At 47.0% G+C, this 71,548-nt stretch overlaps 2 protein-coding genes and 1 pseudogene across 3 annotated transcripts; 2 read left to right on the top strand and 1 right to left on the bottom strand.

Moving 5' to 3' along the window:
* The first annotated feature begins 2,261 nt into the window (after positions 1-2,261).
* On the top strand, positions 2,262-16,182 carry CX3CR1 (C-X3-C motif chemokine receptor 1). Its single transcript, XM_081106622.1, has 2 exons — positions 2,262-2,310; positions 12,499-16,182. The coding sequence occupies exon 2, from the start codon at positions 12,508-12,510 to the stop codon at positions 13,573-13,575; it is 1,068 nt and encodes a 355-aa protein (XP_080962748.1). The 5' UTR covers positions 2,262-2,310; positions 12,499-12,507; the 3' UTR covers positions 13,576-16,182.
* Positions 16,183-46,629: 30,447 nt separating this feature from the next.
* LOC308529635 (large ribosomal subunit protein uL24-like) lies at positions 46,630-47,102 on the bottom strand (annotated as a pseudogene). The gene has a single exon. The product of its transcript is annotated as a large ribosomal subunit protein uL24-like (transcript).
* Positions 47,103-63,343: 16,241 nt separating this feature from the next.
* XIRP1 (xin actin binding repeat containing 1) lies at positions 63,344-68,326 on the top strand (the record flags this gene model as incomplete). The annotated part of the gene is made up of 1 exon (XM_081105562.1): positions 63,344-68,326. The coding sequence occupies one exon, from the start codon at positions 63,344-63,346 to the stop codon at positions 68,324-68,326; it is 4,983 nt and encodes a 1,660-aa protein (XP_080961688.1).
* Positions 68,327-71,548: the final 3,222 nt, after the last annotated feature.

Genomic DNA, 71,548 nt, shown 5'->3' with positions numbered 1-71,548 from the left:
TGATAATGAGGTCCTTTAGGAGGAAATGGCCTTCAGGCAGATAGTAGTTTAGAGAAGGCCTCTCCCTGTATTTGCTGTTTTTAAGTGCCTACAGCTCAAAATCATTACGCATATTTTGGAGGTGGCATGTTCTGTTTCACTTCCTAAGGAACAGCTCAGACAAAGGGTGAGGCCAGAGGGGCTGGGGAAATGAGGAATGAAGCCTGGGCAGCACCCAGAGTGAGAGGACTGGGGAGGGGTAGACAGGGGTCCAGGGAAGAAAAGGCCCCCAGGACAGAGCCAAGGACCCTTTTACCCAGGCCTAAGGAGGTGTGGCGGGATTGGGAAGGTTGGGTGTGCCATCAAAGCAAAGCTTCAGCTGCTCTTTTGTCGGCCATTTCTCAGGCTGGAGTTTGCAGTCTGAGCGTTGAGGTCATGTCTCCCTCAGCGACAGAGACTGGGCTTGTTATAAGATGCCACGTTGCCCAAGCCCGGAGTTCCTCTCTCATCATGCAGCCTTCTTCCCATGCAGGTGTCTGTCTGGGCCCCGTGTCACTCTGTGGGTTTTGAGAGAAAAGGGAACCTGAACAAATAGGCTGCTGGCTGGGCGAGAGTCATCAAGTCCTGTCTTCTGCCAGGCTTATTTGTTAGCTTCCAAGGAGAGGAAAATGGAACCCCAGCCCCGCTAGCCCCATGAGGTAGGAAGGGAAATGCCTGCAGGAGGAGCTGGGGGTGCTTAGAGTGGGGTGCTCCAAGGGGCGGGATCTCATCAAGGCCATGCTCACAAGCCGGGGACTTGAACTTTAGTGAGCAGAACCCTTGGAGGGTTAAGTCAGCAGTTTGGGTTCTAGAAAGAGCTCTCTGGCTTTGGGATGGAGAACAGTCAGTGGGGTAAATGAAGGTGTGAAGGACATGGATGACCATTGGGGGTCATATAGGCCCCATTGGACACAGAGACGGGGGAGTCAGATCACAGATGGTCACTGACACAGAGTAGATATTGTCTGGAGAGAGTGTGTGACGGGAGGAGAGAAAGTCTTGGCCGGGTCCCAGAAAGGAGCACTCAGGGAAGTAGGAGTTGGGTTGAAGGCAGGGAAAGGGGTCTTAACATTGAGACCAATGACAGACAAAGAGAGAAAACCAGTGGTGGGCCTCTCCCAATGCCAGCAGGTCACGGAGCCTGCGGCACTGCAGTCCCAGCTCGCAGGTCTGAGGAGGAGGCACAGTGGGGAGCACACAGTACACCCCTGACCTCAGGAGGCCACAGCAACTAGAGCTGAGGTGGTGCTGGGGTGCAGGCTGTGAGGTGGACAGGGAGGAGCCAGAGAAGGCCTTGGAGGAATCATGACATTTAATCAACATGCACTGAGCGTCTCCCAAGGCCAGACCCTGGCTAAATCCTGGTATAGGGAAAGATCAGAAGTAGAGTTTGCTTTGAGCATGAGCCAGGCAGGTAAGGACGTGATGGGAAGGCGGTGGGGCCCTCATGCTTGAGATCTGTGCTGTCCTCTGAACAAGCTGGCTGGGGCAGGGGGCAGGGTGTGCCCTGGAGGAGTCAGGTCCCAGCTGGGTGCCCCATCCAGCTGGAGCAGTGAAATAAAGCTGAAAGGAGCCTGGCCAGTTTGCTTTATCATGTATTAACTTGGGATAACTTGACAGAAGGGTTTAAAGATCCACTACATGCCTTGAAGGAAGGAGGTGCAGAAAAACATAATTATTAAGCATGTACCAGATGCCAGGCACTCATTAGGTGCTTTCTGTGCCAGCGCTTCTCAAACTCAATGCTTTCACCAATCTCTGAAGTATTTCAGAGTCAGATTCAGTAGGTCTAGTGTGAGGTGCTGTGTTTCTAAAAGCGCCCCACTGTAGCTCATTTAATCTGCATCCCAATGCTGTCCAGTGAATATAATGGGCTCCCTTTCATGGACAGAAAAGCTGATGTTTTGTGGGTTTTCTCAGCTTGCCTAAAAGTGTGCCATTAAAGAGAGTTGCACTATCCCTGCCCTCCACCCATGTTTGGGTAAAAAACACAGCCCCCAAATCATCACTCCCTCCAGCCCCCTCTTGGTCTGCCCCAGGAGGCTCGGGTCTTCTGCATCTGTGAATTCTAATCATTTTGTGGTCAGCTAGCCTCCAGCCTGGAGCTTCTGAGCCTGCTTGCAGCAGTATTTAAAGATAATCTACCTCACAGGAAACCAGACACTATTGGCTAACTTTTCAAATAAAGATGCCCTCAGAGGGAGGGAAAGGGAAATGCTCTCTGACAGAGTCTACGTGGAACAGGGTGGCTGATTGGCACGCTCAGAGGTTCCCTTTCCAAGCCCAGTCCAGGTAGGAGCAGAGGACTCGATCAGCACCTGTGGGCACGTGGGGCAGGACACTGTGGTCAGAGGTCAAAGTGGGGCAATGATGCTGGTTTTCTTCACATGCCAACAAGGGAGACCATTAATTTGAGGATGTTCTAGCCTAAATGTCCGAAGGGCTTGAGGAGTGGGGAGCAGTGACTGATTAGATCCGTGGTCGGCAAACTGCGGCTTGCGAGTCACATGCGGCTCTTTGGCCCCCTGAGTGTGGCTCTTCCTACGCCTTAGGAGTACCCTAATTAAGTTAATAACAATGTACCTACCTATATAGTTTAAGTTTAAAATATTTGGCTCTCAAAAGAAATTTCAATTGTTGTACTGTTGATATTTGGCTCTGTTGACTAATGAGTTTGCCGACCACTGGATTAGATCAATTATGATACACTCAACATGATAGAATATGATCAGAAGCATTAGTGAGGGCCTGGAGAAATGCTCCATGATTTGACATTAACTTTTTTTTTTTTAAGAAAGCATCATTTAAAAGTGCACCTGAATGATATTGTAGAATTATTGTTAACTTTTTAAGGTGAGAAATAGTATTAAAGGTTTTTTTTTAAAGGAGTCCTTATTCTAGAGACTCACACTTAACTGTGTATGGGTGAAATGCTATGATGTCTGAATTTATTTTTAAACAATCCAGCAGGGCATGAAGTGGGGAATAGATTACATATTGACCATAGGTGCTCATTGTTGAAGTTGGGTGATGAGTGCATGGGGTTCTCTCTGCTTTTATGTATGTTTGAAAATTTTATAATAAAAGTGAAATTTTGTAATGAAAATAGTACCTACATTTTAACTATACTAATAAATGTAAATATACTTAATATGAATATACAAATATAAAATATGCATAAGGATTGCATTTAAGAAGGTAAAAGCTAGTTGTGGTTGAATCTGGGAAGTTAAATTATAGATAATTTGTGTTTTTTTTCCTTTTATTTCCATTTTTGTGTGCAGCTACACTTTTATAAAGAGTACCTATTGCATTTATCATGAAGACAGTTTTCATTAATAAATTGCTGGCACAGCATTGCTATGCACTGTTATAATCAGTTTGAGGACACTCAAGTTCACCAGGTTTGTGTCGTTGGAAAACGCTGTCTTCAGAAAGAAATTATGAGTGGGCACAGCTGGATTTCTCCTCGCTCTCAGGCTGACCTGGCTCTTCCTCATGCCCTTGGGAAGGGAGCACCTACTGTGTGTCAGCCACATGCTAGCCATACTCCCCATCCCACCCTCCCCTGTCACTCTCCCCATGTCACAGATAGATGTGTGTGTTTTGGGGGAAAGGGGGTAAGACAGCTGGGCTTTGGGATGAAGCCCTGGCTCTGTACTTGACCTTGCTAAGCCTCAAGTCCTGCTTTTAAAATAGAGATGGACTGTGAGTTGATAATCAGTCGTGAGTTTATAATTATTTTTTTATTTTATTTTATTTTTAAATATATTTTATTGATTTTTTACAGAGTGGAAGGGAGAGAGATAGAGAGTTAGAAACATCGATGAGAGAGAAACATCGATCAGCCGCCTCCTGCACATCTCCCACCGCGGATGTGCCCGCAACCCAGGTACATGCCCTTGACCGGAATCGAACCCGGGACCCTTCAGTCCGCAGGCCGACGCTCTATCCACTGAGCCAAACCGGTTTCGGCGTGAGTTTATAATTATTGAAGCCGGGTTATGGATCCATGTTGAGTATCTGTGAGGATTAAGGTATAGTATATAAAGTTCTGACCCCACTTCCTGGCCCATATTTGGTGCTCAAGAAACAATATATGTTGTCATTATGGGAAAATGAGGCTAAGAAAGTTTGTGTACTTCAAGATCACTGGCTACTTTCAGATGAGGTTGTGAGGGACAGGAGAGGAAGGGACAAGCCAGAGCTGACCCAGTACAGGACTACCTTCCTTTCCCTTCCTCATTCCCACACTAAATCCTCCCCGCCCCCCGAGCTCCCCATTTTACCCTGGCTGGACTTTGGAAGGGCGGCAGTGTCAGAGGCCCTGGCCTCAAAGAACAGACTTCCTGAGACATTCTGCTGTCCCCTCTCCAGCCCAGCCTCTGACCTGGAATGGAGTCTTCAGCTGCCTGTTTCCATCAGGTTCAAGCTTTGCCCCCTTGATGATGTTCAGAACCAGCTTCTGCAGTGGCTGAGCTGGACAGAGAGAGGAATGTCTGCTGTCCCATAGCAGGTCACAGCTATGAGCCAGGTGGCACAGGCCAGGTCTTCACTGACTTTCCCAAGGACTTGCTCTGATTCCCAGCAGCACAATTCAGGGATCCTGAGTCTGCCCAGGAGCGCCAAGAGAAGCCTGAGGCTTCCAGCCCGATCCTGATCCCGCCTGCCCACCTTGGGGGCTCAGAACGTGCTGGCCACCAAAGGGCTGGAGTCCTCGTGGCTCTCTGGACACAGTGGGCGCTTCAACCACCTCATTGTTGGGTCTGGCCAAAGTGCAGCTATTTTGTCTTTTGAGTCTCAGAAGGGAGAAAACCCATAGCACATCTCTTTAAATATCTTCCCAGACCCTTTTTGGCCTTTTCCTTAAACCTATGTTTATTATGAAACATACACTCAAAGAGCAGTGTGCACATTAATAAATTATTACAAATTGATCTCCAGGCAGTGGGAAGAACTGGGCCAGCTGCCCCGCAGCCTCCCTCTGTCTCTTCCTGACCACCTTGCCCACCGTCCCAGAAGTCACTGTCATCCTGACTTTTATGGTCTTTATTTCCTTGCTTGTTCTCATACTTTTATCACTCAGATGTGCCTCCCTAAACAATATGGATTATCACTGGGATCTGGGACTTTTGGCTGCCTCCTCCCGTTTATGTATGTGGATTCATGCAGTAGTCTGCCTTTTGGTCTGTATTTTAAAAATGTACCTATGTTGAAGGAGATGTAGATGCATATAGAAAAATGTTGATGGCAGCATTGTTCACGTGGTCTCAGACTGAGAGCCCCTTACCCCCAGAGTGCTCTGACAGTAGCATGATGACAAGCATGGAGCACTCACACAGTGGCATCCTGCACAGCAATGAGGACAGATCACAGTCTCAGCAGTAGCATGAAACACTTCCAGAAATGCTGAGATGAATTTACAGATAAACGCAAAACCGATCCTTATCTGCAAGGCAGTATCACCTGCAACTCACTGACACAATTTCTATTTCCATGAGCAAGAATCATGGCATTGCTCTCAGCTGGTTACAACTTAGTAGTAAATTAGATCAACCAATGAAAGGCGGAAGTGGCTCTGGAGGGGGTACTAGGTAGGACACCAGCAATATTTTCTTTGTGGGAGGGCCTATTTTAAAGTCATTTATAATTTGTCCTTATAGTTCCTTAGCATGGAATTTGAGACTCTTCTGCCTACTTGGTCTTGGCCCTCTCTGCATCCTTGTTGGAGCCTATACTCAGACTAAACCAAACTTCCCTGAATGCTCTTAGGAAAAGCCAGCCTCGTCTAACCCTACACACACACACACCTCTTAGAATGTAGGGAGAGCTAAGGCTGAGAAGGTAGAAGAGGGGCAGATGGAGGGGCCTTGAATTCAACACATTTTAACCCTTGCATTCCAACCCCTGTGCAAGAAGATGAGTGGATCTCTACTCCTGCAGTGAGTTGACTTCAGCCCACTTTTTTATGGGGCCAAACACAGAGCCCAAGGCAAAACCAGCAACAGGAGGAAACAGTGCCTGAGGTGAGGGCCCTGTGCTGGGTGAGCCACCCCTTGCAGAACCTGCCTTGTTCTAGGGTTGACATGCCATCCCTCTCTTTTCTTCTTCAAAGTACCTTAAGGTATTTATCTACCGCTGCCAAAGGAAACTAAAATGTTGAAAATAAATGCTTCATGACTTTAGGAAATAGTTGAGGAAGAGGTGGAATTGTTTATTAATTATTAATTAAGTCAATGTCTATTAAGTATCTTTACCATATGATAGTGTGAGCACAAGTAACAATTAAAATTATGACACTTACTTCTCCCTGTTGATGGGGAGCTGGGTGCAAAAGGTGAATTTTAAAGGGATTAAGAAGTACAGATTGGCAGTTACAAAACAATCCCGGGGATGTAAAGTACAGCATAGTGAAAACAATCAATTATATTTTATTAAGACCCCTTTACTTTAAAGAAATTTCACTATACTTTAATTAATATTCTCTGGACCTTAATTTAAAATTTTGTTTCTGTTTTTTCAATTACAGTTGGTCCTCATATCCTTCTGTTTCTAGTATATCTCCTCGCACTCTCCCAGGAAAGCTCCCCAGGCTCAGATCCTCAGTACCTTTGGCTCCAAATCACCTCGCCCCCCTCATTTCCATCTTTATCCTTGTCCACCTGGAAGACCCTCTCAGCCATTAAGACTGAACTTACATGGGCCAATTCTTGGGCTTCCCATAACTTTTTAAATATTCTGTCATGGAAAAATTAAACCTCACAATAGTTTTTTTTAACATTAGACTGCAACTCAAACCCAGTCTTCACTCAAGGGCCTAGGAAGCCATAAACAGAGACCAAGGAGGTTAAAAAACAAACAACAGAAGATGCACTGGAGCTAGCAAACAATGAGCAAGACTTGAAACCAAAGGAAAGAGGGGATGAAGCTTCTTTTTGTTTACAAGCTGAAAGGGACATTGGATAGAAGAAGAAAATAGATTTGGGCACTAATAAGGGAGGAAGTGCAGGAAAGGGAAGCTGATTGGAAACGGTGGGTAATGATTAAAAAGAAAAAAAAAGTTAAAAAAAATAGTGGGCTTGAGAAAAGGAAGTGGACCAGAGGAAGTAGAACAAGCTGGGTGGGGAGTAAGCGGGTGATGTTTTTTCAAAGCAGGCCCTTCAAAATTCATTTCTACAGGGGTCTGAAATCCACATGCATTCAAAACTCAGCTTCTAGGATCAGCTCAAACTCTGCCAGCTCAGCATCTTTTAGTCAAACCTTGACATAATGGAAGAGAAGGTAAGGACCCTTGAGAAGAGCCTAGACTAGTATTATTGTTGCTGGCTTCTACCCTAGGCTCTGCAGTGCAGCCTTGGTTGACAATGTCTGCATGAACTTCACCTTGGTGTGCACCTTTCCGCTTGCAGCGCTGTCTGCATAAACCTAGCTGAGTAGACACTGCAAAGGCTTACTTACCTCATTGGATACTTGATTCCTCAGGGGCCAGGAATGACAGTGTTCAGCCTAAGTAGAGGCTAATTAGGTTCCTGATAGCCCCTTGACCTCCCCTGAAGACCACCCCCAAGGACTGATCCCACTCCCATTTGCTGCCAGGAGGCCCTGTCTTCAGTCTCATTTCCCAATCCTGGACCCAGAAAGAAAGGTCCACCCAGCTTGGGCCCACCTTTCCTAAAAAGGTCCCTTGATTAAGCTGTTAACTTCAATGGAATAATTCAGTGATGGAGAAGCCCTACCTGCCGCCAGATTTCTGAGTCAGATTTCTGATGTAAATGGTGCCCCCACATGATGCAGGTCTGTTGTCTAACAAGACTGGGTTTGAACTGGCTTGAGTGCTAAGACAGATTTCAAATTCCCTTCCCAACCAAGTAAAACCCTGGACCACCCCGGAATCACACAGTTGAGGCAGCAGCTTGGCCTTGACATTTGCACAGAAGAAAGAGCTGGAATTGCTCCTTCTGGTGTCTATCCCATGATCAGACATGTTCAGTAGCCATGAATTAAATATGTTGAAATGGCCAAAACCGGTTTGGCTCAGTGGATAGAGCGTCGGCCTGCGGACTGAAGGGTCCCGGGTTCGGTTCCGGTCAGGGGCATGTACCTGGGTTGCGGGCACTTCCCCAGTGGGGGATGTGCGGGAGGCAGCTGATCGATGTTTCTCTCTCATCGATGTTTCTGGCTCTCTGTCTCTCTCCCTTCCTCTCTGTAAAAAATCAATAAAATATATTTTAAAAAAAAATAAATATGTTGAAATGAGACCATATTTTTTAAGTTTTCTGGAGATCTGGTGGGCCTGTGCTTTTCTACTGGGGCTCTGCCTTGGAAGGCCTTCTCTAGGCCTTTCATTCATTCACTTATTCATTCATTTATTCACCCATTCACTCATTTATTCACCCATTCGTTCCTTCAACACACTATAGGCCACTAAGCTCCTAGAGTTCAAGGGCCCCTGGCCCATGATCGGAAAGGACACTTGTGTACACTGTGAGCACCTCTGGGAAAAAGGCAGTTAAAGGCCTGCTGTTGCCATTATTCACATGGAATGATGGAATGAAGGTCTGGGATACAATATTAATCTTCTGTAAGTATTCCTGTACATTTGCTCTGTGCTAGAGCCCTTCCTGTTGAACAGTGGTCAACAGAACTGAAGAGAACACCCACTGTTCTTCTCTTAGGAACACCTAGTTTTGGGTTGGGAAAGGGCTGTATGCAAAGTTGGAAAAAACACTGAGACTCGCCACATGTGGGCCCAAACTGCAGCCCTGCCACATGCCAGCTGTGTGGCCTCAAATAAGTCGCTCACCTCTCTGAGTGCATCTACATGCCCATAAAGTAGAGATAATTCTTTATGGTACCAGTAATTGAGCATGTACAACATGCTATTATTATTATATTAGGCTATGAGGAGCTCATTGAAAGCTTTGTTTCTCTGTTCCTTTCTCTGTATCATGATGCACAATTGCTCATAGCAGGGGACTCCAACATGCTGAGTGAGTACCTGCTATGTGCATAGCACTGTGCAAGTGCTGAGGCAGAGCAGTGGGAGACTGGGACAATTCTGGGGTCTTTGCTGGTCGTGCTGAGCCACCAGGGGGCTAACCCCTCTAACCTGGATGGACTCTCTGGACAGCAGGTAGTGGTCCCAAGCTAGAATGATGCCCCCTAATCAGCCATTTTACTTGCAATAGGCAATGAGGCCAACAGTCAGGCAAAATCATCCCTCCCAGAGCATATCTGAAATTGTGTTCCATCTTGAGGATAAATTGCCACCCTATTGCATTCTGTTTTTATCAAAGTCTTTGTCTTCATGACCTCTTTGCTGTTGAGATGACAAGCCCCTTTGGGTCTGAAACTATGCCTGGCCGATCTCTCCACGTGTCCCCTGCCATGCAGAGCTCAATGCCTGTAAGACTTCATATGTATTTGTAGAATGGATGTTGAACTTCTCCAACCAGGACCACTCTGGTGTATTTGGCATCTCAATGCCAATTAGAAAAAATATCCCTGTGTGTGACAGCCCTGAACCAGGGCACCCAGCAAGGTGAGGGGCTGGATTTGAACCTCCTTGCCACTCAGCCTGGAAGTCAGTTGTTTATTTCTAACCACCTCTACCATCTCGACACTCTTCTCCCTTCCTTTCATCAGAAATATGCCTGGAGCCATTCAGCAGGGCAGTGAATTAAAGGTAGGACTTTCCCTTCAGAATTGCAGAGAGGACTAAATAGATAATGATGTGGAGTATTCAGAAATGAGCCTGCAAGCTTAGTAAAAGCTCAGTAAAGCTTGGCTTACTCCCTCTTCTCTCTCCTATCCACTCCCCCCGCCCAAAAAAAAAAAATTTGAAAAGGAAACATTTTTTTATTTTAGGGGGGAAAAAATAAACCATTACAGACCAAATTTTCATAGCCTAGGATGGGAGTGAAATATAAGAGTCCACAGACAGCCTGGGTGACTCCAAAGGTTGTCCAAAATGCTTCTGCTTCCTCACATATTTATTTAGTGCCTGCTGTATGCTACGCACTGTGCCAGATGCTCGCTTCAAAACAGCACTGTGGGCAGGCATGAGAATGTACCCCAATCTTGCAGGTGAGAAATGTGAGGCCCAGAGGTTCCAAGTTCACCCAAGGTCACTGGGCCAGAGAGGGGAGGCATGGGATGCAATCTCGGGAGAGCCCATCTGCAGCCCTCACCCTTCCTGCCCATCTCTCTGCTCTCCCTCCTCAATGACCCAGGGACACTTACCCGGACATTTGTAGGAGGTCCCTGTGTGTAAGGCATGATGCCAAGAATGGAAACCAAACCCACCTCATGCACATTTGGCAAAATCAAGCCAACCCCAAAGCACAAAGTTTCTGGGCTGCAGGACTGAACACAGGCACTTGAAAAGCTGCAAAATGATTTATATTGATGTTGACCTCCTCTCAAGGTCAGCATGCCAGCTCCTTTCACTGCGGGGAAAGGAAGGGAGAGGGTAGCTTACCCCAGGATCCCTAATTATGACCCCAAGGGTTTGACTATTTGCCCTGCTATTTGCATGTCTGGAAAGATAGTGTTTTCATCAAGCCACCATCACCAAGTAGCAACTCCTCTGTCTTCCCCTGTCAGCTTGTGCCAGCTTGTGACATTTGTGTGGTTCTAAAATGGTTGCATATCAGCCATTTTATATGGTTCAATTTAAATATTATTAAGGTCACAGCCAGAGGTTCCTTTCTGAGAAAAGGGCACTGCAGCCTAAAACAAAGAAAGTGTAGGCTTTTTCTAGGTTTGAGAACTCCATCCCAGCCTGAGACAGCCCAGGCCAGAGCCTTGGCCTACTTAGTTCTGGCAGAGTCTGGGTCAGATGCAGAGATGGGCCTGGACATAAGGCAGAGGCTGGGAGGGAGCAGCAAAGTTCTGGCTAGGTGGATCCTCACCCTGGCAGAAGCACCATCTTAGTGAAACCAGCATGAAAAGGAAGCAGTGGGGGTGTGGAAACTCCCTTGGTTAAAGAAGTGTGAGCTTTGCTTTTAGTTGTGGTGGGGAGGGAGGCAACGACAACCAGGAGGTGTGCCTGGTTGCCACAAAATGACTTTGTGATATCATAGATAGGTTTCTGAGGTACCTATCTGTGATATCACAAAGACGGCCTCAGGGACCGGGGCACAAGAGCTCCTCTTGTGGCCTCTGGAGAGTGAGGAGTGAGTCCTGGCTGAGAGGGGGGAGGAGAGGGACAATAAGGGAGAAGGGTGACTTCCCAACCTGCTCAGAAGGGTCTTCTCTTTCCACTTTTGTTCAGGAGGAAACAGGAAGTAAGAAGAGTGGGGAAAGCTAGGCCAAAGTCAAGTGTGGGGCTGGTAATTATCAAGTTAATTAGACACTCAGGCCCAGTGCAGCATGCTAATAAGCACAGTCCTCCATAGTGGATCAAGCAGCACTTTTATGGTGACACAGCCTCTTCTCTAGGAGCGGTTAGATGACCTACCATGTAGGTTTGCCCAGAAGTGAGGGATTTCCGATACAGGAGGCTTTCAGGGCCCAAACTGGAAAAATCCTGGGCAAACCAAGACAAGGTAGTCACCATAGAGCATGTGAATCTATGTCTTATCTCTTAAGGGAAGGAAGGACTTGTTGGTTCTGAGAGGAAAAGGAAAAACCTGGCTCCCAAAAACAAAAGTGAGGGCTGTTGGGTATGGGTCTGCTCAGGGCTCTGGAGGGTGTCTGAGACCTCTTTCTGCAGTCTCAGCTTCCTGCAAGAGACATTAGGGTCCAGAGGGTAGAGGAGGAGGGAATAAGTGAAGGGAGCAGAGAATTGCTTTAGGAAGTTGGGACTAGAAGTGTGAATTACGACTGCACCCCTGCACCATCCCACCCTCATTTCCCTGCCACTGGCCCTCTCTCCCCCATCCACACAATGATAAAGCTAGCTACGTTTGGAGAAACTTTTAAAAATATATTTTTTTAAAGGTTTGGCCTGGCTGGTGTTGCTCAGTGGTTGAGCATCAACCCATGAACCAAGTCATTGGTTTGATTCCCAGTCAGGGCACATGACTGGTTTCACACTCCATCTCCAGCAAGGGGCATGCAGGAGGTAGCCAGCCAATTGATGATGCTTCTCTCTCATCGATGTTTCTATTTCTCTATCCTCCCCTCCTCTCTCTCTAAAAATAAATAAAAAAACATATTTTTAAAAAGAAAAAGTAAAAAAGGTTTGTCTTGTGCTTTAAAAAACTTAGATTCAAATGCTAGCTGACTCACTGATTGGGTAGCCTTGGGCCAGTCACTGTTAGAGATGACTTCCTCTAATGTGAAAGGAATCAGTTACAGCCTCCACAGAGACAGCTTTGGGGACAATGAGACAACATGTCTGACATTGAAAAATGTATTGCTTAGGCACCAACCAATATTTGTTGCTTCCAGTCAGCCTGTGTATGGGGACAGACAGAATTCTGACTTTGTCACTCTGAGAACTCATGCTGTTCCTTGTTTTCCTTTCTGATCCAGACCCTCACCATGCCTACCTCCTTCCCTGAATCAATTTCAGAAGACTTTCAGTATGATGAGAGTGCAGAAGCCTGTCATATAGGAGATATCGTGGCCTTTGGAACAACCTTCCTGCCCATAGCATACTCCCTTGTCTTTGCCTTTGGCCTGGTGGGAAATTTGCTGGTGGTGTTTTCCCTCATCCATAGTCAGAAGTCCAAGAGTATCACCGACATCTATCTCCTGAACCTGGCCTTGTCCGATCTGCTTTTTGTAGCCACCTTGCCTTTCTGGATTCACTATCAGATAAGGGAACAAGGCTTTCATAATGCCACATGCAAACTCACTACTGCCTTCTTCTTCATTGGCTTTTTTGGAGGCATATTCTTTATCACCATCATCAGCATCGATAGGTACCTGGCCATTGTCCTGGCTGCCAACTCCATGAACAACCGGACAGTGCAGCACGGTGTCACCATCAGTCTCGGCGTCTGGGCAGCAGCCATCTTGGTAGCAGCACCCCAGTTCATGTTCACAAAGCTTACGGAAAACCAGTGCTTTGGGGACTACCCTGAGGTCCTGCGGGACATCTGGCCTGTGCTCCGCAACATGGAAGCAAACATTCTTGGCTTCCTGCTCCCTTTGCTCATTATGAGTTACTGTTACTTCAGAATCATGCAGACACTGCTTTCCTGCAAGAACAACAAGAAAGCTAAAGCCATTAAACTGATATTTCTGGTGGTCATCATGTTTTTCCTCTTCTGGACACCCTACCACATTATGATTTTCTTAGAGACACTCAGTCTCTACAACTTCTTTCCCAAATGTGACACGAAGCGGGATCTGAAATTGGCGCTCAATGTGACTGAGACAATTGCATTTATCCACTGTTGTCTCAATCCCCTTATCTATGCATTCGCTGGAGAGAAATTCAGAAGATACCTTTACCACCTGTATAGGAAATTCCTGGCTGTCCTATGTTGCAGATCCGTCCATAGTTTCTCCTCTTCTGAATCACAAAGGAGCAGGAGGGAAAGTGTTCTGAGCAGCAACTTGACTCACTACACCAGTGATGGAGATGCGTCCATGAATCTCTGAAGAGATCCCCAAAGCCTTGTCCCTCCAGAGAGCTTGGAGCTCCTGACTCTGACGCTGAAAAATGAGGACAAAATTTTTTGTTGTTTCTTACGTGCAAGAAATGATGGCCCCAGTGGCTACCCCCCCTTCCAAAACCCCTAAGGTGTTTTTGAGAATTGTCCTTAAAACTTGAATGATTGAGGATAGGCATGTCTCCTACTGCAAAAGTCAGAACTTTTTTGTTTACAAATGACAAAAATTTGACTCAAACTAGCTTAGGTAAAAAGGAGGTGGTAAGTATTGTTCACACTGTGGCACTGACAAGGGGGTGACTGAGCCCTCAGAGTGCACGGGACAGGGGTTTGAATCAAGCCAGAATTTCCTCTCTCTGATTTTCAAATCTTTGAGTGGTAACTGAGCTCCCAGACTCACATAGCACAGCTTTGTCATCAGAAAGGGACTGAGACCCATTCCTCCCTTTTTGGTCTCAAGGTCAAAATTCCTAGGGAAGGGCTCTGATTGGCCAAGTTTGTATCAGATGCCTATCCTTACATCAGTTGCTGGTATTCATGCAGTAGATAATATAGCAGTTTCCCATCCAATCTTATGGCTAGCGATTCATGGAGATGTATTTCCAAGAAGCTGGAGAGGTAGGTGCTGTTTTGATCAGACAGAACAAGAGCTGCCCACCAACTTTACCATGTGTCTCGCCTAGCCTCTCCTCTAATCACACCAGCCAGTACACATTACTAGCCTCCTCTTCAATAAAACCCTTCTCTCATGCCCCCAAACCTACAAAGGTTCCCCATTGCCAACTGCTTCAAGTCCAAACACAAATACTTGGCCTCTGAAACCCTCCAAAAGATTCCTTATTGCCTTCCCTTTTCAAAGGACTCCACCCACCCTGTCACGTAGATTTCTTCTATCTGGCTTCATGTATCTCCACCTGTTTCTGGGCCCAAGGGGAATAGAAAGAACCCTGGCCCAAACTGAAAAGGGTTTTCGATCCCAACGCTCTATCACTTGCCCATTGGGTGGCCTAGGACAACTGATCTTCAGTTTCCTCATCTGTACAATGGAGATAATGGCACTTTTCACATTGCATTGTTTCCAGTATGAAGAACCAGTCACCAACTGTTGCAGGTCCCAACACTCGTTGCGTTCACAGACTACAACTTGCTCCCCACCTGGCACCGTGTTTAAGTGATGGTGTTGGCAGAGCCTGGAGGAGCCTGCAGGTCCGATGCATGCTCTAGCCCAGACACAGAGAAGGCTGGTTCCTAGAGTGACATTCTGTGGATGCTCTTGGATGTACGGATCAATAACCTGCCCTGACCCAGCCCTCCAGACTGCCTTGAAGATTCCCTCCCAATCATCTTGTGGCAAACTCCTGCCCACCTGGAGATAACCCCACCATTCATGCCACTGCCAACCTGGAGAGCCAGGGTCACAGGAGTGGCTTTCTTTATCAATTAACATTTGGAATGATCTAAAACTTTAAAGCTTGAAAAACAGCTATAACGATGCTAAAGAAAATGTCATCTGTAATCCGACCATGCAGTATTATCATTTGCCCGTCCAGATCTTGTTCATATCCTTGTCGCAATCACAATGTACAGACAGTTTTGTAATCTGCGTTTCTTCTCTTAACATGAGGTCACATATTGCTCTCTGTTCCTCTATAGTTTTGTGATGATCATTTTAGAAGACTGCCAGGATGTGCCCTCATTAAAGACATCTGACTCGTTGCTGTATTTCTGGTACCTCCTTGGCAGTCAGTATGTTTGTTTAACCAATGAGAGGATGAATCATGTCCCGTCAAGATCCTGTACCATAATTTACTCCCCATTGCTTTGTTGATAAACATTTCACTTATTTCCAATATTTACCAAATACAAACGTGTAGTTTCCTTTCTCCTCTTCAATTATTTCCTTTGGATAAATTCCACACCATGGGGGATAACTGGGTCAAAGGGCATGGGAATTTTTTAGCTACTGACACATAACATATGAAAGAACATCACAAAACCTTTATTAAGCATATTTTCTATGCAATATGTGAACTCAGATCCAGAGTTGTTCCAAAGATACATGAGGCCCAGCTTCTGTCCTCAATGCTTAAGCAGTGCTTAACATTGAAGTGCAGAACAGAGAACTGAACAAATTATAATTTGCATTCATTGGTAACACAAGGGCAGGACTTGTGACTGACTGTGTAAGGGTAAGGGGTGCTCCAAGCAAAAAGGAAGGATGGCATTCTAAGGCAAGTGAGTGGCACATGTAAAGGACATGAGTGAGAGCACGGGGCCCTTAAGAGAAAAGGCATGGGAGCAGAGTGGGTGGTGGGAAACTTCTGGAGAGTTGGCTCAAACAACCAGTGAAGGGGACTGTTCTTAGGTGTTCAAAGTTGTTCCATTATTACATGATCCTCATTCCAGCTGTTGAATCATGAAACTTTTCATTAAATTTTAACTTATATTATGTATTTGAAAGTTGCTAAGAGAATAGATTTTAAGTTATCACCCCCCCCACAAAAGTTATAACTATGTGAAGTGATGGATGTGTTAACTATCCTTATTGTGGTGATCATTTTGCAATACATCTACACTAATAAAAGAGAAAAATGGTAATTGGTGTACGGCGATACCGTTTTCATTGGCTAATCAGGGCTATATGCAAATTAACTGCCAACTAAGATTGGCAGTTAACTGCCAACAAGATGGCGGCTAATTTGCATATGTAGGCACAATGCAGGGAGGCGAAAGGGAAAGCAGGAAGAAGCCCCCTGCCACTGACAGTGATCTGAAACCCAGGGGGGAGCTAAGAGCTGGGGGGGAGGGCAAAGGCGGCCCCAGGGCCGCCTTTGCCCTGCCCCCCAGCCATGATCGGAGAATCAGGCACCTTTGCCGCCCTGGCCAGTGATAGCAGGAAGTAGGGGTGGAGCCAGCGATGGGAGCTGGGCACTGTCGAAGCTGGCAGTCCCAGGAGCTAGGGGTCCCTTGCCTGGGCCTAAAGCGAAGCCCACGATCGCGGCGCCCCCCTGCTGCCACTGCAGGTCCCCGCTGCCTGGGCCGGACGCCTAGGCCCGAGGCGTTAGGCCTGGGCAGGGGTGGAGCCTGCAACCGCGGGGAGCTGGGGGTCCCCTGCCCAGGCCTGACACCTCTGTCGGAGGCCTCAGGCCTGGTCAAGGGGCCGATCCGATGATTGGTGATCGGAGGGTGATGAGGGTCAACTCCTCTGGCTGAGGCATCAGGCCTGGGTGGGGGGCGGAGCCAGGGATTGGGGGGATATGATGGTCCCCTTGCCCAGGCCTGAAGCCTGGGTCAGAGGCGTCAGGCTTGGGCGGGGGGTGGAGCAAGCGATCAGAGGGAGATGGGGGTCCCCTGCCCAGGCATGATTCCTGGGCCAGAGGCCTCGGGCCTGGGCGGGGGCCAGAGCCAGTGATCGGGGGGAGATGGGGGTCCCCTGTCCAAGCCTGACACCTCTGGCGGAGGCGTCAGGCCTGGGCAAGGGGCCGATCAGGCGATCGGAGGGTGATGGGGGTCAACGCCTGAGGGCTCCCAGTATGTGAGAGGGGGCAGGCTGGGCTGAGGGACACTCCCCCCCCCCACACACCCAGTGCATGAATTTCGTGCACCGGGCCCCTAGTACTATATAAAATCACTACATTGTACTTAAACTTATACATTGTCGTGTGTCAATTATGTCTCTGGAAAAAAAGAGCAGAGATCATATGTAGGCAATGAAAATTCCCCAGAAAGGAGGTCTGCAGGTAAATGATGTTGGCAGGAAGCGGATATCTGCCCTCCAGAATTCAGTTTATCAGAATCAATCTACCCAATGATGGCAGGTGCAGCCTGGGTGGTGCAGCCTCTGGCGATAGCTGTTCTGTGACATCAGTAATATCTCTAATGAAAGATGGTCAACCGACTCAGAAGCAAAGGATACCATAGGCTTAGAGGCAAGTTCTACTGGTGGCCTGCAGCAGGATCTGGGTGATGGACGGAGCCTTAGGCCAGAGTGAGTGCTGTGGGAGGATGACCACATCCTAGGGCTGCCCCAGCACTTGGGGGAAATGCCAAGTCTCTTCCAAAATCTTACTCACTTTAGGCTTATTCTATGCTCATTAAGTGACCATCTAAGGGAGAAGTCAGCTTCCCAGGGACCTTACCACCAATAAAGATCGAGATATGCATGCTTTGGGTTAGGGGAAGAGCCCATTGCCCCTTAGGATCCACTGCATCTGGAGTGTGTATAGGATCCAGTGGGCTATCCATTCATCTCCCTGAGCACCCAGGGAGAGAATTCACAGATGGTATCCCTTTAGGCCCTCAAATTCAGGCAGTCTGTCCCAACTCACAAGCTAATTTTCTTCTCTGTCTGTACCCCACTCTTCTGGCCTATGGGGACCACTTCAGTTTCAACATGACTTGTAATACTGTTGGCTTAACTGCTGAGCTAGCAACCACATTTTGGGCTACCCAAAAGTAGTATTACCTGAGAGCAAGTGAGAGAAGTAGGTCTTAGCAAATTTAGAAATACCTGGTTTCTTTTCAAGACTCCCTCCATCCATAGAAGGGCAGAACTGTTTTCTCAAAGATACGTGGAGCTATGTTTCCATGTCTGTTGTTTGAGGCACGTTGTTAGGCAACAGCCAGAGTTCCTCCACAAATGCCCTAGACAGCTCTAGAAACCACAAAACAGGCTTGGCAGGAAAATCACTCTTACACCATAGTTCCTCATTTATTTAGGTAGAAACAAAAATAAATTTTCACTTGCATTTCTTTGAATACTAGGTAAGATTGTTCTGTTTTCATTGTGTTTATTTTATATTCTTTATATCTTTCTTTGGATTATAAAAGAGATGCACAGTCATAGAAAATACCAAAAAAGAAAGAAAGAAATGAATACAAATTTTAGATTATATAATACTAGAGGCCCGATGCATGAAATTCATGCAAGAGTAGGCCTTCCTCCCCCAGCTGCCAGTACTGGCTTCCCTCTGGCACTCAGGACTCGGGCTTCCCTCCCAGAGGGAGGCCCCGCCCATCCGCCGCAGCCTACCAGTTGGTGGCCTGTGCCCCCCTCTTTGGGGCAATGTGGAGCCCCCAATTGATTGCTTTGCTGGCCGGTGGCTTGGGCCTCCCTCTGCGGGGCGATCATGGGGCAATGATGGCTGGGCCCCTGACCAATCACATGGCACCCGCCTTGGCTTGCCTGGCGCCTGTGGGTGTCATAGTGTGGTCCTGGATGATGGTCCGATGACCTTTCCGCTCTTCAGCCGTTTGGTCGTTTGGTCAATTTGCATATTATGCATTTATTATATAGAATTCCGCCTCTCAGAGATAACTGTTGTTGAATATTGAGTTTTTCTACCAGGTCTTTCTCTGCTGATTGAATTGATTATTAAAAAACTTGAGAGCCAGCCCTAACAGATTTAGCTCAGTGGATAGAGCGTCGGCCTGCGGACTCAAGGGTCCCAGGTTCGATTCTAGTCAAGGGCATGTACCTTGGCTGCAGGCACATCCCCAGTAGGGGGTGTGCAGGAGGCAGCTGATCAATGTTTCTCGCTCATCGATGTTTCGAACTCTCTATCCCTCTCCCTTCCTCTCTGTAAAAAATCAATAAAATATATTTTTTTAAAAAGGAAGTCCTAGAATGTACTCTTTCAGACACTACAAAATATGTTATTAAAAAAAATTGAGATCCTAACTTACATACAGTTTTTATATCTTGTTTTGTCACTTAATACTATGGCATCAATGTTTCCCCATATGTTGAACTCAAACATGGTTTTTTAATTTTTTAACATAATTTTTTATTTTTGAAAGTATTACATATGTCCCCTTTCCTCCCCTCCGCCCCCCATTGACCCCCTCCAGCCTGCCCCTGCCCCAAGCCCTCACTATCCCATTGTCTGTGTCCATGGGCCATGCATATATTGATTACCTCCCACCCACTCACTTTCCCCTGCCTTCCCTCCCAGATTCTGCACTCTGTTCCATGCTTCCATGTCTCTGGATTCACTCCGTTCATCAGTTAATTTTGTTACTTAGGTTCCACATTTGAGTGAGATCATGTGATACTTGTCTTTCTCTGACTGACTTATTTCACTTAGTATGATACCCTCTAGGTCTCTCCATGCTGTCTCAAAGGGTAAAAGATTCTTCTTTTTTACTGCTGCATAGTATTCAATGGTGTAAGTGTACTATAGCTTTTTTATCCACTCATCTACTGATGGGCACTTGGGCTGTTTCCAGATTTTAGCTATTGTAAATTGTGCTGCAATGAACATAGGGTTGCATACATTTTTTCTGATTGGTGTTTCGGGTTTCTCAGGATATATTCCTAGAAGTGGGATCATTGGATCAAATGGCAGTTCCATATTTAATTTTTTGAGGAACCCCCATACTGTTTTCCATAATGGTTGTACCAGTCTGCATTCCCACCAGCAGTGAACTAGAGTTCCATCTTTTCTACATCCTCACCAGCACTTGTCATTTGTTGATTTGTTGATGGTAGCCATTCTGATAGGTGTGAGGTGATACTTCATTGTTGTTTTAATTTGCAACTCCCTGATGATTAGTGACTTTGAGCATTTTTTGATATGTCTCTTGGCCATCTGTATGTCCACTTTAAAGAAGTGTCTATTTAGGTCCTTTGCCCATTTTTTAATTGGATTGTTTGTCTTCCTTTTGTTAATTTGTATGAATTTCTTATATATTCAAACATGATTTTTAATGGCTGCATAGAAGTCCATGTTGACTTTTTTTAGACAAGTCCCTACGAATGGACTCCCAGTTTTTCACTCTTATGCACCAAATATTCGCACGTATCTTTGTGTAAGAGGAATTACTAGATCAATGTATTTAAGCATCTGTGTATCTCTTGCTCGCTACTGCAAAATTACTTTTCAGAAAGACGATGCTGTGTTGCCAACACTCCAAGAATTCTCCAATCTTCCCATTCTTTTTGGTCAGGATATTGTGGGCTTTTGTTATCCTATGAAATACCAGCTACTGAATTCAAGAAAGGGAAGAGGAGAGGACTTTCATTCTTGAGAGGGGTGGCAAGGCTGCATTTTAGCAAGAGAGAAGAAAAGATAGGGGGATTTTTAAAAAGTGGCCAATAACATCGCAAAATAAGTTATTTTAAGGAACAGAGGCTGCATTAAGGGGATGCAGGAGAGGTCATATGAGCCATACAAAACCTGGTGGGAAGGAGATCATAGGGAGTTATTATTTAATTAGAGGCCTGGTTGCACAATATTCGTGCCCTCGGGGCAGGGGATTCCCCAGCCTGGCCTGTGCCCTCTTACATTCCGGGACCCCTTGTGGAATAGCTGGCAGTCAGACATCCCTCTCGCAGTCTGGGGCTCCCACAGTCTAGGACCCCTCGCTCCTTACTGCCCACCTGCAGCGGAGGCGGGAGAGGCTACTGCTACCCCTGCTGCGCTCACCAGCTGTGAGCCCGGCTTCTGGCTGAGTGGTACTCCCCCTGTGGGAGTGCACTGACCACCAGGGGGCAGCTCCTGCATTGAGCGTTTGCCCCCTGGTGGTCAGTGTACATCATAGCGACTGGTTGTTCCATTCAGTTGATTTGCATATTAGGGTTTTATTATATAGGATGGGGACAATTTCAGTTTTGTAATATGAAAAAATTATGGAGGGGATGATTATACCATAATATTAATGTACTTAAAACTGTTGAACTGTATACTTAAAAATGGTTAAGTTGGTAAATTCTTTTTTTTTTTTTTTTTTAATTAAATCTTTATTGTTCAGATTATTACATTTGTTCCTCTTTTTTCCCCCCATAACTCCCCTCCTCCCAGTTCCCGCCCCACCCTCCGCCCTCACTCCCCACCCACTGTCCTCATCCATAGGTGCACGATTTTTGTCCAGTCTCTTCCCGCATCTCCCACACCCCTTTCCCCCCCAAGAATAGTCAGTCCATTCCCTTTCTATGTCCCTGATTCTATTATAATCACCAGTTCATTCTGTTCATCGGATTATTTATTCACTTGATTCTTAGATTCACTTGTTGATAGATGCATATTTGTTGTTCATAATTTGTATCTTTACCTTTTTCTTCCTCTTCCTCTTCTTAAAGGATACCTTTCAGCATTTCATATAATCCTGGTTTGGTGGTGATGAACTCCTTTAGCTTTTCCTTATCTGTGAAGCTCTTTATCTGACCTTCAATTCTGAATGATAGCTTTGCTGGATAAAGTAATCTTGGTTGTAGGTTCTTGCTATTCATCACTTTGAATATTTCTTGCCACTCCCTTCTGGCCTGCAAAGTTTCTGTTGAGAAATCAGCTGACAGTCGTATGGGTATTCCCTTGTAGGTAACTGACTTTCTTTCTCTTGCTGTTTTTAAGATTCTCTCTTTATCTTTTGCTCTTGGCATTTTAATTATGATGTGTCTTGGTGTGGTCCTCTTTGGATTCCTTTTGTTTGGGGTTCTCCGCGCTTCTTGGACCTGTAAGTCCATTTCTTTTACCAGGTGAGGGAAGTTTTCTGTCATTATTTCTTCAAATAGGTTTTCAATATCTTGCTCTCTCTCATCTTCTGGCACCCCTATAATTCTGATGTTGGTACGCCTGAAGCTGTCCCAGAGGCTCCTTACGCTATCCTCGCATTTTTGGATTCTTTTTTCACTTTGCTTTTCCGGTTGGGTGTTTTTTGCTTCCTCGCATTTCAAATCATTGACTTGATTCTTGCGCTCCTCTGGTCTGCTGTCGGGAGTCTGTATAATATTCTTTATTTCAGTCAGTGTATGCTTAATTTCTAGTTGGTTCCCCAATATAACATCGAGGGTCTCATTAGTTTTCTTGTAGATCTCATTAAGTTTATCGGCGGCTTCTAAACAGTTCTTGAGAGACCTTAAAAGTGTGGTTCTGAACTCTAGATCTTCCATTGACAATTTTGTCCTGTTTCTTTGTCTCCGCATTTTGTTATGCTTCCTTGGTGCACCCCCTAGTGGTCTTTGTTCGTGGTCTTATAGTTAAATCTTGATTGTTGTAGCTAATTCCAGGGAGGGTTTGACCTCCAGGCCAAGTGGCTATGAGAATCAGCTGTGTCAGCAGTGAGAGAACTTCTGTCCTCTAGGGAGGTGCTAATCTGGCGTTTGCCTGAGGCTATCCGGCAAATGCCTCTGTGCAGGGCTTGGGCGGGGCCGGTCGCACAGGATCAACAGGGTGGGCCGGAGAGAGCAGTTATGGCGGCTCTCAGTCCTGTCCCCAGGGGCTCTGCCTCTCTGAGTCCCAGCACCCGCTGCAAAGCTCGGAGAGAAAGCTGCACTCGCTCTGACCAAAGCCAGGCAGTCCCGCTTCTCCCGTTTGAGTCTGGGTCCCTAAAGACTCGCCCAGATCTGGAGCTCAGAGTCTGCGACTCCCTCCCGATTGAAAACGCCAACCGCGCCCTCCACCGCCAGCCCGCTCCGCACTCCGCACCTCAGAATTTGACTTCAGCACTGCGCCTCCTCTGAGTGTCCGTATGCGTTTCTCTTTCCTCCTAGTTGTAGGACTTCCATTCAGCCAGCGTTCCAGTGGTTTTGGGTGATGTCCGTTCCGTCTTTTAGTTTCACTTTTGAAGTAGTTGTTCAAAGCAGCAAACTCTGGCGTTAACCTATGCCGCCATCTTGGTTCTCCCGCAGTGATATATCGGTAAATTCTATATTATGTATATTTTATCACAATAACAAAGTTGGGGTGGGGACAACAAAATCTAGGAAGAGAAGGAAATGGTGAAACTGACTCTGGGGGGAGGAGTGTCTTAGAGGGAAAAGAAGTAAAGATGAACAGGGCACCCACGAAGTTCTGTGCAATTTGCATGCTTAAAAAAGTTCACTAAAAAAGTTCACTTCTATACAAAATGTAAACAATCTGCAAAAGTCAACACAGATAGAATTTATTCAAGGTTTTACACAGTTATTTCAGGAAGGCCGGCTTTCAATGCATCATCCACCATCATTTTGGATATACTTGGATACAGCTGTCTCAGTATAATGTAGAGCTCATTACCTGCAAAATGAAAGAATGAAAAGCATGAGCAACTTAATTTCAATCTCTTGTAAATTCTTTTTGGTCGTATTTCACAAATTATTTATACCTTATATGAAAGTAAATTTATTAGAAATCCAGACCACTTATGGACACCATATATCTTGGGCTTTTGCTAGTGGAAGTGATGCTCTAATCAGCAAGGAACTCCATTAGTACCAATTCTAAGAACTCCTTGGCATATGCAGGTAACCCCTTGGGGCAGGAGACTGGCCATCTGCCAAGCTGGGAAGTCTCATATCAAAAGGCTAATTTACACTTCCATTGGGAATGGATAAGTGCCCATTTCAAAGCACATTGAGAAATAGAAGGAACCAGAGAAGAATTTCCACAAGCTCCCATCACCACTTCTTCCCACTACCACATCTTCCCATCTACGTGCAGCTGTGCCCACGCACTCCTGGTCTGATGAAAGAATAGTCCCTGCTCTTGTTTAAAGCCAACCCTCCAAAAAATACAAAATAAATAAATAAAGCCAACCCTCCATTGTGTGCTAGATCCTAACCATCCTGCCTCCCAAGATTGTATTCCTGCTTTTGTCCCCTCTCTTCTGCATCATTCCCAGTTAACATACAAGCAGGCCAGAATACTTCCCATTTTTAGAACTCTCCCCTTGATTCCATATCTCTTCCAGTTCTTGTCCCAAGTCTCTACTCTGTTTAGAGAGACCCAAAAGAGTTGTCTCCAGTTCTTGGTCTCCATTCTCTTGAAGCAATTCACCTTATCTCTTTGAGCCTGGGTTTTTTCAGGTATAAACTAGACATAACACTGGTACTTAGTTAAGGTTCCTGCTCCTTCAGGTCATCTGAGAAGCAGATGCCAAGATGGGCAGGGATTAGACAGTCCAGCGCTGTGTTAGAATAAACACCCCTGAGGAAAATGGGAGGGGACTGGGAGAGCCTTCAGACCACCATGCAGGTGTAACCCTGGTGCTGGAGAGAGGGAAGGACAATTTTGGTAAGGTCACTGGGTGTCACAGAGCCAAAGTCACTGCCAGAGGAGTCCCACATCTTTGGGGAATGGACCTGCCCCAGTGTTCCTGCCACACTCTTCACTGGAGGGGGTGCCACCTTGGAGCATAGTGGTCAACTTTTCCCCCAGTGGGAGGTCTGAGGGTGCCTTCCAATGCCACCACAGCTGTCAGAAGAACTTACAGATTTGGTTAATTCCAGAAGAAGTACTTGGAATCTACCTGGATTGATATTGAGCCTCCACAAACATTGTCTTCAACATCCTGTCCTCTGGGTCCACCTTCCTTCTTCCCATTTTCCATCATCCGCTCAATGGCCACGCTATTTTTATTCTTTTTTCCCCCTCTTCTCTCTTTTTCCTTTCTCTTTAGAGTCCCTTCCCAGATCTTCCCTCTAAACACAATCCCCAGCCAGAAAGGCTGCAGGGAGATGGGGTAGGGCTCAGACAGACCTAATGTGAGCAGGGAAGGCTGGGACTCACTGCCCACACTCCACCTGCTCCTCAATGCAGGTGGTCCACACAGGAGGCTGCCCCCAGGATTGCGGCCACACTCCCAGCTTACAGGACTTGCACCTGGGCCTGTCAACTAGACAGGGAAGTTTTATCAGTCAGCATTCAGCCTACACCTGTCAGCCAAGAAGAGCGGGAAGCTGGGACCAATTGATACCCCCAACCTCCTCCCTACACAATGATCTATTTCGTTCCCATGTAGTCATCAGTGCCATCAATCCCCATTGTCAAGGGGAAGCTGAAAAGGCCAATACTTCTCCTTTGTGGTGAGTTGCAAAATTCTTCCTCAGTTCTCAGCATTATAAATCCTGTTTTTACTTTCACAGCTATATGCAAAAATCCAAATAGCATCTTTCTAAAACTGAAAGAAAAAAGAAGCCACTGCTTATTCTGATACGAGTTCCCAAGGCCTTCAGAGGAGAGAACTAGAAGAGGCTGATTCAGCAGAGTCACCTCTGTGCTTGATGGGACACTGTGGGTGCTCTCTTCCTGCTATCAATGGCGTGTGTAGCGAAGAGATGAGAAAGCACCCAGCTTTTCAGGAGGAGGAAGTTCAGGCACATATCCCCAGTGGATAGCTAGCTCTCTAGAATGTGCTGGATGACCCCAGAACTGAATTTGATGGGCTTTTATTTCTCTCTCTCTCCCCCCCCCCAATAATAAAAACATATTAAAAGCAACAACATCAATACACATGTGGACCAGCCCCTCCTCAATACCAAACCACCTGTCAGTTGCCTTTTACCATAACTCTTCTCCCTAAAACCACATCTGAAAAACATACAGGAGCTCCAGAGGACACAGCCTGGTGCAAATCCTTGCTCTTTCACCCACCAGCTATGAGACTTAGGCCAACTCTTAAAATTTGGGACTCAAGTTTCTTCCTCCATAAAATGAGATTGACAATAACAGCTCATCTCCTAGTGCTGTAAGACTTAAATGAATTACTCTTGGTGAAGTTCTCAGACCTGGACCAGTCAGGTAAGCAACATCCCCTGACTATGAGTTGTAGGGCTGGTGGTGGTTGTTATTAGATATGTCATATCAGCAGAAAGTGACCAGGTTGGGATTTGAGTGCAATACCAGGTTACCACTCAGCCAGACTCTTTCTACGAAGCTGGGGTTTTTTGTTTGTTTTGGTTAATCCTCACCTGAGGACATTTCTCCATTGATTTTAAAAAAATGTATTTTTATTGAGGAAGGGAGAGAGAGAGAGAGAGAAACATCAATGATGAGAATCATTAATTGGCTGCCTCTTGTATGCCCTCTACTGGGGACTTAGCCTGCAACCCAGGAATGTGCCCTTGACTGGAATCAAATCCAGGACCTTTCAGTCCGCAGGCTGGCGCTCTGTCCACTGAGCCAAACCAACTAGGGCTCCATTGATTTTTTTAGAGAGAGTGGGAGGAAGTGGGAGAGACACACAGAGAGAAACATCGAAGTCAGAAAGACAGCGACTGGTTGCCTCCCGCACGTCCCCTAACCAGGGCCAGCCTGCAAACGAGGTATGTGCCCCTGACCAGAATCAACCCGGGACCTTTCAGCCCACAGGCCAACGTTCTATCCACTGAGTCAAACAAGCTAGGGAGAAGCTGATTTTAATTTGGAAATTTCCATTCCTTAATATTCAAAAGTAGGCATGAGGAACTGAAATGAGAGGTCACCTCTTCTCTCGTGTTACCAGTGTGTCACCAGAAGTTTTTAAGTTATGGTAGCCTTCCCTCTGGGCCCTGGTTTTGTTGCCTGGGACTCAGCAGATTGAAAGCACCCAGCTCTCTTTCTCAGACAAGAATTATCGTTCTATCTATAGGAATAGGGAGGAAATGTCAGAGGGACTTGGGAAATTCACTTCAAATTGTTTTCATTTTCAGATTTTGAAAAAATTAAACGAACCCTTTCAAGCAGCCTAACAGCTCGCCCCTAGAACTAGATTAAGAATTAAGATCAAGAAAGTTTCCTTAATTTATTTCCCCAACTTTTATTTTGAACATGTTATAGCTAAGAAGTTAAATGAGTACTACAATAACCACCATATAACCTTTACCTGATTCATTAATTTTAACAGTCTGCCACATTTGTTTATTCTTTCTTTGTGAAGACAGTGAAGAGAGATTGAAGGAGAGGAAGAGAGAAATTGTTTTTCCTTTGACCTGAACCATTTGAGAATCTATATATATAAAAGGCTAGTATGCAGAGTGTCCCCTCAGGAGTTCACCCGGGGAACCAGGAGTTCAATCGCTTGCTATGATGTATGCTGATCACCAGGGAGCAGTGAGGAATGAAGGAAGGCCCTGGCCAGCAGCCAGAAGGCCCTGATCGGCCCTGATTGCTGGCTAGGCCTAGGGACCCTACCCGTGCATGAATTTCATACACTGGGCCTCTAGTATGTTAATAGAAATCTTGATATTTAACTCCTAATCACATAAGCACTTCTAAGAGGAAGAACTCTTCCCACATAACCACAATATCATTATTATATACACAAGAAATTTTAATATTGATTCAATAATTTCATTTGCCCAGCTGGCATGGCTCAGTGGTTGAGCGTTGACCTATGAATCAGGCAAGAGGTCATGGTTCTTTTGATTCCAGTTGGGGGCACATGCCCAGATTGCGGGTTTGATCCCCAGTATGTGGTGTGCAGGAGGCAGCCGATCAATGATTCTCTCTCATCATTGATGTTTCTCTCTCTCTCTCTCTCTCTCTCTCTCTCTCTCTCTCTCTCTCTCCCTCTCCCTCTCTCTTTTCCCCCTCTCCTTTCCTTTCTGAAATCAATAAAAATATATTTTTTAAATAACCTCATTTAATATACAGTTCATACTCAAATTTTCTCCAGTTGTCCCAGAATTTTTCTTTATAGCTTTTTTAAAAAAAAATCTAGGATTCAATCAAGGTTCAGCATTGTATTTGCAGTTGATTGTCATGTCTCATTAGTCATCACGGGTTGGCAACTACTCAACTTTGCTGTTGTAGGATAAAAGCAACCATAGACAAGATATAAACACATGGGTGTGAATGTGTCTCAATAAAACTTCATTTATGAATACAGGATGAGGGCCAGATTTGACCCATGAACTATAGTTTGCCAGCCCCTGATCTAAGGCATTCTCCTGTCCCCATTTTTTTTGGGGGGAGGGTCTTTTAAGACATTGACATTTTAAAAAATATATATATTTTACTGATTTTTTACACAGAGGAAGGGAGAGGGATAGAGAGCTAGAAACATTGATGAGAGAGAAACATCAATCAGCTGCCTCCTGCACACCCCCTACTGGGGATGTGCCTGTAACCAAGGTACATGCCCTTGACTGGAATCGAACCTGGGACCCTTCAGTCTGCAGGCCGACACTCTATCCACTGAGCCAAACCGGTTAGGGCAAGACATTGACACTTTTGATGAATCCAGGCCAATTGTCTTGAAGAATATCTCATATACTAGATTTATCTCATTGTTTCTTCATGATTTAGATACATTGAAGTGTTGGGCAAAAATGCAAGATGGATGAAGTAGGAGGCAAATGGGTCAGTTTGTTCCATTATTGGTGAGATTTAGTTTGATCTCTTGGTGAAAGTGGTATCTGTCAGATATTTTCATTCTAAAGGCATTTCCCTGTCCCCCTTGTAATTAAAAAGTGAGGAGAAACTTCCAAACTACATGAAAAATTTGTCCCCCCAAAACCTTTCAACTAATGGAGTTAGCATTGATAATCCATGCATTGATGATCCTTAGCTGGATCAATTATTACACTGAAATTTGCATAATTATGATGTTCTAATTCTATCTTTGCTTCCATATATGCTAACTGGTGTTGTGGTGGATGTCATGGTGTGCTTTCCTGGTTCCCCTTCAGGACTGGGAGACTCCTTTCTCCAGTTGCTGAGTGTGTTGCTTGCTGAAGGTTCTCAGCTGAGGTCTGGCCCAGGAATGACCCTCGGTGGAAAGAAACTGCTTTCCCCAGGGTTATGGTCACTCCCCCAGGACAGTCTTCATCTCCAACAGTGTAGTGGCAGGGAATACAAAGGCCCAGGCCTCTCACCCAACTTGGTACAACTCTGATGGGTCATCCCAACTCCAGGGTCCTTGTGAAAACAGCTATTGCTCCTGCTATGATGACATCACAGTTAACCTCTCAGCTCTACCCAATCCTGCTTTTCTAAGTTCCCCACAGTGTTCATCCTAGAAGCCGTTCCAAGTAAACCTCCTGCATACAAATATGTATTCTCTAGTGTGTTTTCTAGGGAACTCAGTCTGTGACATTTATTTTTCTATAAAAGGTGTCTTTCTCCTATACTTCCTTTCCCTCATCCCTGACTAATACTATGAATGCATGGATTTTTCTGAAATTCAGTATGGTATGATCCATTCTCATTATTATTCTTTTTGGATGCTCAAATTCTCCCAGATTGAGCCAGTGGGAGCCCATTCAAGCTGGCTCCTGTGTCCTTTTCACATGTTCCCATTAGTATTTGAGCACCTCCTTGCTTTCTGGACTTAGATGAAACAAAATAATCTCCTCCCTCTTTCCAAAGACACCAGTTCAAGAACCAGGTCTAAGCCAATTAGCTTTTGGCTTTTCCCTGTCTATGGATGGGTTCAAGGATAATCCAATTGGGGATGAGATCAAATGTCTCATCCCAGAACCAAGATGGCGGCATAGGTAAACACCTGTACTTGCTGCCTCTCACAATCACATCAAAACTACAACTAAAAGCCAAAACCAGTTTGGCTCAGTGGATAGAGCCTTGGCCTGCAGACTGAAAGGTCCCAGGTTCGATTCCGGTCAAGGGCATGTACCTGGGTTGCGGGCACATCCCCAGTAGGAGATGTGCAGGAGGCAGCTGATCGATGTTTCTCTCTCATCGATGTTTTAACTATCTCTCTCCCTTCCTCTCTGTAAAAAATCAATAAAATATATTTAAAAAAAAACAAAACTACAACTAAAAGACAAAACAAATATCATCCAGAACCACAGGAAAGCTGGCTGAGTGGAAGTTCTACAACTGGAAGGAAAGAAAAAAGTGCACTGAGACTGGTAGGAGGTACAGAAGTGTGGAGGCGCATGTGAAATGGGCTGGCAACTGGGTGCACTGTTTTTTTTTTCAATCGGGAGGGAGATAGAAGCTCCTGCTTGCTCTGAACTCCAGTTCTGGGCGAGACTCTGGGGACCCAGACTCATATGGGGAGAAACGACTGTCTGGCATCGGGCCAGAATGCAAGGGAGGCTTTCTCTCAGAGGTGCTCGCAGCAATCATTGTTCCTGCATAGGGCTGCCGGACACAGAGAACCGGGGACCTCTCCGGTGCAGGGCTGGCTGGCAGCCATTGCTGTTTGCTCTGCCCTGGTGATTCCCTGAGACCCCGCCCCACCCAATTTATAACCCCACCCAAGCTGTGCCCAGTGGCTTTTGCATATGAATGGCCTGTCCTTTTGCAGCCTAAAACCTAACAAACTGCAGCTGGGTCAGAGAACTCGAAAGCTTCCAAAAGAAGGCCCAAGGCCCGGCAGCAGCAGCCTGCCTTGCTTCACATCTGGGCCTCATCTGGGCACCTCCAAACACCAAACAAAGAGGAGAAATCTGCAGATCTCTCTGTAGCTCCTGCTGGGTGGCCTCATGCAGTGGCTGACATTGCACCTCCTTGGAGATCCAAGAGCCAGTGTACCCAGTGGTCAGTGTGAGACCATACCAGATTACAACTCTTTACATCCATAAGGACACACAAAAGGCAGACTCAGTGAGTACCAAAGCCCCACTGCAGCAAGTCCTACCCCATAAGGGTGTCTCCAGCACAGCAGTTCTTCCATTGTAGACATAGCTGGTCCTCACAGCCAATTGGCCTGGAGGTCAATACCTCCCAGTGATACAACAGCAATCAAGGCTTAACTATAACAAGACTGTGCACACAGCCCACAAAGGGGTGCACCAAGTGTCCACCTCAGGTGATTGTGGAGGCTGAGCCACTGGGCCCTATGGGACACCTAGCACAGAAAGCCACTCTATCAACACAGGGAAGCAGCCAAAATGCGGAGATAAAGAAACATGTCACAAATGAAAGAAATGGAGGAAAGCAAACTACTGGATATAGAGTTCAAAACCACAGTTATAAGGTCACTCAAGAATCTTCTAGAAATCTCTGAGAAATTTAGTGAGACCCTGAAGGATATGAAAAAGGACCAATTAATAATTAAGCATACACTGGCTGAAATAAAGAATAATATACAGAGATCCAATAGCAGACTAGAGGATCCCAAGAATCAAGCCAAAGATTTGAAATACAAAGAAGCAAAAAACACCCAACAGGAAAGGAAAAAGAAAAAAAAAATCCAAAAATATGAAGATAGTGTAAGGAGCCTCTGGGACAACTTCAAGCATACTAGCATCCGAATTATGGGGGTGCCAGAAGAAGACAGAGAGCAAGATATTGAAAACCTATTTGAAGAAATAATGACAGAAAACTTCCCCTACCTGGTGAAACAAATAGACTTGCAAGTCCAGGAAGCGTAGAGAACCCCAAACAAAAGGAATCCAAAGAGGACCACACCAAGACACATCATAATTAAAATGCCAAGGGCAAAAGACAAAGAGAGATTCTTAAAAGCAGCAAGAGAAAAAAAATAGTTACCTACAAGGGAGTACCCATATGACTGTCAGCTGATTTCTCAACAGAAACTATGCATGAAATGATGAAAGGTATTCTTTAAGAAGAGGAAGAAGAAGAAAAAGGTAAAGATAAAAATTATGAACAACAAAGTAACAACAAATACGTATCTGTCAAGTGAATCTAAAAATTGAGTGAATAAAAAATCTGATGAACAGAATAAACTGGTGAATAGAATAGAATCAGGGTCATAGAAAGGGAGTGGACTGACAATTCTCAAGGGGAAAGGGGTGTGGGGGTGCGGGAAGAGATTGGACAAAAATCTTACACCTATGGACGAGGACAGTGGGGGCGGGGTAGAAGTGGGGTGGGAACCGGGTGGAGGGGAGCTATGGGCGGAAAAAGAGAAACAACTGTAATAATCTGAACAATAAAGATTTATTAATAAAAAAATTTTAAAAAGTCTTATCCCAATCAGTATGGTATGAATGAGTCTGTAAAGCCTGAAGCTACTGCAGCCTTTTTTTCACCATGAAGGCAGCCAGCCCTCAGAAGAAGTTGGATATGGGCAAAAAGAAAGAGCAGAGAAGATAGAGAAATAGAACTAGAGCTCTTATCAAACGATATCTGAAGCCCACATACCTTTGGTGTTTATATTTACAGTTTAAGTTGGTATGAGTCAGATTTGCTGTTACTTGCTTCTGATACAATTGAAAGGTCCATATTGCAAGCTAATTTTGAGGTCCCCGTGGGATGTCTAAGTGGTGCTGCCAGTTGCCCATTTTTCTAAGCCATAGAGTCAGTGTATCTCATCAATATGTATACTCTTTATATTTTAAAATGCTTAATCATGAATTTGCCAAATATTTTGGTCCAATTTTCTGTTTTCATTTTTATTTTATCATGGATGTTAACATCCAAATGCTTTTAATTTTTATTCAGATAAGTCTACTAATTACTTCCTTTCTGAATTCTCTTATGTCAGAAAATCAGGAAGGATTTTTATACACTCTAAGCTGTCCAGAGTTCTGATGTACTCCAGTGGGAAACTCTTCATATTCCACCCCTCTGACCAAAGACGTTGGTCATGGGAAAGCACCTGTTCCAAGATGTCTCAATGAGAGTCCATTTCAGGACATTTGTTGGGAAGAAGGCTCTCGCTCTCTCTCTCTGTTCAGGAGCCCTGACTGGTGGGATGGAGATCTAGATGTGTTCATCACTGTTTTACTAAACATCACTGTTTATCATTCAGGACGAGTCTGCAGAGAATAAGGCCAACACAAAGAAAAGCAGAAGCAAAAGATGTTGAAAGAGAGACTGGACCCTGATGACATAGCTTAATAAGCTGGATCCCATCACACCCAAACTTCTGGGCTTTTCATTACATAAGCCAGTGAATTCCCTTTGTATATTTACTTCAGTTTGGTTTTAATTTTCATCACTTGTAACCAGAAGAATTGGGCAATACAGGTCATAGAACATAATCTCACCCCGAGATAGCGCTTCTCTTTCAGACTAGAACTTTCCAAACCACCTTTGCCTCAGAGTGCTTTGTCCAAGCTGCACACGCACACATACATACATCCTCAGAAGGGCTTTGTCTACTTGGGACACTGTCATTGTCCAGTCCAGCTCAGCTCTCTGATGGTCTTCTGATGAGTGTCACTTGGAGAGGGATTAAGAAGGACAGCATGACAGAGGATGCAAGGAGGAAAGGATCTAGTAGAGTAAAAAAGGTCCGTTTCTCCTACCCAAACCTTAGTCTTGTCTCAGCCTGACTCACTGTTGTGACTCTCCGTCAAATACACCAGCCTTCAAACCTTTGTTTTTCCTATGACTTGGCATGTTTCTTAATCTCTCTGTTCTTCCGGCATTCTTAAAAGTATATCCACAAGAGCCAAATATATATATAATGTTATATAAAATGTTGGTTTATGCATATCTATGAGAAAGAGAGACATTTCTTGTAAGGAATTGGTTCATGTACTTGTAGGGACTGGCAAGTCCGAAACCTGCGGGGCGGCTAGAAATAGAATTCCTTTTCTCCAGAGGACCTCAGGGTTCTCTCTTAAGGCCTTCAGCTGATTGGATGAGGCTCACCCACATGATGGAGGGTAATCTGCTTTACTCAGAGTCTACTAATTTACATGTTATTAGCATATAAAAGATCTTCAAAGCAACTGGACTAAACAACTGGCTACTGTAGCCTAGCCAAGTGGACATACAAAATTAACCATCACAGCGCTAGCTGGTTTGGCTCAATGGATAGAATGTTGGTCTGCGGACTGAGGTTCGATTCAGGCCAAGGGCACATGCCTGGGTTGCTGGCTTGATCCCCAGTGGGGGACATGCAGGAGGCAGCCAATCAGTGATTCTCTCTCATCATTGATGTTTCTATCTCTCTTTCCCTCTCCCTTCCTCTCTAAAATCAATAAAATATATTTTAAAAAATAAATAAAAGTACCCACTTAAAAAAAATTAACCATCACAGCATGCAAGGAATTGTAGATATTCCAATACAGATTGGTTGATTTGAAGTGAATTCAGTGTATCTCCAGTAGTCCTATGGATTTCTTTGAAGTTTAGCATTCTAATTCTTCAGTAATTAATAACATAGCAATTTACAGTTGCTAGAGCCCTTTTGTATATAGTATTCCTTTGCAGAAGTCTGGGTGTCTGGCGTGTGGCAGGCAGAATTGTTAGCCTCATTTCACAAATAAAAAACATGAGGTTTAGTACGAGCCAAACCCATAAACCAGCGGTTCTCAACCTGTGGGTCGCAACCCCTTTGGGGGTCAAACGACCCTTTCACAGGGGTCGCCTAAGACCATCGGAAAACACATATATAATTACATATTGTTTTTGTGATTAATCACTATGCTTTAATTATGTTCAATTTGCAACAATGAAAATACATCCTGCATATCAGATATCAGATATTTACATTACGATTCATAACAGTAGCAAAATTACAGTTATGAAGTAGCAACGAAAATAATTTTATAGTTGGGGTTCACCACAACATGAGGAACTGTATTAAAGGGTCGCAGCATTAGGGAGGTTGAAAACCACTGCCATAAACAGTTCACTCCAGTCTTCCGTGGCCAGTGCTCTGACCATGGTGGGCACAGGGGAGTACAGAATCCCCCTTGATTCCAGTAAAGAAGGTTGGATATTTGGTATATGGCCAACTCCCTTATTACCTTGTCTCTTGTACTATTTTAATAATTACCCCACTTCTAAAGATTACTTAATTAATTTTAGTTTTACTGTTGTTATCCTCTGTCCTTTGCTGTGGAGGCCTTGACATGGTCCAGGTGGTCTCCAAGGCCCAGAAACTTAGCCTCTTTCCTGCCCAGAGATCCTTTATCTGACCTGCTGACCGTATAAGCAGGGGTCACAGGCCCAAATGCCAATAAGGGCCAGGTAAGTAACTTATGGGAGTAAGGAAGCTGATGGGGCTGTCAGCACACTGAAGTAGGCATGTCCCATCATCAGATGGCAACTGTGGCACATTTTCAGGACACAGTGGCTTTGGGGAGCTCAGAACCTGTGTTTCCAAACATTTTAATATCTGGAAATAGGGATTTTTATAAGTGAAATCTCCTGATGTCAATTGGCAGCCAATTCAAATAGTTTAAAAAACAAAACAAAACACTGTCGGGGGGGAAAAAACCACTGTGAAGTCCAAATAAAACACATCTTCAGATAATCAACCATGCCCAATGGTTAGAAAGTAGAATAGTCTGAGTTTGAGTACCGTCAAGGGCATGTACCTTGGTTGCAGGCTCCTCCCCAGCCAAGCTCTGGTCAGGGCTCTTTCAGGAGGCAACCAATCGATGTGTTTCTCTCACATCAGTGTTTCTCTCTGTCTTTCCCTTGCTCTTCTCCTCTCCCTAAAAATCAATGGAAAAGTATCCTTGGGTGAGGCCAAGGATAAAAAAAAACAAAGAAAGTAAAATAAAAGCTGCTCTCCCATGACTAGCTTGGCACATGTGCTATCTGTCCACTCATGAAGGAGGGAAGCAAGAAGACTACATTTGCCTGTTTCTTGAGTACAAGATAAGAGGGGGGTCTTCCATTGGAGATTCAGAGGCAAAGAAAATGGGGACATGGCTCCCCAACATTTCCACCAGCCCCTCCATGGCAGAGAGGGCCTAAGTGTTGCCCACCTAAGGAAGGTGTTCATCTCTGGCTATGCCCAACCTCCTCAGAGTCAGAGAGTGGAAGCACAAAGAAGCTTCATTAACTGCATAAAAGAGACCAACAAGCCCTATCAGGGGTGGGCAAACTTTTTGACTGGAGGGCCACAATGAGTTCTTAAACTGGACCGGAGGGCCGGAACAAAAGCATGGATGGAGTGTTTGTGTGAACTAATATAAATTCAAAGTAAACATCATTACATAAAAGGGTACGGTCTTTTTTTTTTTTTAGTTTTATTCATTTCAAACGGGCCGGATGCGGCCCACGGGCCGTAGTTTGCTGACGGCTGCCTAGCTGGTTTAGCTCAATAGATAGAGCGTCAGCCTGCAGACTGAAGGGTCCCAGGTTCGATTCTGGTCAAGGGCACATGCCTGGGTTGCAGGCTGGATCCCCAGTGGCGGACGTGCAGGGGCAACCAATCAATGATTCTCTCTCATCATTGATGTTTCTCTTTCTACCTCTCCCTTCCTCTCTAAAATAAATAAAAAAATATATATTTTTTTTAAAAAGAGAGAGACCAACAACAAACAAGTGATACATTTGTGGGACACCCGCTATCTCTTTGAATGCGCACTCATAGAATCTGTGACAAGAAACTGGTTACAAAGGGTGCATCTGGCAAGGGGACAGGTGGCTGAGGCAGGGATGAGAAGAAGACCTACTTTCAGCCCAGCCTCTTTTGTACTCTTTGAATTTCTTATTAAGAATATTCATTTACTTTTCAATGAAGAAATGTGTTAAATAAATCATCTATATATTTAAAATGTGTTTTTTAAAATTCCCTATCATTATAAGACTCCAAGTGTTGCCCCCCAAAAATGTCTCTTCTGGATTGAGTATTACTATAATTATTTATTAGTATACATTGAATCAAAATTACATATTTATATGTCTTGATAAATAGTGAACACAGGAAATAATGATTGGGAATACACCATAGTGAAATAGAAGGTGTGTTTTTTCCTAATTAGCTCACTGTCCATGGATGAATATGACTTATTGCTAAAATAAGACAGAGTTTGGCAACAATTCTATTTCTTTTTTTACTATTCATACAAATAAAAGTATGGGAATGGAAGGGTTTTTGGGTTTTTTTTTTGTTTTTTTAAATAACGACACTCAATTTTTGAAACCCTCTCCAGGTGAAATGCCAAAAATCACATGATAATCCATTATCATAAAAACATATTCTAAGAATCTGTCAGCTGCTAAGTCCATTAGCTCCTTCTTCAATTTTGCTGAAAGCACAAAAAGACCCCTCTTAGCTGGTTCCCCTCGGAAAACAGGAAACAATTACACAAGATCTCATACTCTTCCTAATCTCTGAAGATGGTTAGCATTCTCATAAGACTCTTATCTTCCACTTTCTTTCCAGGATCAGTAAACATTTCAGCTGCTTCCTCGCCCTTCCCAAGACCTGATCCCTCTTCCTTCTCTGATGGCCACATTCCTAATTGCAGGTCATTAATTCCATCACCATTTGGTGACCACTGTGACCCCAGCTCACTTCTTAGCAGTTCTTCATTTTCTCTCTGGGATGAGTGCTGAGTCTGCTCCCCTACAGTTGTCTATCAAGAATATCCTTAGCCATCCAGTTTCTCTAGCTTATCAGTCACTATTGATGCCTTTTCTCCCAGGTTGTGGGACCTCACCCAGAAAGGCAAATTGGTAATGATCACTTGAGCAACTGCTCAAGTTGTTCCAAGCAGGAGTCTTTGCATCCGGAAGCAAGGACACCTCACTGAACCAGCCTCACTAACCCAGGCGGAGAGGGGTGAGCAGCAACCCTGCAGTGTCCCCCACTATGGGGTGTGTTCTTCTCACTTCTCAGCTGAAGGAGACGCCCATGCTGCTGGGGTCTCAGTGGGTATACAGCCTTCAGCAGGAAATAGCCACTCCCTCCCTCAGTCCCTTTTTATGAAATATAAACCCAGACTTTTCAAAGCGGAAGGCATTGCCTTGCAGTGTCACTGGGTAAGCTGTCGGTACTTCCTAAGGTCAACTGGGTTTTTGTTTGTTGCTCATTTTTCTCCATCACAAGTTCAGTGTTCCTCACATGCCAGCACTTGTCTGCTGTGAGTTATATTTCCTGCCTAAAGAGAGAGAAAAGTTTGAGAACACAGGTGTCCCCCTCCCACCCCTCAGGGCCCCTTCCTTGCAGAGAATGCTCTGCTCCTTCTCCATTCCTAGACCAGAGCTCCCCCTCTCAACCTGAGGTCCCCCCTGGATAAGCATGTATTTTACTTAATTATTCAATGCATCCCACACAGTTTGACTGAAGCCTGAAGATGAGCTTCTGGGAGCTCACCATCTACTGGGGAAGCCATGAAAAATGACCTGTATCTGGTGTGTCATGAGTTACATCAGAATTAGCACAGCATAGGGGACTCCACTAGCCTCCCTGGGAAGAAGGCCAGAGAGCATGAGGGGAAGAAGAGGTGCTGGCCTTTAGGAGCTGACCCAAAGACATTATAGATAAGATAAAATTGATTTCTAAAAAGTGCTCCATAGGAAGACAATAAAAAGAAAACAGAAACAAAAAGAGAGAAAAACATAAAACAAAACATAAAATAGTAGACCTAAGTCCTGACATATAGATATTACATTAAATGAAAATAGTCTACATAAATGAATTAAAATACAGAGATTGACAGGAGGGATTTTGTTTTATTTTTTAAAACATTTTTATTGATTTCAGAGAGGAAGGGAGAGGGAGAGAGACAGAGAAACATCAATGATGAGAGAGAATCATTGGTTGGCTGCCTCCTGCACACCCACTACTGGGGATCAAGCCTGCAACCCAGGCATAGGCCCTGACCGGGAATGGAACCATGACCTCCTGGTTCATAGGTCAATGCTCAACAACTGAGCCACACCAGCTGGGTAACAGAAGGGATTTTAAGATATGACCAAACCACCCGGCCAGCATAGCTCAGTGGTGAGCGTCAACTGATGAATCAGGAGGTCACTGTTCCATTTCCAGTCAGGACACATGCCCAGGTTGCAGACTCGATCCCCAGTGGGGGGTGTGCAGGAGGCAGCTGGTCAATGGTTCTCTCTCATTACTGGTGTTTCTATCTCTCTTTCCCTCTCCCTTCCTCTCTGAAATAAATAAAAATGTATTTTAAAAAACATGACCAAACTATATGCTGTTTACAAAAAATTCACTTCAAGTCTAACCTAAATCTCACACCTTCTACAAAAACTAACTCCAGATATGTTCACAAACCTAAATGTAAAACAGGTATAACATTTTTAGAAGGAAAAAAAAAAGTCCAGGATAATATGTTCAGGATCAAAGACTAGGCAAAAAATTCTCAGATGTGACACCGAAAGTACAACCCATAAAATGAAAAATCAATGCATTGAACATCTTTAAAATTTTGTTCTGCGAAAGAGTCTGTAAAAAGGATAGAAAGACAAGCTACAGCATGGGAGAAAATATTTGCAAACTGCATATCCAACAAAGGACTAATATCAATAACGTATTTTTTTTTAATAGTGTATTTTAAAAAACTCAAAACTTAACAGTAAAAAAACCAAACATACCCGAAAATGGGCAAAACATGTAAAGAGACAGTGCACCGAAGAAGATACACAGAAGGCAAACAAGCACATGAAATGATGTTCTACATTGTTAGCCAGTAGGAAAATGTGATGCTACTATGCACAACGAGATACTATTGTACAGCTATCAGAATGGCCAAAATAAAAATAGTGACACCACCAAATGCTGACAAGGATGTGGAGAAACTGGATCACCCACATATTGCTGGTGGCACAGACACTCTGAAAAACAGTTTGCAATTTCTTTAAAAACTAAACATGCAACTACCATATGGCCCACTAGTTGTACTCTTGGGAATTTAGCCCAGAGAAACGAAAACTTATGTTCACACAAAATACTTGTGTATCAATGTTTATAGCAGTTTCATTTGTGATAGCCCAAAACTAGAAACCCAGATATTTTTCAACAGATAAATTAAACTCTGTTACATCAATACCATGAAATACTACCCATCAATAAAAAAAAAAAAATAGCCCTGACTGGTTTGGCTCAGTGGATAGAGCATCGGCCTGCAGACTGAAGGGTCCCAGGTTCGATTCCAGTCAAGGGCATGTATCTTGGTTGCGGGCACATCCCCAGTGGGGAGCGTGCAGGAGGCAGCTGATCGATGTTTCTCTCTCATCGATGTTTCTAGCTCTCTATCCTTCTCCCCTCCTCTCTGTAAAAAAATAAATAAAATATATATTTTTTTAAAAATGAGCTATTGACAGTTCAATGCAACCTGGATGACACTCCAGAGAATTATGCTGAGCATAAAAAACAAACCAACAAAAAATCAATACCAAAAGACCACATACTCTATGGTTCAATCTATAATAATAAAAGCATAATATGCTAATTAGACTGGACATCCTTCCAGATGACCTTCAGGACGAAGCCAGGGCTGCGAGGGGAGTCTGGGTCCCAGACGCCAGAGGGAAGCCGGTGCTGGCAGCTGGGGGAAGGAAGGCCTACTCTTGCACGAATTTCGTGCATCAGGCCTCTAGTTATATAATAACATTCTAAAAATGACAAAATAACAGAGATGGGTAACAGATTGGTGGTTGCTGAGGTTGGGGCAAGGGTGTGGCACTTAAAGGGCAACATTAGGAACCCTTGTGGTGATGAAAAGACTTCATATGTTGACTCTGTTAATGTCAGTGTCTGGTTTTGACATTGTACCATGGTGTGTGAGATGTTGCCATTTGGGGAAACTAGGTAAATGTACATGGGATCTTTCTGGATTATGTTTTACAACTGCATGTGAATATGCCTTTACCTCCAAATAAAGACTTTAACTAAAAAATAACGTAAAAGAAAACTGACAAAAAATTGTATATAAAGCATTACATTTTTTAAATGCCTCTTGACACCACTTCCCCTTTTGCACCATAACTCAATTTCTCTGTTCTCCTTCACAGAAAAACTCTTTATAAAAAGGTTTCTTCTCTGCTTACTGACTCCAATTCCTTTCTTTCCATTCTCTATTAAATGCACTACAATCAAGCTTTTGCTTACATGGTTCACCAAAATAGCCCTGGTCAAGGTCATTTGCAACATTGCTAACCTCTCTGATCAATCCTCAGTTCTCTATAAACAGCATTTGACAGAATTGATCAACTTCCTCCTCCTGGACACACTCTTTGCCTTGTTTCCAGAACTCCTCCTTCTCTCCGTGTTCCTCTTATTTCACTGGATGCTCTTCTGAAGTCTCCTTTTTCTGGTTCCACATCTCCCCATTCCCTAACATTTCAGCATCCCTGGGCTCAGTCCTGGATCTTTCCACTGTTCTGTCTCTGTTCACTCCCTAGGTGTTCAACCAGGCTCATGGATTTAAGTATTATTCATCTGCTGACAACTCTGAAATTTATATTCCCCGCCTGGACATCTCTCCTGTAGGCTTGTATGTCCAATTGTTTCCCTAACATCTCCCTCCATGTGTATGTTAGTAAATACCTCAAAGTAACATGGATAAAGCTGACCTCCTGACTTCCACTCAAGGATGAAGGCATCTTAATCCTTCTAATTGCCCAGAGCCCTAACCTTCGACCATCCTGGTCTCCTCTCTTTCTCTCACTCGTCATACTTAATTCATCAGCAAATCTTTCCCACTGTACCATTAAACTATGTCAAGAGTCCAACACTGTGTCATATAGCATTTGAAAGCCATGCCCATTTGGTATGAAGTCAGTGGGCTTCCCTCCTCTCTGTGGGTAATTGGGCTTCCATCTTCCTCTTAGGCAGAGGTCTGTCTGAATCCCAAGACTCAGCCAGGGACCTGCTTCCTGCTTCTGGATCCTTGGTGGCATTGGCCAACCTGCACCAGGAACTGCCTACCTGGTTGTCTACCTCCCCCTCTCTTTTCATCTCTGTTCTTCTGGCTTCAGAGGTGGTTCAGGGATTACATGGAACTCAACCTGAGCCAACTATTCAGAAAAGGGTCCTATCTTTCCCCAGGAGTTTGCTTGGCTGACAGGACTAAATCTAAAGATGCCTGTGGCCATATTTGCCACGATTTGTAAAGAGCTAGCCTGGGAATGAAGGTGATTCAGAAGAAACCAGTGCCAAGGAATTCCTGATGGCAGTGTTGGAATTCCTGGATCCAGCTGAGCCTGAAGCCTGACTAGACCCTGGACTTTTCACTTTTATGTGAGCAATTAATTCTTTCCCATCCCTATAGTTTGAATTTAGTTTTTACTCTTTGCAACTAATCCACTCCCTCTCACCTCTTGCTCCAGAAATTTGTCTGGGCATTTTCAGTGACTGATAGAATCAAGTTGTTGGTCCTGGGCCATCAGCACGCAGACCTTCTCAACACATGTTGCAGCTGGAAAACTCTTAATATCAGAGGTCCAGGTTGTAATGAGGCAGTACCTATTTTCAGAATCTGCATGCTGTTATTTCTAAGTAGGCTATTCATTTATTCAACCAATTATTGGAAAGCCTACCATGTGCCACATACATCTCTAGATGTTGGGGACACATCAGTGAACAAAGCAAGCAGACCTTCTTGCCTTCATGTAGCTTACATTCCACTGGGAGATATTGAAAATAAATATAATAAGAAATTAACATAATATAAGCAGAGCTAATATTCAATAGGTATGAACTAGTAATCCAGAGCAGATGAAATATTTCTGTCTCTCTGCCCTAAGACGCAGGTGTCCCCTAACTTCCCGGGCCCTTCCTGAGAACACCACCTTCTCCCCAGATCTCTCTATGATCCAGCAACTAAAGGGTAAATGCTTAGCCCAGCAGGGTCTCTATAGAATCAATATCTTATTCCACACTCTATAGGTGTAGGTTTGGTTATTAAGTATTTTGAGTACCTACTAAGAAAATGGTAAGTGCTCTGGGAGAGAAATATGGAGCAAGATAATGGGGTAAGAACTTCGTTTCTTTTTTATAGCCAAACAATATTCCATTGTAAGAATATACTGCATTTTGTTTATCCACTCATCAGTAAATGGAGTTTTGGGTTGTTTTCACTTTTTGGCTGTTATGAATAATATTTTTATAAACATCTGTATACAAATATTTGTTTGACATATGTTTTCATTTCTCATGGGTATATACCCAAAAGTGGAATTGCTGGATCAAATGGTAGCTGTGTGTTTAACTTTTTACCAAATCTCCAGACTATTTTCCAAAGTGGCTGCACCATTTTACACACTCACTAGCAATGTGTGAAGCTCTTACTTCACATACTTGTTAACACTTATTACCTCATTGTTATATTCTAGTCATCTTGTGGGTGTGAAGTGTTACAGCACTGTGGTTTTGATTTGTACTTCCCTGATAACTAGTGATGTTGAGCATCTTTTCATGTGCTTAGTGGCCATTTGTATATCTTCTTGGGAGAAATATCTATTCAAATCCTTCACCTATTTTTAAATTAGTTTATCTTTTTATTACTGAGTTATAGACATTCTTTATATATCCTAGACTTGCAAATATTTTCTTTCCATTCTATGAACTATCTTTTCAATTTATATTGATAAAATTTGATTTATCTTTTTCTTCTGTTGCCTATACTTTTGGTGTCATAGCAAAGAATCTGTTGCCAAATCCAGGGTCAGATTTATACCTATGCTTTATTTTTTTTTAATAAGTCTTTATTGTTGAAAGTATTACATATATCCCCCTTACTCCCTATTGACCCCCTTCAGCCTACCCCCGCCCCCCGCCTTCACCACCCTATTGTCTGTGTCTATGGGCCATGCATATATGCATACAAGGTCTTTGGTTCATTACCTTCCACCCGTCTGCCCTGTCCTGCCTTCCTTCTGAGATTCCGCACTCTGTTCCATGCTCCCATGTCTCTGGATCCACTCCATTCATCAGTTTATTTTATTAGATTCCACATTTGAGTGAGATCATGTGATACTTGTCCTTCTCTGACTGACTTATTTCACTTAGCATGATATTCTTCAAGTCCCTCCATGCTGTCTCAAAGGATAAGAGATTCTTCTTTTTTACTGCTGCATAGTAGTCCATGGTATAAATGTACCACAGCTTCTTATCTACTCATCTACTGATGGGCACTTGGGCTGTTTCTAGATATTAGCTATTGTAAATTATGCTGCTATGAACATAGGGGTGCATGCATTCTTTCTGATTGATATTTCAGGTTTCTTGGGGTATATTCCTAGAAGTAGCATCATTGGTTTAAATGGCAGTTCCATATTTAATCTTTTGAGGAACCCCCATACTGTTTTCCATAATGGCTGTACTAGTCTGTATTCCCACCAGCAGTGTACTAGGATTCCCTTTATAGTTTTGGCTTTTACATTTAGGTCTTTGATCCATTTTGATTTAATTTTTTTACATGGTGTAAGATAGGGGTTCCAGCTTCATTCTTTGACATGTGGCTATCCTGTTATCTCAACTTCATTTGTTGAAAACATTATCCTTTCTCATTGAAGGGTCTTGGCATCCTTGTCAAAAATCAATTAACCATAGATATATGAATTTTATCTGTATCTCATTGATCTAGATGTCTATCCTGATGCCACATTACCTTATTATATCTATAGTAAGTTTTGAAATTGAAAAGTGTGAGTTCTCCAAAATTTTTTTTTCAGGATTGTTTTGGCTATTGTGGATTCCTTGAGTTTCCATATAAATTTTAGGATCAGCTTGTCAATTTCAACCAAAAAAAAAAAAAAAAAAAAAAAAAGCTAGTTGCAACTCCAATAGGGACTACATTGAATCTATAGATCAATTTGGGGAGTATTGCTATCATAGCAATATTCAGTTTTCTGAACTATGAACACAGATGTTTTTCCATTTATGTAGATCTTTCATTTCTTTCAACTATGTTTTGTAACTTTCAGAATATATTTCAGGAATCTTCACTTCCTTTGTTAAATTTCTCCCCAACTGTTTTATTTGGTTGATGCTATTATAAATGAAATTGTTTTCATTTCGATTTTGTATTGTCCATTACAAGTGTATAGAAACACGATTAATTTTTATATATTTATCTCATATCCTGTCACCTTGGTAAACTCATTAGTTCTAATAGTTTTTAGTAGATTTCTCAAGATTTTTCTAGATACAAGAACATATCCACAAATATAGTTTTACTCCCTTTCCAATCTGAATGCCTTTTATTTCACCTTTTTATGTTTTAATAAATCCTGCTGGCTGCCTTGTTGAGAATACCCTAAATCAGGGTGAGAGTGGGGCAAGAGTCAGATGAGCAAGATGGTGCCTTAGGCCAGGTGGTAGCAGAAAAGAGGTCACAGAGTGGTCTGGGGTGTTTCCCTTTTGTTCTTTTTTCCTTTATTTCTTTTTTGTCTTGTGGCCATCTTGTGATGTGTTTTACTCTCTCAACCAACAACAGAGCCAGTACTAACATTCTTAAAGTCCTTAGTAAGCAGTTCTACATGAAGGAAGCAGACGCCAGACAGGAGACTAGAGAAACCCAGACTGTACATGTCCCATTTCTGTAAGAACAGATCCTGTAAGCCTGGCCGGACTGAAGGCCTATTTCTGAGAGGAAAAGAGAAGTGTCTGTCACTAGGTCTCGGAAATGCTGCAACCCTCAGCAGCCAGCTAAACATAACACAGGCAGGGTGTGTGTGTTGGGGGGGGGGGGGGGGCGGCGCTTAATGCTCTGGGTAGAGTAGGTAATTCAGGCTTCTCCAGTGAACAGTGATTCCAAGGCACTAGCTCCTTCACCTTGGGGAAACTAGCTTAACCAGACTTCCTCAGGAACCCATTTCTCCCTGAAGGTAGCAATACAGGAAAACGCTGCATAAGCACCACCACCCCCAACCCGCCCTGTTTGTGAAAGGACCAAGCCAGACATGATCTCTCCCTCCTGGTGAGCAGCACCCCAGCGTTCTAGTCTAGACTGGGTTTAGAGCAGTGGTTCTCAAACTTGGCTGCACATTAGAATCACCTGGGAATCTTTTTAAAATCCTGATTTCTGGGCCTCATCCTCCAGAAATTCTGTTTCTTTGTTACTAATGTTGTGGCCTCACCCCATAACAAAGAAACAGAATTTCCGGAGGATGAGGCCCAGAAATCAGGATTTTAAAAAGATTCCCAGGTGATTCTAATGTGCAGCCAAGGTTGAGAATCACTGTCTTAATAGAATATTCAGCAGTTTTCCAGGTATGTCCTTTCAGGGTTGTGGTCTCCACTAACTGATTGGCCGGCATCAGGGCAGGAGGTCATTATTCCATGCAGCTGGTCCTGAGGTCAACCGGGACTGGTTTTGCTGCTGATCTGGGACTGAAGTTGAAATGCAACTGAGGCCTAGATGTTATCTCTAGGGAGGAAAGGTCAGGGGGTCCAAACCGCATGCCCAGCGATCTGCTAGGGGAGGAAAAGTTGCCCTATGGGCAAGGTCCCATCCTACAATTGATTGTCCATTGCTAGGCTCCTGGGGCTTTCCACATTGGTGACCTTCTGTTTCTGGCCCATTGACCTTGCTCTGCTCACATCTGTCTAACTGCCTACAGCACTTAAGTTCCTGACTTTCCTGTTCTAGTTACAACTTGAGGCACGAACTCTTCTTGCATCCTTGAGTTGTGTCTGTACACAGACCACCGCCAAAGGAACTGTGACTAAGGCAGAGGGGAGGACACACTCTTCAACAAATACAATTGATTGTTGTTGTTGTTTTCTTCATTTTAAGTTTTTAATGAAAGTTGTATATAATATTACTTTATTCCTTCATCTTTTCAATTGTTTCCTCCTTGTATTTTCCCTTTTCCTTTCCTACTTGGCACGATTTGGCTTTACGTTCAAGGATCTTTTTGCGGTCTTTGTCCAGCTTTATTCTAGTGATAACCACCTTGCTGGGGTGAATGCCCACATGAACAGTTGTCCCATTAGCTTTTTCCCGTTACACTCGTTCAATGTAGATGACCTGTTTCTTCCTGTAAACCTGGACTACTTTGCCAATTTGCTGCCCTTTGTAATGTCCTCGAACAATCTGAACCTCATCATCCTTTCAGATGGGCATGGACTGAACATTGTACTTCTGTCTCAGCTCTTTGGAAAGAGGAGACGACATGATCTTCCTTCGAAATTGGAAGGTGCATTAAAATACCTTTTACTGTTCTTGCTCCGGTCAGAAATCACAAAGGGATTGAACTTCATTTTGACCGCTGGCGTTCCTACGATGGCCGCAAGAGGGAAGAGCACAATTGATTGTTATAGTAGGGGGAAATTGAGACAGATTCCTGCCTCGTACTGTAAAAACAAAATCCAAAAGGATTAAAAAATGATTTTAAAAAGAGAACTTAAAAAATACATATCCCTTCCTTCCCTCATTTCTGAACCAGTTAGTTTTCTATTCCTTTCTCCCTTCATCTCCTTCCTTCCCCATTCCTTCCCTCCCCTTCTCTTGGAAGTGGTAGTGTCCACAAAGGTAGCAGCAGATGGCTTTGGGAACCAAGGAGGCAACCAGAATGGTAGAGAAATTACTTATAGACAGAGATACTGAATACATAAATAATCACATGGAGATAATGAGAGCCAGCTTTCTTGATGATAAGAAGAAATTTACATATAAAGAAAAGGGAGAGGCTAAAAATAATCCTGAAGTATTATATTGGAATTGGAGTGCAAACTCATGGGCCTTTAAAAAATAGACAGATAGGGAAACAAAGATGGCAGCATAGGTAAACACCGGAGATTGTTGCCTCGCACAGCCACTTCAAAAATACAACTAAAAGACGGAACAGACATCATCCAGAACCACAGGAAGGCTGGCTGAGGGAAATTCTACAACTAGAAGGAAAGAGAAAAGCATACCGAGACTCAGAGGAGGTGCGGTGCGGAAGTAAAATACAAAGGTGCGGAGGTGCATGAGGAGAGGGCTGGCGGCTGAGGTCATGATTGTCTTTTTCAATCGGGAGGGAGTCTCAGGCTCTGAGCTCCAGTTCTGGGCGAGTCCTCTGGGGACCCAGACTCATACGGGAGAAACGAGACTGTCTGGCATCAGTCGGAACTCGAGGGCAGCTTTCTATCGGAGGCACACGCAGTGATTGCCGGGGCCTCTGAGGACAGGACTGAGAGCAGCCATACTGATCGCTCCGCCCGCCCAGTTGATCCCCTGGGGCTCTGCCCCGCCCAAGCCGTGCACGGAGGCTTTTGCATATGAAAGGCCCGGCCCTTTGTAATCTGAAAATTATTTAACAAACTGCAGCTGCCCAAGGCCCCAGGGCAACTTGCATTGCTTTACAGCTGGCTTCTGCAGGGTAGCCTCAGGCAGAGGCTAGATTAGCACCTCCTTAGATCCAAGAGCCAGTGTACCCAGTGGTCAGAATGGGACCATCCAATTATAACTCCGCAGATCCATAAGGGACACACTCAGGGGGCAGACTCAGTGAGCACCAAAGCCCCACTGAAGCAAGTCTTGCCCCATAAGGGTGTCTTCAGCACAGAAGTTCTCCCACCATAGACCCAGCTGATTCTCACAGCCAATTGGCCTGGAGGTCAATCCCTCCCAGTGTTACCTACAACAATCAAGGCTTAACTACAACAAGACTGTGCACAAAGCCCACAAGGGGGTGCACCAAGAGTGTCTACCTCAGGTAATTGGGGAGGCTGAGCCACCGGACCCTATAGGACACTTAGCACAGAAAGCCACTCTATCGACACAGCGAAGCATAAAAAATGCCGAGACAAAGAAACAGGACACAAATGATAGAAATGGAGAAAAACAAACTACTGGATATAGAGTTCAAAACCACACTTTTAAGGTTTTTCAAGAACTTTCTAGAAACCGCCGATAAATGTAGTGAGATCCTCAAGAAATCTAGTGAGACCCTCAATGTTGTGATAAAGGACCAACTAGAAATTAAGCATACACTGACTGAAATAAAGAATATTATACAAAATCCCAACAGCAGACCAGAGGATCGCAAGAATCAAGTCAAAGATTTGAAATACGAAGAAGCAAAAACTACCAACCGGAAAAGCAAAATGAAAAAAGAATCCGAAAATACGAAGATAGTGTCAGGAGCCTCTGGGACAGCTTCAAGCGTACCAACATCAGAATTATAGGGGTGCCAGAAGATGAGAGAGAGCAAGATATTGAAAACCTATTTGAAGAAATAATGACAGAAAGCTTCTCCTACCTGGTGATAGAAATAGACTTACAAGTCCAGGAAGCGCAGAGAACCCCAAACAAAAGGAATCCAAAGAGGACTACACCAAGACACATCATAATTAAAATGCCAAGAGCAAAAGACAAAGAGAGAATCTTAAAAGCAGCAAGAGAAAGAAAGTCAGTTACCGACAAGGGAATACCCATATGACTGTCAGCTGATTTCTCAACAGAAACTTTGCAAGCCAGAAGGGAGTGGCAAGAAATATTCAAAGTGATGAATACCAAGAACCTACAACCAAGATTACTTTATCCAGCAAAGCTATCATTCAGAATTGAAGGTCAGATAAAGAGTTTCACAGATAAGGAAAAGCTAAAGGAGTTCATCACTACCAAACCAGTATTATATGAAATGCCGAAAGGTATCCTTTAAGAAGAGGAAGAAGAAGAAAAAGGTAAAGATACAAATTATGAAAAACAAATACACATCTATCACCAAGTGAATCTAAAAGTCAAGTGAATAAATAATCTGATGAACAGAATGAACTGGTGATTATAATAGAATCAGGGACATAGAAAGGGAATGGACTGACTATTCTTGCGGGGGAAAGGGGTGTGGGGGATGCGGGAAGAGACTGGACAAAAATTGTGCACCTATGGATGAGGACAGTGGGTGGGGAGTGAGGGAGGAGGGTGGGATGGGAACTGGGAGGAGGGGAGTTATGGGGGGAAAAAAGAGGAACAAATGTAATAATCTGAACAATAAAGATTTAATTTAAAAATATAGACAGATAAATGATAGATGATATAGAAATAGTTATAATTGTATATAGGGTCCACATATGTGTACATGCATAGATGTTCTACATCTATACACTGAGAAAGCCTATAATTGATGACATCTCAGAAGCAATAAGAAACCAAGTACCCAGATTTTAGCTTCCAAATATCATTCTTCACTCCAGGACTCCTTGGAGAAATAGTAGATTCCAAGGTTGAGGCAGAGAATTTACAAGATGAACTTGGAACATTTTCTTGTACCAGAAAGTAAAGAAGTGTGTGTTTGTGTGTGTGTGTGTGTGTGTGTGTATGTGTAAATTATTTGGGACATACCTAAAAGAAACAGGAGCCAATTTTGGTGAGGCTCTCTCATAGGCCAAATCTGGAATGATTTGATATAAAAATAAATAGTGATAATAATGGATTAAATCCATTGAATAAAATAAGAATCCATGAACCTACACCACTATAAATAAGTGAAGGAAAAAGGAAATCTCTTCCTTATAGTAGAATGCCAACTAATAAATGTAGTAGACCAAGAGATCTAGATTAGCGTCACCAGCTGTAAAATGGGTCAACATCCCTGATGCAATGTTAGAAAACAGCACCACTTCCATATATTCCTCCCAGAAATGCATGTCTGAGTCCTGTCCTGAGGCTGAGCTACATCCTACAGAATGAAAGGCCTTTACTCTTTAAAACTTTCAAGGTCATGAAGACAGGAAGAGACTAAGGGATTGTTCCAAATTGAAGGAGACTAAAGAGATATGATTAAGTGCAAAGTGTAATGCTGGACCAAAAGGGAAAGGGACATTGTTGGGAATAGTGGGTGAAATCTGAATAGAGTTTTCAGATCATATGTCAGTGTCATACCAATGCTGACTTCTGATTTCCTTATTTGGAGGTTTGTATGCTGGTTATGTAGAAGAGTATCCTTGGTTTGGGAATATGCACAACTGAAGATTTTGAGAGTTTGGGACATTGCTAAGAATGAGGTGGCTATTTGACATCCAAAGGAGATGTTAGATGGGCAGTTAAATACATAAGTCTTAAGATCAGAGGAGAGAAGTTAGGGCTGTAGATATTATAGACTGTCTTTTAAAAGGAGTACATGAAGAATGTAGTCAAGACAAGTAGTTCTGAGTCCTGAAGATTCCAGTATTAAGAGTGGACATGCATGGCCATTGTGGCTTAGTTGAACTGAGCATTGTCCCCTCAACCAAAAGGTCCCCTTGTTGATTCCTGGTCAGGACACATGCCTGGGTTGCAGGCTCGGTCCCTAATAGGGGGTGTGCGTGAAGCAGTCGATTGATTCTTCTCCCTCTCCCCTCTCCCCTCTCCCCCCGCTCTCCCCTCTCCCTTCTTCTCTATCTAGAAAAAATAAAATAAAAACATATTTTTAAAAAAGTGGGTGAGGGTGGACAGTTGAAGGGGAACTAGTGGAGAGTGAGATGGAGCCACCAGTGAAGTCTAAAGCAAACCAGAAGAGTGTTAGAATGCTGGAAGCCAAGCCATGACTGTTCAAGAAAGGCGGGGCTCTGATCACCTGTGTCCCACATAAGAGGAGGCCTTAGAATTGACCACTGAATTTAGTTATAACATGGTCACTATTGATCCTGAAAAGACTTGTTTGGATGAAATGGTGGGGACAAAATCTTGATTAAGAGGGAGTGGTAGATGAAGAATCAGAGACAACAAGTATAGGCAAGGTTTTCAAGTTTACCTGCAAAGGAAGGAAGAGAGAAAGGTAGTAACTGGAGGGGGAAGCAGAGGACTGTTGTGTTTTAAGATGTGAAAAATATCAGCATGATTGGTTGCATGCTGATGGGAATGATGCAGTAGAGGAGGAAAAGATGATGCAGGAGAAGGGGAGAAAGTGGTGAAGCTATGTCCTTAAGAAGGAGAGAGGGGATGGGATCTAGGGCATAGGGAAAGGAGCTGGCTTCGCTAAGAGTGGAGACAATTACTCAATAGTAATAGGGAGGAGGGTAGAGCACATGGACAGTGAATCAGGGCATTGGGTTGACATGGTGGTTCGCTTTTGAGACTTCTCTCCTGACTCTTGGGTCTATTCTCAGGAAAATCAAGGTAATCTGCTGAGGCTGAGGATGGGGGAGGCTAGATTGGAATTCCTGAAAGAGCAGTAAAGATATAAAATTATTGTGTAGGGGAGGAAGGGAGTGGAATAGGGAAAAGAAAGATGATTACTGAGCAGTACTTTGGGCCGATTGAGGTTTCAGTTGTCATGGACGTGGAGAGATACCAGTCAGCACTTTGGAACTTTCAGTTCCCTGAAACCTGTTTTTCTCCGTTTGTTCGTCTTGGTTCTTCTCAGTTTTGTTGTGGATTTTGCAGATATGTCTAGTGGTTAGTGGTTGACCGCTCATGTTTGCAGTGAAGGGTCGGGTTAATGCTGTTGGTAACTGAAGACACAGTCTTCAAATGGAAAGACCCTTCATATGCTGAATGGACTAAATGGAAAACCACCCACAACGAGACACTTCATGGTCTAGTTTCGGAACCAGGAATGTAGAGGCAATCTTCACACATTGCGGACCCGTAGTTTTATCGCTAGCTTTACCCAGTGGCCAGATAAGTTTCTATTGAACGAGTACAAAAAACATTTAACATAAATGTTAAAGGCACGTTTTAAAATTAGATACCCATTGCATTTTGAAGTTATTTATTATATGTCCTTACAAGCTAATATCTTTTTAAAGTATGATACTTTGTAAAATACTGTGTAATATGAAGCGTTCATGATCCGGCAGCAGTGGGTTAAGAGTTGCTGGCATTAAAAACTAAATGGTGACAGTAGTAAAGTTGTCCCCTGCAAAGGAAAGAATGTTAGCGGCAGCCCTGAGCTAGAAGACAAAAATCAAGCCTTCGACGATAAAGCAATCTAGACCCAGTTTACTTACCAATACAGCATGAGGGTAGCATGAACAAACCTTTCATAATACGTAGGATGTACTCCAACAAAATAAGGAAAGAACTAAAGAAAGCAAAGGGCAAGAAAAAGTAAGTCCATCTGAGGAGAGCAATGAAGAGAAAATCAAGGGTAGAGTTTAATTTCTCTTAATCACACACTTTCCTAAGCTTTGAATGTCTACCTTGTGCTTTTATCACTTTTATAGCCATTTTTGTTTAAATGACTGCTTACCTCTCAGATCAGCAAACTCTGGAACACTATAACTTCTCCCCTTTCTCTTGCCACATAGCTTGAAGTGTTGGGGGAAAATGCGCTTAATTCCTTATTAATTTTTTGCAGCAAACTGTATCCTTTCTCATATTGCCAAGAGTGTTTATAACTATTTTTAACGGTTTCATTGCTCATCATTGCTGCATACATAAAATACCTCTTTATTGCAGAAGCTGTTTCCATTCTAATTTATTTTTCAGGAAGAGTTCACGGGTGGTGTAATTTTCAAGTCCCCGTGTTTCTGAAAACATCTATGACTTGCACAATCTGATAATTATGTGCTATAATTGCTAAGGTTACACATTTTATCCCTCTGATCCCCAGTGTGGCCTTCCCCAGTTTAAAAACACAAATTCTGGCCCTAGTCAGTTTGGCTCAGTGGATTGATCATCAGCCTGCAGACTGAAAGGTCCCAGGTTTGATTCCGGTCAAGGGCACATGCCTGGGTTGCAGGCTTGATCCCCAGTAGGGGACGTGCAGGAGGCAGCTGGTCAATGATTCTCATTTGATGTTTCTATCTCTCTCTCCCCCTCTCCCTTCCTCTCTGAAATCAATAAAAATATATTTAAAACAAAACAAACAAAAGAACACAACTTCTGTAATACTTAAAAAGGAATGGAAAAGCAGACAAAATTCCCTAATTAAATTCCATTTACAAAAACAAGCAGCCACACAATTTGGTCTATGGGCCGTAGTTTGCGAACCCCTGATCCTGAACATTGTTTATTCCATAGTAAATAGTCAATAGATATTTGTTGAGTGCATTTCTGCCTCCAAGATGGCTTGCTCTCATGGCTAGCAAGTTCACGCTGGCTGTTGGCTGGAAGATTAGGCAGCACTAGGGCTGGGAGTCTTAGTTCATCTCCACATAATCTCTCCACAAGCTGCTTGGGCTTTCACACAGCATGGTGACTGGTTCCAATGTCCTCAGAGAACCAGATGGAAGCTGTATTGCCTTTCTGACGCAGTCACAGAAGTCATGAAGTATCCTTCACTAAAGCCACAATTCAGCCTGCCTGGGTTCTAGGGAATGACACATGGACTCCTTTCCTTCAATTGGAGGAATGTCAAAGTCACAGTATAAGAAGTACATAGGGGATGGCCATCTTTGGAAAATATGTCCAGTCTGTTCCATGAATAAGCAGATACAGCACTTAGTGGTGCGCCCAGTGTTGAGATCAAAGTTCTGTTCAGTACTGTTGTGTAAGGAAGAAGGGTCATAGGTCACACATTCTAGAAAGGTTCCCCTGCAACTTGAAGAATATAATAAAGCTTTGGAGCTGAGGGGGTTTATTGATAGGATAATTCCGTTATTTCTGTTACCTGCTTCTTTAAATAAATTGTAGGCCCCAGGAGAATATCTTATCTTTGGTGTTTAGTCCAGAGCCCAGCCCATAGTAGCTGTGCAAAGCATTCTTTTAGATTAAATACATGAAAGGATGAAATGTGCTTAATCTAGCGAGATGAAGTGTCACTTGAGGAGGTGCTGCCCCCTTCTGCGCACTGGGAGCATTCCAACACCGGTTCCTGCCTGCCTTGGGAACTGTGCACCCGCCTCTTGCCTGAAGCTGCTGTGAGTTCCCTGGGCGCTTTCCTGAAGAATTATTCATTTGTTTTTTTAACAATAACCCTGACTCTTATATTGATTCCCATTTGGCCATGAGATCTGTGAGGACCAGAGGAATTATTTACCAGCATCATCTCTCCCTGTGTCTGCGCAGGCTCACCCCAAGTCCTCGGCGGCCCTCTATCGACTGCCTTTGCTTCCCCCACCTCACTGTGGCTGCCTTGTTGAACCCTCCCACTCCTTATCTCCCGCTGTGGAGCACTGGACACTCCTCTCTTCCTTCCTCACCCCAGCATCTTCCGTGACTAATTAATTCCTGTACTGGTTTTTCTCCTACCTCCCCCACTGCAACTTCTCTTCCGCCCACCTGCTTCATAGTCCGCTGGGAGATCAGCTCACCTCCAAGCCTGATTCCCAGCTGCACCAGCTGGCCATCAGCTCTCTGTCACCAGCCCAGTCTTCTCTCCTGGCTCTAGATCCGATCTGAAGACCGGCTCTACCTGGGAGACCCTGGCAACTCATGTTCATCTTGTTCAAAGGCAACCTGTCGTTTCCGCCCGCTGCCAACCGCCCTGCCCTTTCCCTCCCATTGCACCACCCAGTCACATCCCCACACCAGCGGGATCTCCCGGGTGCTCCCTCTCCTCACCTCCCAGTCTACTACCTAGTTCTCTGGTGCCACCTCCGACAGTGCCCCAGGCACTTGGGCATCGCATAGCTCTTTTAGGCTTTGCCTACTCTTCGCCTCAGCATCCTTTAGACCAGCCGTGGGCAAACTACGGCCCGCGGGCCGGATCCGGCCCTTTTGAAATGAATAAAACTAAAAAAAAAAAAAAGACCGTACCTTTTTATGTAATGATGTTTACTTTGAATTTATATTAGTTCACACAAACACTCCATCCATGCTTTTGTTCCGGCCCTCCAGTCCAGTTTAAGAACCCATTGTGGCCCTCGAGTCAAAAAGTTTGCCCACCCCTGCTTTAGACTCAGGCCCTCCTCCCCTCCTCTCCCCACCACTGAGATCCTCATCATTCAGAACCTGTCCTGCTGTGACAGGCCCTCATCACCTGCCTCCTGCGACCCAAACTACCCTTTCAAGATAGGGCCCAGACACCTTGCCTGGCATTCACAATTTGGCCCCTGCCCACCGCTGAAGATGGCTCTCCATTCTCTGCCCGTCCACCCTACACTCAAGTCACACCATCCACACGTCTGTGCCTGTGCCCACTCTCTTCCCTCTCATGCTCATGGCCAAAGCCCTCATCCCCATTGTACAGACAGGAAAACTGCGGCTCAGTGAGCTGACATAACTTGTCCAAGGTTGTAGAGCTGGGCATTGGTGGAACTGGGGTTCCAAAGGAGGATTGTCTGAAACCAGCTCTTTTCACTGCTCCATGTCATCCAAGCTCTGTTGTAAGCCTCAGTTTCCCCAGGTGTAAAATGGAGAACTGCGGGTGCGTCCTGCCCTGACTTTCCCTACCTTGTATTTCTGGATTCTGAGATGCTCTAATCTCTCTGGTGGTGACCTGGGGGAACTGAGCATAGCTTCCTAGCACCTCCAAGTTGGCCACTTGATAGACAGTGCTTAGGCCAAGCTCTTGGCTGACTGGGTGACTGTTATAAGTGAGCAAGCATGGTCTCCTGCCGTCTCTCAACTGCTTCAGTTTCCACTCTGTATTAGTTTTCCATTGCAGTTTAGCAAGATACCACACATTTAGTGACTCAGACAACACTCATTTATTAGCCCACAGTTCTAAAGGTCAGAAGCCCAGCATGGCAGGCTGGGTTCTCTGCTCAGGGCATCAAGAGGCTTAAACGAGGCTGAGTCCTCATCTGGAAACTGAAGCAAAATCCTTTCTCACGCTCATTCGGGTTGGTGACAGAATTCAGTTCCTAGGTTTAGGACCCATTACCTTGCTAGTTGTCAGCCAGGGGCTGCATTCCTAATCAGTGATGGTGTCACATCCTCCTGATGTCCTCTTCAGCCACCAGCTGGAGGAAACTCCACTGTTAAAAGTTTCACCTGATGGGGCCAGGCCCACCAAGATGATCTCCTTATTTTAAGATCAACTGGAAAGCACATGTCTAAATCTTCAAAGCAACCACATGATACAGACTCATGATCATCACAGATGGGAGAACCCAATGTAGCAAATGCTGCCAGTGCCCCCATATCCCTTCCCCCGGCTCCAGGGGCTACCTGCAGCTTCAGTGGACACTCCCTGTACGACCCACAGTTCACTGCATCTCAAACACTTGCCTCCCTCTCACTGAGGGGCAGGTTGAAGTATGGGGGAGTTAGTGTTTCCAGGAAATAGCGCTCAACTGGTGGGGTGAGGGTTGGCGGATAAACACTCCAGTTTCCTCATCCAGGCCAGGCATGTTCTACACCAGCTTTCAGAGAGTCCCTTGGGGGTGGAACCCCAGTTGCCCACAGAAGTCATCTACTTTTCCGCCCTCCCCAACTCACTTATCCCCTCCCTCACCACATTCCTCTCCTCCCAGTTAAATCACGTTGCTACTGGAAGATCCCAAACGAAGACGGTAGGGTGCAGAGAGCTGGAAGACGCTCAGCGGTCATATAAATAGGGAGACAGGCTGGTGATTAGGTTTCAGGCAGTCTGACACCAGATCCCACACTCAAACCCAAAGTTCTGCTGCCTCTCATGCACCAGTCACAACCCTCCCGTGGGAGGGGGCAGAGCTCTTCGGCCCACAGGTCCGCCCTGTGAGCTGACCTGGAGCAGAAAATCCCTTCTCTGGGTTCCGATGAGTATATCAAGAGGTTCAGCGGGCCTGTCTCTTACAGGCCTGGAACAGACCCAGCCTGGCGTGGCCAGAGCTGTCCCTTGGCACCAGTGTCTACTTCCTGGCTGGAGGGAAGCCAGGACTGCCAGCCAGCGCCTTGAAGGGCACTCATCTTCGAACCCAGAAGACACACTGGGATCTGGGACCTGGAGAAGGGGGTGGCCAGGATCCAGGGAAAAACCTACTGAATTTACTCAGCTAGTGTACCAGACACTCTTCTAAATGCTGTGTGTGTGTGTGTGTGTGTGTGTGTGTGTGTAATAAATATATATTCCTCACGACAACCCTTTGAGACATGCATAATTATTATTCCCATTTTATAGATGAGGAAACTGAGAAACAGGGTAAGTAACTAGCCAGGCTCACACAGCTAGTTGGTCTCACAGGTCGTCTGCTCTTAATCACTCCTGCCTTTCCTAAAAATTCAGGTGAGTCTGCGGCCAGCTACTCACCCTGAGCTCCAAGTTTAAGTGCCAGTTCTTCAGGGGGACAGACATGAACTTCTGAACAATCCCCAACTTTGGTGGAACCCCACTTGGAGGGAGGGGCTGGCAGGGGAAGACCCCCAGGACCGAGAAGCAGGAGGCCAGAAGGAGGGACAGTGATCTCTGGAAAACAACACCCTTCCCTCCCCCGGTCCCTTCTGCCTTCTCATCAGCACAGCCGTTCGACCTCAGTGCATTTATTTATTTCCAGCCTCGCTCCCACAGAAATTTGAGGGATAGATGCACGGTGTCTCCACCAAAGATACTCCGATAAGTCATGCCTGGCTTACGCCTTATGGGCCTTGTAACTGACACCTTGATGATGTGATACCATTAGACCATTGCATGTGGGTTGACCAACCCCCCTGCTTTTCTTAGAGCCTCCCCAGTTCTAAAGCAGAAAGGTCCCTGTTCTAAACCCCTCAGAGATGGGCAACAGGGACAGTTGGTCACCCTCATCACACAGGATACAGGCCACAGAGTCTACTTGTAAAAGACTAACAGTGTAGCCCAGAGCTTCCTAACAGCCAAGGCAAAGAGGGACATGCCATCTGTTTGAGATAATCGTACGGTGCAATAGGACTTTGCACAAGGATGGAAACGTGTTGCACTGTCCAGTGTGATAGTTACTAAGTGTGTGTCTCCATGGAGCACTTAAAATGTGCCTAGTGTGATGGAGGAACTGGATTTTCAATTTTATTTCATTTTAACCTGTTTAGTCGCATGTGGTTAGTGGGGGCTGTATTAAGCAGCGCAGTTGTATTAGATGGAAATGAACGTGGGGGTCAGGCAAAGCCCCTTTCTTAGCATCGAGGCCTGAGAAACTTCTACCAGGAGTTATCACACTTGGGGTGAATACAAACGTGGGTTCCACAGGGTGTTTTTCTCTTTTAAAATTATTTTTCAATTACAGTTTACATTCAATATTGCTGTTTCAGATGTACAGCATCGTGGTTAGACAATCGGGTACTAAATTTATAGAGTGGTCCCCGATATTTCTAGTACCCACTCTCTTTTCACACATAAGTAACAGTAGCAGGCTTTTCTCTAGCGTGTGTGCTAAACACGCTCATAAAACCTTTTCATGTCTTAATTCATTCAATTCTCAAAACAACTAGAGCAGCCAGGCACTTTGGGCATCCCCGGGGCAGAGGCTCCCAGGGCAGCTCCTCTTGCCCTGTCCTGAAAGGGAATTAATGTTTTCCTGATGGTGGGGAGCCAGGACCCTGGGGAGCAGACAGAAAGGTAGAAAAAGAGCAGGGGAAACAGGAAGGGGCAGGAGACCTGAGCGAGGGTTTCCTGGCTGCCCCTCTCTCCACCCGCAGGCCAGTGCGACACGGCCGAGGTTGACTCAGTGGAAAAAGTGAGCAGTGCCTGGTATCACTCCCTGGCACCAGAGGGCACTGGGCATGTCAGAAGGAAGGCCCTGCTCTGCCAGGTAGCAAAAGGCACCTGCACAGCCTCAGACACACAGCCTGGGCAAAATGCCACCTCTGCCTGCGCTCTGTATGGTCCCCAGCACCCCTCACCACACTGGTCCCTTCCTGACCTAAATGCCAGGATCTCTGCTAAGCCCCTCAGGCTCTGTCTGGGCAGCAAAGAAGGGGCCACTATGACCCACCCCTCCTTTGTGACCAGAAGCCAATGACTCCAGGGTCAGAAATAACCACACAGTCAGCTCCCTGCGGCCACCCTTCCCCTCCCCTCCATTCCCAGAAAACCTGGGCCCTGAGTCAGAGGGAGAGCCCAAAAGTAAACAGGGACCCAGATAATCTGCCATGAAAACCACAGGACCCGTCTGTGAAATTCTTTGATAAATCAGGGGCCTCACAAAGAGCCGAGGCCTGGAAATTCAGATGCCTTTTCCCAGAATCCAGCTGTGCTCAGGGCTGTGCAGACCTGAGCAGCGGGGCCTGGGGAGGAATGGATGGAGAGAAGAATCTTTAGAGAAGAGGGGTTGGGGAGAAGGGAACAGAGGAGGAGGGGCCGGACCTGCCCTGGGGCCTCCAGTCTCCAGGCACCCGACAAACAGCCATCAGGAGTAGTCAGAGGCCAGACCACAGTAGGGAGGTGGGAGGCTCACAGGGCTAGGGGGCAGGTCTGTCCAGGTGTCAGATGCCCCCCCCCCTTATTCATTTTCTCAAAATAGTCTGGGACACCGGCACCCCACTCTGCAGCTGAGTCATGGGGCCCCGTCCGCAGATCAGACTTGGATGAATGAAGCTTTGCCCTCACTGCTCCTCCTCTCCCCTCCAGAAAGGACATGTAACCGATTCCCCAGGATGGAAGAGTGACTTCCACAAGCCCTAAAAATAACTGAACCACTTCATACTCCGAACTTAGCCTCTCCCGCCCGCTCCCCTCCACCCCCACCCCAGCCAGCAAGATAAAGGCAGCTGCTGGGTCTGGCAGGGGAGACAGAGACCCAGAGCCAGGGCAGCGAGAAGGTACCTCACAGATCCAGCCGTGTTGAACCGGCCCGAGCTAGAAGTTTGAGAGGAAGGACAGACCCTTGGGCCGCACCTGCCACAGACCCCAAGTACCCACCAGCCAAGTGGGACCGGCAGGTGAGTAGCCTGCCCTTTGTCTTTCAGGGCAGGGCTGGCTAGCCAGCTGGGGTCCCCTTTGGACCCTTGGGATGGCTCTCAGGACAGCATGCATTAGGGGTGGCAGAAAGAGGTCGAGGGGCTGTATATCTGCATGTAAGTGAGTGGAGGGGTCTCTGATATAAAGATTCCATGAGGACCTCCCTTAATGAGGAAGTTAAGGGAGAATTGACATGAGCCCCATGGAAACTCTCAGAGTGGCGGCCACAGGCCTGAGCCAACAGAAGGGACAAGTTCTTGCCAGTCTGATAAAAACCCAGAAAGGCATTCAGGAGGAATGGCCTGTAGTTGCACTATTTAAAATACAGGTGTGGAGCTCCCTGGGCTTCAGGGCTTCCTTCCAGGAAGGCCCAGTGTCGGGAGGAAAGGGAGAGAGGAGAGGTGGGAGGGCATGCGGGTGGAGGGTGGGAAGCGGGTCCTACTCCGCATTGCTAGACAAGCCTGGTGCCCAGCTGTTGTGGGTGGAAGTCCTGGGCTATCTGGCCCCAGGAAAGTCCCCAGGGCTGGCCTGTACCCGGCTCCCCACATATCATGACCTAGACTCTGCCCCAGGCCATCATCCTGCCCTGGGAGAACACCCTGGGGGCAGATCTGGGGAGCAGCACAAAGTGGGAGACAAGATCTGAGTCGGCCAGAGTGGAGGCTTGTAGAGGGACTGGGCCAAGGAGGGGCACACTGGGAACAGAGGTGGGGTCACCCTGAGGGGTTGGCCAGCCCTAGGAGGCCAAGCTCTGGGACACTGCTGGGGGCTCAGCCTGCACACTAAGTCTGGTCCCAATTCTGAATTCTGTCCTCCCCAGACCCCATCCTTGCCTTCTAGAAACGTAAGCTCCAGTCAGGGGCAGGCATGGGAAAGCCAAGGGTTCCGGAAACCTGCTTCAGGCCCTGCACTGCTTTGCGGAGCCTACCGGGACAGCACCTTTCCCCTCTTTGGTCCTCAGTTTCCCTGTCTGAACCCACAACAGCTGGACACAGAGCTTGTCCTCAGCTTCAGTGACCTCTGGAGGTCTACAGGGCTGCCATCCCTGGACTCCGTGATTCTAACCGTATGGGACCATAGCAGGGATTCTGGAGATTCCTGGGGGTGGAGGTGGTAGCCTTGCAGAAGCCATCTGCTCAGGCCACACTGGTGGTGATGGGATGGGGAAGAGGTGGGGACAGGCACCATTTGCCTTTGGCAGGGGGTCCTCATTATAACTCAGAGACCCCCAGAGTGTGTGGTGAGACTCATGTGGCAGGTTTCAGAGTTTGAATTCCTCAGGGTTCTGATGACTTTGGTGGACAAAACGGGGTGGGGGGGTGGCAAGTAGGTCTCCGTCCCCGCCCACCCCCCTCTGAGATAGCCATGAAGAGGAAACCTTGCCCCCACCTGTGGCCACTGTCCCTGAACCTCCAATCAGCCCCATGCTCCTTTGTCCATGAAGAGTTTCAGGCCCCAGCACTGGTCAGCCAGCAGGCCAGGGGCCTGACACCAGCTAAGGGGGCAGGGGCAGGGGCAGGGATCCCAGGCAAGATAAGGGGATGAGATGGGCCAAGGTCCCCAGGGTCCCACTGGCTGAGCCTGAGCCTCTGTCTGGAGCCCAGGACCTCAGCTATATTTAGCTTCGAGTGTGGAGCAGAGCCATGGGTCAGGGGCAGCAGGAGGGGCACATGCTTCTCATTCTTTTACTACGGGCCTCTGGGGACTGTTAGCACACCTGTCACAATACAGATAAGACACAGAGGACAAAGACCAGAGAAGGGCTTGAGGGGTGGGAGGCCATGGAGGGGGGCAGGGGTGAGCTGGGAGGAGGAAATGCCATGGTGAAACCTGATTGACCTAGGTGGAGAAAGGAGAGGACCACGGAGCTGGATTCGGGCTCATTGCACACAGTCGGTACTGAGTCTCCATGAGCAAGGGGCCGGGCTGTCTCTGCAGAGGGTCCCACTGCCCACCTCCCCTGTAGGTGTCACCCTCACTCTCCTAGGGGTGTCTGCTGGGGAACAGAGGGGCACCCCAGCCAATAGGAAAGTTTTACACCCCCTACCCTCTTAATCTCCTGGGAGCCAGACCCCAAAAGGGTCCAGGAACCCCAGGCCAGCACTACCTGTTATTCATTCACCAAGATTTGATCCCTTCTGGGCCTCAATTTCCTATTCTTTAATTATGAATGGTTGGGCCTGAAGACCCTCGAGATCCCCTTAGCTCAGACCTCTGAGTCTTGGGTATAGCACAGAAACCCCTACCTGGGACTCAGGATCTGGCTCTGCCTACCCATGAGATACCTGGTGAGCCTCTACATGGGCTGTGGGCCCCCTGGGCCTGGGAAAGGATGGGCAGTGAGTTGAAAGCCTAGGTAGAAGTTGGGCAAGACTCTCAGTGAAAGTGGCAAGCGCGCCCTCTGGTGTTACGGAAGAGAATTTCTTCTCTATGGGAAATACCCAGGCACTTGTTTAGACCTGCCTCTCCCTTCCTGGGATCCCATAAACAGGATTTCCTCAGGCCACTCACCTGGGACTCCACCAGGGAAAACTGATTTTGGTAAAGGAAGGTGAGGGTGGGGCTTGTCCAGTTTGCCAGCTGGAGGTCTGAACATCCTTTGTGGGGCTGAAGGCCAGAGCTTCATGGCCAGCAATGTCTTGCTTGCTCAAGTGATTGATTCTTGGGAAGCCTGGACCCACCTTGGTAGATGGGTCCATATGCCCTAAGTTTAAGATTTGTCACACACCAAGCATGCAGGTGGCAGAGTGAGACCCAAGTGAAGTCTGGAGAGGCCATGCCACCACAGCCCTACGCTGACCCTGCGTCCTGCTCCCTCCCATTTCTCCCAGCAGCCAGCCCCCCTCCCACCTAAGGCCCCAGCCCATCCTCATCGCTGCCCTTCTCTTCAGAAGGATGTCCAACACCCAGACGCAGGTGGCCCCCGCACCCACCATCCCGATGGCCACCTCAGAGGACCTGCCCCTCCCGCCGCCGCCAGCCCTGGAGGATCTGCCGCTGCCACCACCCAAGGAGTCCTTCTCCAAGTTCCACCAGCAGCGGCAAGCCAGCGAGCTCCGCCGCCTCTACAGGCACATGCACCCTGAGCTCCGCAAGAACCTGGCCGAGGCCGTGGCTGAGGACCTGGCTGAGGTCCTGGGTTCTGAGGAGCCCACTGAGGGTGATGTCCAGTGCATGCGCTGGATCTTCGAGAACTGGCGGCTGGACGCCATTGGGGACCATGAGAAGCCAGCTGCCAAGGAGCCGGTGCCCAGCGGTGACGTCCAGGCCACTTCCCGCAAGTTTGAGGAAGGCTCCTTTGCCAACAGCATAGACCAGGAGCCAGCCGGACCTCCGCCATCTGGAGCGGACGTTCGTGCAGCCCGCCGGCTGTTTGAAACAAAGCCGCTGGCTGAGCTGACAGGTGAGGCCGAGGCACCGGAGGCAACAGTGAAGGAGCCTGCAGCCAGCGGAGATGTCCAGGGTACCAGGATGCTCTTTGAGACTCGGCCACTGGACCGCCTGGGCTCCCGTCCCTCCATCCAGGAGCAGAGTCCCTTGGAGCTGCGCTCGGAGATCCAGGAGCTGAAAGGCGATGTGAAGAAGACCGTGAAGCTGTTCCAAACAGAGCCGCTGTGTGCCATCCAGGACGCAGAAGGCGCCATCCACGAGGTCAAGGCCGTATGCCGGGAGGAGATCCAAAGCAATGCGGTGAGGACAGCTCGTTGGCTCTTCGAGACCCAACCTCTGGATGCCATCAACCGGGACCCCAGCCAGGTGCGGGTGATCCGGGGGATCTCCCTGGAGGAGGGGGCCCGGCCTGATGTCAGCTCAACTCACTGGATCTTTGAGACACAGCCCCTGGATGCCATCCGGGAGATCCTGGTGGACGAGAAGGACTTCCAACCATCCCCAGACCTTCTCCCTCCTGGTCCAGATGTTCAGCAGCAGCGGCATCTGTTTGAGACCCGGGCGCTAGACACTCTCAAGGGGGAAGAGGAGGCTGGGGCAGAGGCCCCGCCCAAAGAGGAGGTAGTCCCTGGTGACGTCCGCTCCACCCTGTGGTTATTTGAGATGAAGCCCCTGGACACTCCCAGAGACAAGGTCCAAGTGGGTCACCTGCAGCGGGTGGGTCCCGGGAAGGGAGAGGGGCTCATGTGTGCACATCTATCCAGTGATAGCTTCTCAGCACTATCCCTCTCTCCAACTGCCCCCCAGAAGGAGGGGGTGAAGGGGGACGTGAAGACTTTCAAGAACCTGTTTGAGACCCTTCCCCTGGACAGCATCAGGCAGGGCGAGCCTTCCACCCCCAGAAATATGAGCGAAGTGGAAGGAACCAATTCTGCTGGGCAGTCCCAGGACACAGGGTCCCCAGTGTATGCCATGCAGGATGGCAAAGGCCACCTCCATGCCCTGACCTCTGTCAGCAGAGAGCAAGTAGTCGGAGGTGATGTACAGGGCTACAGGTGGATGTTTGAGACACAGCCTCTAGACCAGCTGGGCCGAAACCCCAGTACCGTCGACGTGGTGCGGGGCATCACCCGGCAGGAAGTGGTGGCTGGAGACGTGCGCACTGCCCGGTGGCTCTTTGAGACCCAGCCCCTGGAAGTAATCCACCAGCGGGAGCGGCAGGAGCGACAGGAAGCAGAAGGAAGGAGTCAGGCCGGGCCCCAGCCTGAGGCACCCCTCAAGGGTGACGTGCAGACCATCCGGTGGTTATTTGAGACGTTCCCAATGAGTGAGTTGGCAGAGAAGCAGGGGTCAGAGGTCCCAGATCCCACAGCTAAGGCCGAGGCACAGTCCTGCACCTGGATGTTCGTGCCCCAACCCCTGGACAGGCCAGAAGGCTCCAGGGACCAACACCTGCAGGTTAGCCAGGTCCAGGCTGGAAAAGGACAGACAGATAGACATGTCTTTGAGACTGAGCCTCTGCAGGCGTCAGGCCGTCCCTGTGGAAGAGGGCCCGTGCGGTACTGTAGCCGAGTGGAGATTCCTTCAGGGCAGGTGTCTCGTCAGAAGGAGGTTTTCCAGGCCCAGGACGCAGGCAAGAGGGAAGACCAGGGGTCAAGGGCAATCCCTGAGCCCATCCCTGTGGGCTCTGTGCACAAGTTCACCTGGCTCTTTGAGAATTGCCCCATGGGCTCCCTGGCAGCCGAGAGCATCCGTGGGGGCGGCCTCCAGGAAGAGCAGCCAGTGGGCCTGTCAGGTTCGGTGCCTGAGAGGCAGGAGACTGCAATCCAGGGGACCCTGAGGACACTGCATGCCACGCCTGGCATCCTGCACCATGGAGGCATCCTTATGGAGGCCCGAGGGCCAGGGGAGCTCTGCCTTGCCAAGTACGTGCTCCCGGGCCCAGGACAGGGGGCCCCCCACATACGGAAGGAGGAGCTGGTGTCTGGTGAGCTTCCCAGGATTGTCCGCCAAGTGCTGAACCGGCCAGACGTGGACCAGCAGGGGCTGCTGGTTCAGGAGGACCCCGCAGGCCATCTCCGGCTCAAGCCCATGAGGCTTCCAGGGGCCAGCGGGAATGTTGAAGATCTGGACCTAGAGTTCCGGCAGTTGCTAGCTTGTGGCTTGGGCACCTCAGTGGCAAGAACTGGGCTGGTGATGCAGGAGACAGAGCAGGGCCTGGTCTCACTGACTGCCTACTCCCTGCAGCCCTGGCTCACCAGCAGGGCTCCCGAGAAGAGCAGTGTGCAGCTGCTGGCCAGCTGCATAGACAAAGGAGACCTGAGCGGCCTGCACAGCCTGCGGTGGGAGCCACCGGCTGACCCAGGTCCAGTGCCAGCCAGCGAGGAGGCCCAGAGGCTGCCTGCAACTGAGAACATCATTCATGTTCCCCCACTGGACCCCAGCATGGAGATAGAGCACCTGAGAGGCCCAGGGGCCAACCCTTGTCCCCCACGGACCATTGCAAAGGCAAGCCTTTTGCCTGGCAAAGAAAAGCAAGAAGACAGTTGCACTGGGCAGAAAGGGATGGAAGCTTTGGGAAGGTCGGAGGGAGCCTCGACTACATCACCAGGGCCTGGGGCAGCAGACCTCCAGGCCGCCATGCAGAGTCTTCGGGTGGCAACAGCGGAGGCCCAAAGCCTGCACCAGCAAGTGCTGAACAAGCACAAGAAGGGCCTCGCCCCTGGACCTGCCTCCAGACCCTTCCAGGATGGTCTGCAAGCTCCGGCCGCTGCCACTGGGACTGCTCAAAGCAACACCAGGCCTGTGGCTGGAGGTGACCCCAGGATCCCAGCAACCCCCAGAAAGGTCAGTGGGGAACAGAAAGTACTGCCCACTGAGCTGCCTGGGGGGCGGGTGACTGCTCAGGACGGCATCTACACTGCTAACCCCGTGAGGACCTGTGACCTACCTGGAGGTGTTCAGCCCTCTGAGAGGGAACACTCACTAAGGGGCAGGGAGACTGCCCTCTTGGCCCAGGCTTCCAGCCCACTCCAGGAATGCCCTGGTCAGAGTCTTGGGCAAAGCCGGGAAGAACCTGGGGTCTGCACACAGAGAGCCTGGAGGCCTTCAGAGAAAGCCATGGCCGGAGTCGGCCCAGGGAGCCTCCAAGCTGCAGAGACCACCCTGAAGGCTGCCTCTTTAGCCCATTACACTCTGACCTCTGGGCCTCAGGCTGCAGGTGCCAGCCTGCATTCCCATAATGCCTCTGTTCCTCCTCCTCCTCTCCCAGCTGCTGTGACAGGACCTGACTTCCCACCCCAAGCCCACCATGATGAGGACTCCAGCCCGAAGGCCTCTGAGCCCCTGCAGGACCCCCTTCTCCACTCCCGGAGCAGCCCTCCCAGCCAAAGAAGCCCTGGGGAGTCACAGACAAAGACCCCAAAACTGGAGCCCACCATCCCTCCAAGGAAGAAGCCCCAGCTGCCCCCCAAACCTGCACACCTAAGCCAGATACCCCCTCCTCAGAGGCTGCCCAAGCCCTCAGCTCTATCTCCCAGCTCCTCCCAAGGAAAATACAAACAAGGTGAGACAGAGGCAGCCACGCCTCGGCCTGGACCTCAGCATGGCCCCAGCACCATGGCCCCCGGGCCGACCAAGAGTCAGGCTATGGGCAGCAATGTCCAGAGCCCTGAGCCCTTGAAGATCTCAGCTCTCAGCAGTGACCCCACCTCACCACAGCAGGGCCCCAGCACCCCAGGAGAAAAGCCAATGGAAGGTTCCCAGCAAGAGGCTCCTAAGAGCTCTGAGACTCGGCAGGGAAGCCAGCAAGAGCTCCAGGGCCTCCTGAGCCAGGTGCAAGCCCTGGAGAAGGAGGCTGCGAGCAGCGTGGACGTGGGGGCCCTGAGGCGAATCTTTGAGGTTGTGCCCCAGCTAGGAGGGGCCCTTCAGGCTCCTGCTGCCCCCCATAAGCCTGAGGTCTCCGTGGAGCAGGCCTTTGGGGACCTGACAAGAGTCAGCATGGAGGTTGCTCAGCTGAAGGAACAGACCCTGGCCAGGCTGCTGGACATCGAGGAAGCTGTGCACAAGGCCCTCAGCTCCATGTCTAGCCTCCAGCCTGAGGCTAACACCAGGGGCTATTCCCAAGGCCCCCCAAGGGACCACAGTGCCTACAAGGTCAGTGTCATGGACAGCAGTAGAGCCAGGCCCAACTGCTCAGGCAAGGAGGTCAGGGGTCAAACTGCAATCAAGAGCCAAACCGAAGTTACAAGCCATACTGAGGTCCAGAGTCAAGCCAAGGTCAAAAGTCACACGGAGACCAGAGGTCCAGCAGTCTCACACGCCCCTTCCACCAGGAGGCTGGAGACACTGAGAGAAGATTCAGGCCTCCCTCCAGTCTTGCCTTCTAGCAGAGATGCACCCTCCTCCCCAACCTTCATCTCCATTAAGTCAGCCACAAGGAAGTTCCCAGAGGCTCCCAGCCCCGGGGAAGCCCAGATGTCTCAGTGAAAAGCACATACCTGGTCCAGGATGTGAGCCAGGCCCTGCTCCAGCAGAAGGGTGTCTGGGACAAGGCTGGGGAAAAAGAGGTCACCCAGTGCTCTGGACAGCCCAAGCCTGCCCTTGCCTCTGCCAGCACCCTGCCCGGAGAGCGGCAGAACGCTCTGGAGCTCCAGACTGGGCCTGGGGACTCCCAGCGCTGTGCAGCCATGAGAACTGTGACTGAGCAGTACAAGGAGGCGGGCCAGTGCGAGAACTCCCTCCTCCCATCCTCCACCATGGTCACAGAGCAGGCAGGCCCCCCCGGGGGCCCAGGTCCCCACCTTGGGCTCCAAGCCTCCCCTTTGTTACAGCAGTTCTTGCGCAGCCCCACCGGGCTCAGCGGCCACTCCCAGCCTGCAGCCCAGTGAGCCCCTCCACCTCCCACCTGTTCAGGGAACTGAGATGGGTGCCTACTTCCTGCACACAGGATGCCAGGACCAAGAAGAAAGAGCATCTTTCGTCAGCTCCATCAATAGGCCCAGTTCTTGCAAAAGGAGAAAGATTGGGAAAAGGCCCACCGAGTGGCTGGGCACAGGAGTAGGATGGGGGCTCGCAGCTGTTTGTGGAGGGTGTAATATGTGCAGACAATGTGCTCCTCACACAGGACTGGCTGGCACGATGACATCCATGAGTCTGCATGCCGCTGCTCCAGCCAGAGCCCCCTGAGTGACCTGCCACCCTCAGCCTTTATTTCTATCATGAGTCGCAATGTTCTCAGCCATCTGTGCCTTAATTCCTGGAGAGGACAGGGCCAACTAGACACTGCAGCCCCTTCGTCACCATCTCCATGGGTCAGAGGGTCATCCTGGCAGCCCAAAGGTCCTAGACAATGTCTCCAATCAGTAATGTTCCTAGAAACCAAAGGTTCTGCATCCCCACCCCCACTGCCCCTCACTCGGCACCCAAATGGGAAGGAAACTGTCTGAATAAACCCAAGTTGTATTCTCCCCGCTGTGTGTGTCTGATTGTTTGTGCGCCTGGGTCCCCACTGTGGGGGAAGATAGCCACAGCCTCCAGGTGCCCCGTTTCCCTGGCAACAGCAGTGCTAGGAGGCTGGGAAAAGCCACCTCTTCTTCTACCATCTTGGCTGGGACCCAGGAAAGCCTGCCCCCACACACACCCATACCCTGCTGACCCTCTACCTCTGGCCTCCCCTCCTGGTGGTTCTTGGACATCCTCCTGGAGTGGCAGCTGACCAGAATCCTGGTCCAGAGGGGGAGCGTGGCCCAGTCAGGCCCGGAAAGGAGGGAGGGCTGAACTCCAGTGACCAGGATGGCTGGGCCGCTTCTCCCTGCTTAGGCCGTGCACAGCAGGGGTTCTAGGGCAGGGACAGATCCTGGCCCAGAAAGCCAGAGTGAATAAGTGGATGGGGCCTTTTCACTCTCCAAAAGCATTGAATACCTGCTGCATGCAAGGCCTGTCTAGCAGCAGGTGAGTTCTAATGGTCCTGCTCACAAGGTACTGACTTTCCAGAACGAGCAGACAGAGCCCATGGATAGGAAGCATCGGGTCAGGAAGAAGGACGACGCACTGACTGGGCCACTCTCCCATTCTGGGGTAGAGGTCTTCAAATACAGTAATGTGACATTGATAGGTGATTGCCTCCGAGGCCTTGGCCAAGACAGACCTCTCTAATGAAAACAAACAACAACAACAACAACACACACACACACACACACACACACACACACACACACAACCTAGGATCTGAATAGTGAAATGTCAGTTATGTGAGAATCAAGGGGAGGGGCATGCAAGGCAGAGGGAAGAGCACGTGCGAAAACGCAGAGGTGGGAGTTCGTTGCTGGATTTCCTAGAGAGCCCTCTGTAGGAAGGGGCTTTAACAGCTACGACTGTCAGCCACCCCCCATCCTGCCCCCACACAGTGATGTGGAAACTTGCCCACACTTCACTACAGTTGAACAGGCAGGCTCCTGTCCTACCACCACCAGCCAAGGGCTCAGCCTTCCATACCCTCACAGCCTACTCGTTGCCTGCTCTGCTGATATGGGGGGCTCCCCTAGGGCAGTAGAGCTCTGACCTGGAAGGAAGGAGCCGGTCGCTTGTGGGAAACTGCTGTGTGGAAGCGGTAAGATACCAAATCTACCCACCTGAGCCCGATACCACATCCCGATGGGCCCCTTGCCACAGGTCTCCCTCCCATGGCCTCTGTGGACTCTCACTTGATTTCAGGGCCCAGCATCTTATAGGGTGGCTGTTCTCAGGGCCTCATCTGTAAAGTGGGCACAATTATAGTAGCTCCTGTTGTGAAGATTACGTGAATTGATTAAGTGCTTGGAGCTATGCCTAGCATTGGAACTAAAAAATGTTCACTTTTAATATTGTATTAGTTTTAACATATCTCTTCTCACCTCCAGGTGGAGTCCCTGTCTTGTTCATCTCAGTATCTCTAGCGCTCATCACAAGTGCCTAGAAGGCACTGCTGTAAATGCCAAATCAATGAACACACAGATGAATGAAATGATTAAGTGAATTCACTGAATCATCCAAATAACATTTATTGAGCATCTACTTCATGCCAGGTTCCCCTTCAGGGTGCTAAGAATAGAGAGAGAATTTATCCCTAATTAACCTCATGGAACTTAGGTTTAAAGAGGGTGGACACTGTATTATAACCAGATAAGATAATTTTAGAGAACGATACTGTGAAGGAAATAAAAACCAAGGTGGGTCCCCGAGAAGTGGTTGGCAGTTACTTAGTTTGGGTGGTGGAAGAAGGCATCTCTTCGGACCTGAGAGGACAGAAGAGCCAGTCCTAATGGCTGGAGGCAGCGGTGTAGGGGGAAGAGTGCAGAGAGGCGTGTGGATGGGTGGTGATCACGTGGGCGGCTGCGTGCACTAAGGAGAGCCGTGGCCGCTGGGTGAGGCCTTGCCCAGCCCCCCCCCCCCCCCCCCCCCCCCCGCACACCTGCTGCCACACCTGCGGCCGACGCCTGGGCCCCGCCACCCCACTCCCCTCCCAGCCCTACCCTCGCCGAAGGCGGTGCACAACCCGCCCAGGCCCCGCCCCCAACCCCGGGGGGGGGGGCATTCTCACCCGCTGTCGCCAAGGTGACGATGACGTCACCAGGCCACCGAGTTCGGAATGTTCGGGCGGCGGCGGTCGTTGCCGGGAAACGCCAGGCGGGCGCGCAGCCAGGGGCTGGCTCCCAGGCAGTCTCGGGACGC

This window comes from Myotis nattereri, assembly GCF_964212035.1.
Source record: "Myotis nattereri genome assembly, chromosome: 14".
Taxonomy (NCBI): domain Eukaryota; kingdom Metazoa; phylum Chordata; class Mammalia; order Chiroptera; family Vespertilionidae; genus Myotis; species Myotis nattereri.
The sequence above is the reverse complement of the archived record's forward strand: the minus strand, read 5'-3'. Positions and strand labels throughout refer to the sequence as shown.

Coding starts and splice junctions, on each gene's coding strand:
- CX3CR1 (XM_081106622.1), top strand. CDS start 12,508: ATGCCTACCTCCTTCCCTGAATCAATTTCAGAAGACTTTCAGTATGAT.